The sequence below is a fragment of the Trifolium pratense genome, linkage group LG2 (assembly GCF_020283565.1).
Source record: "Trifolium pratense cultivar HEN17-A07 linkage group LG2, ARS_RC_1.1, whole genome shotgun sequence".
Classification (NCBI taxonomy): Eukaryota; Viridiplantae; Streptophyta; class Magnoliopsida; order Fabales; family Fabaceae; genus Trifolium; species Trifolium pratense.
Genome location: NC_060060.1, coordinates 23081010 through 23153098, shown reverse-complemented (window position 1 = coordinate 23153098; position 72089 = coordinate 23081010). Strand labels below are relative to the sequence as shown.

At 33.7% G+C, this 72089-nt stretch overlaps 5 protein-coding genes, 2 long non-coding RNA genes and 1 other non-coding gene across 11 annotated transcripts; 6 read left to right on the top strand and 2 right to left on the bottom strand.

The window, feature by feature from the left end:
- Positions 1 to 14884: 14884 nt before the first annotated feature.
- LOC123904411 lies at positions 14885 to 16669 on the bottom strand. Its single transcript, XM_045954081.1, has 2 exons — positions 15642 to 16669; positions 14885 to 15044 (listed from the first exon to the last, which is right to left on the bottom strand). Exons 1-2 carry the CDS (start codon positions 16001 to 16003, stop codon positions 14885 to 14887), a joined length of 522 nt encoding a protein of 173 aa, XP_045810037.1. The 5' UTR covers positions 16004 to 16669.
- Positions 16670 to 19888: 3219 nt separating this feature from the next.
- On the bottom strand, positions 19889 to 20755 carry LOC123904409. The gene is made up of 2 exons (XM_045954080.1): positions 20563 to 20755; positions 19889 to 20412 (listed from the first exon to the last, which is right to left on the bottom strand). Exons 1-2 carry the CDS (start codon positions 20753 to 20755, stop codon positions 19889 to 19891), a joined length of 717 nt encoding a protein of 238 aa, XP_045810036.1.
- A 1617-nt stretch (positions 20756 to 22372) lies between these two features.
- On the top strand, positions 22373 to 23403 carry LOC123909560. The gene is made up of 2 exons (XR_006809958.1): positions 22373 to 22552; positions 22663 to 23403. It is a non-coding gene; the product is annotated as an uncharacterized LOC123909560 (long non-coding RNA).
- A 9326-nt stretch (positions 23404 to 32729) lies between these two features.
- On the top strand, positions 32730 to 34899 carry LOC123908725. 4 transcript variants are annotated; one of them, XR_006809676.1, is made up of 4 exons: positions 32730 to 32808; positions 33290 to 33390; positions 33587 to 34328; positions 34468 to 34872. It is a non-coding gene; the product is annotated as an uncharacterized LOC123908725 (long non-coding RNA). The 4 variants fall into 4 exon arrangements; XR_006809675.1 differs by having other exon boundaries at positions 33290 to 34328; XR_006809674.1 differs by adding an exon at positions 34879 to 34899 and having other exon boundaries at positions 32734 to 34328; positions 34468 to 34580.
- Positions 34900 to 39941: 5042 nt separating this feature from the next.
- On the top strand, positions 39942 to 41612 carry LOC123908516 (transcription factor PRE6). The gene is made up of 2 exons (XM_045959171.1): positions 39942 to 40486; positions 41155 to 41612. Exons 1-2 carry the CDS (start codon positions 40358 to 40360, stop codon positions 41305 to 41307), a joined length of 282 nt encoding a protein of 93 aa, XP_045815127.1. The 5' UTR covers positions 39942 to 40357; the 3' UTR covers positions 41308 to 41612.
- A 3368-nt stretch (positions 41613 to 44980) lies between these two features.
- LOC123912022 lies at positions 44981 to 45065 on the top strand. The gene has a single exon (XR_006810877.1). It is a non-coding gene; the product is annotated as a small nucleolar RNA Z199 (small nucleolar RNA).
- A 5546-nt stretch (positions 45066 to 50611) lies between these two features.
- LOC123904408 (xyloglucan endotransglucosylase/hydrolase 2-like) lies at positions 50612 to 52499 on the top strand. The gene is made up of 3 exons (XM_045954079.1): positions 50612 to 50890; positions 51391 to 51584; positions 52103 to 52499. The coding sequence occupies exons 1-3, from the start codon at positions 50612 to 50614 to the stop codon at positions 52497 to 52499; spliced, it is 870 nt and encodes a 289-aa protein (XP_045810035.1).
- A 5219-nt stretch (positions 52500 to 57718) lies between these two features.
- LOC123908328 (binding partner of ACD11 1) lies at positions 57719 to 67281 on the top strand. The gene is made up of 5 exons (XM_045958944.1): positions 57719 to 57836; positions 57927 to 58053; positions 61021 to 61096; positions 66355 to 66468; positions 66560 to 67281. Exons 2-5 carry the CDS (start codon positions 57935 to 57937, stop codon positions 66986 to 66988), a joined length of 738 nt encoding a protein of 245 aa, XP_045814900.1. The 5' UTR covers positions 57719 to 57836; positions 57927 to 57934; the 3' UTR covers positions 66989 to 67281.
- The last annotated feature ends 4808 nt before the right edge of the window (positions 67282 to 72089 follow it).

Genomic DNA, 72089 nt, shown 5'->3' with positions numbered 1-72089 from the left:
AAGAGACCAAAGGGCACCAAAAGTGCTGCAAGAAAGGAGCAAGTGTTGAGCTGTCTTAACCTCTCCGCAGCCAGAAACACAATGATGATCCACCGTAGATAAAATCCCTCGAGTAACCAGGTTTGCTTTGGTAGGTAACCTATCCCGCAAGAGACGCCAAGCATAAATGGAAACCTTCAAAGGAACCTGTCGATGCCAAATGAGACCTGACGCAGCATCCAAAGTCACAACATCCTATGTCGTCAAAAGCTGATATGCACCACGAACAGTATAAACATCGTCCAAGTCAGACTGCCACTTCCACCTATTTGAAACATGATACTGCAGAGAGATGGTAAGAAGTAAAGACTGACACTCACCCAACATCTCCTCCTCCCAAGCCCACAACCGACGCCGCTACACCCACGCCTCCCCTCCAGCCTCCTAACCCTGCATAAACATCTCGGCCACAGTCGCCGATTTGTTTTCTGCCAAGTCAAACAGCCACCCAAACCGCTCTCGCAAAGAGATCCCATCCACCTAGGGATCAGTCCAGAAAAAAGTGTCGGACTCATCCCCCACCTTTCTCGAAACAAGCTCTCTGAACCACCCTCCCCTACCTCACCTCCCCCACTCCGAATACGCGCCACCTCCCTCCACCACGTAGACCCACTCGCTCCACCCTCACACAGTCTACCTCTCTCAACCCCATAACGACCTGCCAACACTCGAAACCACAAACCCTCCGTATCCACTAGCATTCTCCAACACCACTTACCTAACATGGCTAAATTAAACTTCCTCATCTGCCTAACCCCCAAACCCCCATACTCCTTACGTAAGCATATAGTTTTCCAGTTAATCCAAGATACTTTCCTAAAATCCTCACTTCCCCCCCAAAAAAATTTAATCAAAATAGATTCAATAGAAGAGATAGTACCTGAGGGAGCTTTAAAGAAGGAAAGAGCATAGACAGACAGAGAGGTCAATACAGATTTAAGTAGAACTAGAAGACCACCAAAAGAAAGGAAGCGACTCCTCCATCCCGATAAACGTTTCTTTAAACGATCCATAACCGGTTCCCAAAAGCCTAAACGTCTCGGATCACCCCCTATAGGAAGACCCAAATAAAGGAAAGGGATCTTTCCCACTTTACAACACATAGCATACGCCGCTTCACCTAACCAAGAATCAGGGATGTTAACCCCAACCAGCATGCTTTTGTGAAAGTTAACCCGTAAGCCCGACATAGACTCGAACAACACAAGGACAGCCCGCAAAGCACGAACATTCGCCCAACTTTTAGTCCCCATCAACAACGTATCATCGGCGAACTGAAGGTGCGACACCGTCATCGGTGATAGCTCACCAACACTATACCCCGTGAACAGGTTGCGCTCCACCATGGCCTCCATCAACACATGTAGACCCTCCGCAGCCAACAAGAAAAGAAAAGGGGATAACGGATCCCCCTGCCGTAAACCCCTCTCGACAGGGAACTCATCAGTCGGACTACCATTGACTAAGACCGAAGCTGTTGCCGTACACACACATTCTTTAATCCACTTCCTCCAACGGGTCGGAAAACCCATTCTCCCCATGACAGCATCCAAATAACCCCAGTCAACCGAATCATAAGCCTTCTCAAAATCGACCTTAAAGAGAAATTGAAGGTGTGAAAACACAAGAAGGGGGGGGGTTGAATTGTGTTTTAGCTAAGTTAAAACTTTTTCAAGTTCTTAACTCAACTACGTTAGCAGCGGAAAAGTAACACAATAAATAACAAGTTAAAGAGAGAGAGAGAGAGATCACACAAGCAATTTATACTGGTTCCTCTCACAAAACGAGAGTAGTCCAGTCCCCTTGCACTTCCAAGGGAGTTCACTATAATCACACAAGATTACACCTGCTCAAGCACACAAGCAAGAGACTTCTCAAACAATGCTCAAGCACACAAGCTTAAGACTTCACACTTAAGCACACAAGCTTAAGTCTCACACTTAAGCACACAAGCTTAAGTCTCACACTTAAGAATAAAGTATATAAAAATATACAAGTGCTCTTAGATGAACCTAAAATGAGCAAATACAAATAGTACAGAGTATTTGGCTAAAGTGCAAAAACACTAGATAGAGGTTCAGAGCTTGTATATCACAGAGTTCAGAGTTTGTTCAGCGCACGTTCAATTCTTTGTAATTATATGTTGTTAGCTGAATCTTCTAGTATATATACCACTAGAAAAGAGTCGTTGCAAAAGGAACCGTTGGAGTTGATAACCTTTTGTCTTCAAGCAGTCTGTCTTGATGCAGTTGGTTGTATCCAAAACTGAGAAAGAGTTTCAGTTACTTTGACTACTGCAGAGTGGACTTTCCTTATTCAGCTAACAAAACTGAAGACCCACGTTCTCAAGTTAGGACAGACAAAACAGAGGTAGCTGAACTGATCAGACTTGAAAGGTCCTTTTCTTCATTGGTAGAAGAGTTGACTAGAAAAGGGAATCTTCACAGCTATCAACGAGATCTTCAGAGTTTGATGAAGCTTGTAGACAGACATGAAGTTCTGAAGTCTTCATCCTCTGAAGGTTGTAACTTCTGAAGTCCAACATCTTCTGAGCACTTGTGAACTTCTGAATTCACATCCTCTGAACTCCACTCAGGACTTAAATGGTGCTTATATCTGCGCACTTAAAATAAATTTTTAGTCCTTCCAATTTGTTAATTAATACTTTGTTATCATCAAAACCTTTATAGATTTAGGGGCAAACATTTTTAAATCAATTTTGTTCCAACAATCTCCCCCTTTTTGATGATGACAAACATAAGTATTAATTGACAATTGTTGTTAAATTAACTTATCATGTTTCTCTTAGGTTTATGAGGTTTGCAAGCTCCCCCTAAGATTGATACTCCATAAAGTCTAAACTTTATGTTTTATCCATGATATATTAATTTAGTATAAGATTAAGATAATTTTGAAATAAAATAAGTTTCATATCTTTCTTCAGAGTGAGAGGTTTGCAAGCTCTCCCCCTAAGTCTCATAAGGCTAAGTTAAAATTGCACTCTTAACTTATCCTTACTTATGAAATTTATTTTAGTTTCAACTAACTTAGTCTCCACCTTGAAATACGTAAAACAACTTAAAAATAACAACTTTTAACTTAACAGATAAAAGCGAGATAAAAGGCGTGGTTTCAGTTTTGGAACATATCAATTAATGCGTAACTACTCCCCCTTTTGTCATTATCAAAAAGTAAAACAAAGTTATAAAACCAAGACAGTCAAAGAAAGAAGAGTGGTAGTTACAAAGGTGAATTAAATTTACAAACGAAAACCAACGCGCTCAAAGGTTTATAAAAAGTGAACGAGTTAACATGCCTGCTTCACGTAAAAACAAGAATAAACAAGTGAAGCAAGAGAAGGTAGGAATAATGAAAAGATTCAGCTTACGCATCGCTGAGTTTAAGAGAAAGAAGAACGAAGAGAAGCGCGAAGACGAAGAGAAGGATAAAAAGGACAACAAGAAATCACAAGATGCTGAGATAATAATCATCTCATCAGACTCTGAAGCTGAAGAGAATGAAGATGATGCTGACTATGTTGAGTTCTTGGCTAGCTATGTTCCAGAAGAGGAACAAGAAGAAGAAGAACAAGAGCAAAACCCAGATCCCATTGAAATTTCATCAGAGGATGCTGAGGAGAAATCAGAGATTTCTTCTGAGTTTTATCCATCTGATTAGGATTAGGTTGTCTTTTTCTTTTTCTTTTTACCAATGTACTCAACATTATCATATCATTAATAAAAAATTTTGTTTTAGAAAGCATCTTGTGTTCTTATGTTCTAATTTAACCAAGAAAAATAATCACACGCAAAACAAACAGAATATAAAACAAACCACATAATTAATAAAACAAACATAGCTTAAAAAGAAAATTGTTCAGAGGATAAACAGATAATAAAGAAAGAAAACTTAAAAACATGTGCACAGAATCCTAGGGTTTCTTAAGAAAGGCTAAGAGTTGGTCGAATTTATCATTCAAAGATCCCACATTGGAAACTAAACCATCCACCTTGGTTTCCAATGTCTCTTGAGCAACTCTTTGACGTTCTAGACCTTCTTGCTGTTCCCTCAGGGCTTCTTGAAAAATCTGCAACTGATCCGCCATAGCAGGAGCTTGATCTTCAATCACAGGTTCTGGTTCTTCAATCATAGGTGCCTTGCCTTTATCAGAGGGTTCTCCTTCCTCTGGATAATCTATCATCAGCACATCCTCTTGATTCTGAGAAGCAAGCACAACCAGTACATCCTCTTCTGTGGCATCTTCATTCTGTAGCTCATTAGCCAACTCAGCAACTCTAGCAGCAGCTTCTTCCAGACGTTCATTCTCAATCCGTTGATCCTCAAGACGTTGCAGAAGTGTAGAATCAACCCAGCAATCTTTGAATTTAGACATACGCCTTACAGCAGCAGCTATAGCAACAAGCTTAGCACGCTCATGCTCTTCATGATTGAATGGCGTTAACCTTTTCAACTCAGCCCTAGCCAGACTGTTCCTCATGAAGCTTATACCTTCCAGATCCCGCTTACCAATAACAGCCTTAACCTTTGCAGCAGCATCATCCAAAGCATTGCAAATCCTTGCCTTAATGCTTGATACTTCGAGGTCCACATCAGAAGGACAAACTAAGAACCTGTCCTTTATTGTAGATAATCTAAGCAAGTCTTCATGAAATTGAGTGGATAGATTACTAAAAGTGTTGAATGATGAGGGTGAAGGATTGGGAATGGTAGAGAGAGTAGGTGATTCAGTAGCTGGCTTGGGAGCACAAGTGTGAATACGCTCAGGAGAAGCATGTTCAGCACTTGGGTTAGGATGTGGTTCAGGGGTTGGTTCAGATGATGAAATGTCAGAAGTTGATTCAGGGTAAATATGTTCAGGAGATGGTTCAGGTGATTTATGTTCAGGGGATGGTTCAGGAGATTGATGTTCGGGGGTTGGTTTAGGATGTGGAGAGGATTGCTTTGAGGGAGAGGTTGGTTTAGTGACAGGAATATCTGGTTGAGGTTCAGAAGATGGAATGTCAGGTTGAGGTTGAGGTGGAGGTGATGTAGGTTTAGGAGGTGAGCTAGATTTGTGTTGAGTTTCATGAGAAGGAGGGTGATTATTGAGAGGGTCAGGGCTCAGATGTTTTTCCAGTTCAGATAGGGGATTATCAGAGGTTGGATTATCAGAGGTTGGTAAAATGGTTCTGAGAGGTTTAGTGTAACATATTCCAATCTCATTTTCATTAAAAGCATACTTAGAAGACTTACCTTTATCTTTGGAAATAGGAGCAGGTCTTCTACGAAGTCTCTCAGCAATTGTCTCTTCATCAGACTCAGTTTCATCTTCAGAGTCAGATTCCTCAGATGAACTGTCAACTTCAACAACCATAGGCTTTTTGGAAGCTCCTTCAGCAGCCTTGGTTGCAGTTTCTTCATGCTTCTTCTTTGTTCTCTGCTCAGCCAAGGATTGCTCAACCTTAACCTTCTTCTGAGCCAAAAGATCTGGTTTTTCTTGTTCAGCTTTCCTCTTTGGCTTCCTCTTAGGGTTATACAAGTTTACAGGGGCTGGAGGAACCATACTTCTATCAACAACAAATCCTTCTTCTCTGAGCACTTCCAAGTAGTCCTGAATAACATGCTCAGCATCAGCTTCAGAAATAACTGGGTAGCCTTGAACATACAGACGATCTTCAAGTGTAGTAGTTATCTCTTGTGGAGGTGCAACAGGCTTGGAAGCAATAAGGCGCATCTTAGTAAGGAAACTAGCATGAAGAATTTCAGGAGTGAACTTCTTCTCCACAAGCTCTGGGTGAAATTTCTTTAGGTTCTGAACAACATGACCTTGATGCAGAAGGTCTGACAACAACCTAGGATAAACTATAGTAGTTTTCCTCTGAGATTTACTTGCAAAGATGGCTTCACAAATCCTTTCAAAGAAGTAATCTCCAAGATTAACCTTCTTTCCTGTCAGAAGGAAATACAGCAGATGACGATGCGTCCAGGAGATTGTATCAGTCCCACCAACCCTTGGACTGATAGCTGCTATGATGATCTTGAAAAGAACTCGACATTCTTCAGTCAAACCCTTCACTTTCCCTTTTAAGGAGAAGTCTGTGCATATGAGATGCAGAAGATCATCTCTGAATCTTGTATCCTTTTCAAACACATCTAACTCTATCCCAGAGTTAGGAAGACCAAGAAGAGCATTGAAATGAATGGGCGAGAGTGCCAGGTTCATTCCACAGATATTTGACCTAATCTGTACACCTGTATAATCCAGCAAACCCATTTCCTTCCTAGTTTTACCTTTCAGACTAGGGTCTCTTTCTATTGCAGCAAGCTCTTCCTTCTTAGCTTCATGCTTGTCAAACACCTTTGCTTTCATCCAGAATTTCTTCAACAAATCTGGGTAGATAGGACCGTTAAGCATGTCGAAGTACTTATCCCAACCTTGAGTGATAAAGTACGGCTTAACGTCGAAACCATTAGCTTTCAAACCGTCGAAATCAACTATCTTTTCTGACAGAAATGTGAGTTCAGATTCTGGGAATTCCATCTCGTTCCCAACAATCTGAAGGTTCTTGAAAATAAACGGTGGAATCCTTTTTGACGAAGAAGATGAAGTACCAGCCATTGTTGGAGATAAGGGTAAGGTTTGGAAAAACTAGCGAGAGAGAAAGAAAGTGTGTTGGAGGTTTAGAGAGAATATGAAAGTGTAGGTTGTGAAAGTGAATAGTGTGCAAGTGTATTGTGTAAGTTTTATTTAAATGCACACAGTTAACACGAAAATAGCAAATTTGGGAAGTTACGCTAATTGACAGAAAGTTGAATACCAAAAATCATCATTAACCACCCACTACCTGACACACGTAGACCACGTGCAGAAAGTTACTCGGTAACTGCTATTTTAATGGACAACTGTTCAGCAGTGAATACTAAACGTTTCCCACTTAAATAGTTCAGAGCCTCTGAGTTATTTAAAAATTCTCTATCAGAGTTAGGTACTTCAGAGCTTGTGTTCAGATGATCTGAATCATAAGTTCTGATATACATAACCTCTTACACTTTAATTGCCAAAAAAAATTTTCATTCAGAGATTGAAAACATGTTCAGATGTTTCTTTATAAAATCAAATCTTTCAACAGATAAGGCTTTAGTAAATATGTCAGCCCATTGATTTTCAGTATCAACAAACTTAATATCTATAATGCCTCTCTGAACATAATCTCTGATAAAATGGTGTTTAATTTCAATATGTTTGGCTCTAGAGTGTAGGATAGGATTTTTAGATAAATGAATGGCTGCAGTATTATCACAATATAAAGGAATATTGTTACTGCTTACCTGATAATCTTCTAACTGATATTTTAGCCAGAGTAGTTGTGTGCAACACTTAGCTGCTGAAATGTATTCTGCTTCTGCTGTAGACAAAGCTATAGTAGTTTGCCTCTTACTAGCCCAGGAGATAAGGTTTTCACCAACAAATTGACAATTGCCACTTGTGGATTTTCTTTCAATTTTATCTCCAGCATAGTCAGCATCACAGAATCCATTTAGCACATAATCATTTGATTTCTTATAAAGAAGTCCAAGATTAGTTGTTCCTTTCAGATACCTAAAGATTCTCTTTACAGCAGTAAGATGAGATTCTCTGGGATCTGACTGGAATCTTGCACATAAGCAAACACTGAATAAAATATCTGGTCTAGAGGCTGTCAGATAGAGTAAGGAACCAATCATACCTCTGTAGACCTTTTGATCTACCTTTCCTTCATCATCTGACTTGCCCATGTTGGTAGTTGGATGCATAGGAGTATTCATTATCTTGCAGTCATCTAAATTGAATTTCTTCAGAAGTTCTTTGGTGTATTTTGATTGATGAACATAAGTTCCTTCCTTCTTCTGATTGATTTGAATTCCAAGAAAGAACTTCAACTCTCCCATCATGCTCATTTCAAATTCATCCTGCATTATCTTAGAAAAATTCTTGCACAAAGCAGCATTAGTAGAACCAAAGATAATATCATCAACATAAATTTGAATAATTAAAATGTCTTCTTTGGTTGTTTTTCTAAAGAGTGTGCAGTCAACCTTTCCTTTCTCAAAACCCTTTTCAAGAAGGAAATTACTGAGTCTATCATACCAAGCTCTTGGAGCTTGTTTCAGACCATACAGTGATTTCTTAAGTTTAAAAACATGTTCTGGGTTTGAGACATCTTCAAAACCAGGAGGTTGCTTAACATATACTTCTTCAGAAATGAAACCATTTAAGAAGGCACTTTTAACATCCATCTGATACAAAGTTATTCCATGATTAACAGCATAAGATAGAAGTAACCTGATTGCTTCAAGTCTAGCAACTGGTGCAAAGGTTTCAGTATAGTCAATCCCCTCTTGTTGACTATAACCTTGTGCAACCAATCTAGCCTTGTTCCTTACCACTTCACCTTGTTCATTCAACTTGTTTCTGAATACCCATTTTGTTCCAATAATGTTCTTGTGTGAAGGTTTAGGCACTAGAGTCCACACATCATTCCTTTGAAATTGATTCAGCTCTTCTTGCATTGCTACAATCCAAGCATCATCTTTCAGAGCTTCATCAATCTTTGATGGTTCCATCATTGAGATAAGACCAACTAATGATTCCTCATTTCTCAGTTGAGATCTTGTCTTCCTTGGACTATCCTTGTTGCCTAATATCAGTTCCTCTGGATGTGATGACTTGTATTTGAAAGTATTTCTTGGGGGCTCATCATCTTCAGACTCATCAACATCAGGTTCAGCAGATGCTTCAGTTCTTGGTTGTTCAGAGTCTGTAGGAACTATTGTGTTCAGAGGTACTTCAGAGAATGGATGTTCTGAGTAGTTTGGAATATCCGAATATTGATCCTCTGATACCTGAAATCTAGACAGACCTTCCACAAGCTCTGACACTTGGTCAGGCTCTTTGTCATCAAATTTGACATGCATACTTTCTTCCACAGTATGTGTTTCAGAAATATATAGTCTGTATGCTTTTGAGCGTTCAGAGTATCCTATAAAGATACCCTTATAACCTCTAGCATCAAATTTCTTTAGATGGACTTTGTTGTTTAAGATATAACATGTACATCCAAACTGATGAAAATAAGAAATATCAGGTTTTCTTCCTTTGAACAATTCATAAGCAGTTTTGTTCAACTTAGATCTGATATAGATTCTATTTTGAACATAACATGCTGTGTTTACAGCTTCTGCCCATAAAAACTTTGCTACATTTGTTTCATGCATCATGGTTCTGGCCATTTCTTGCAGAGTTCTATTCTTCCTTTCTACAACCCCATTTTGTTGAGGAGTTCTAGGAGAAGAGAATTCATGCAGAATGCCATATTTTTCACAAAAGTTTTCAAAAGGTTCATTTTCAAATTCTCCACCATGATCACTTCTAACTTTTAAAATAGTGTAGCCTTTTTCATTTTGAATTTGTTTGCAGAAGATGCTAAACTCATCATAAGCTTCATCTTTTGTTCTTAGGAATTTTACCCAAGTCCATCTACTGTAATCATCAACAATCACTAATCCATACTTCTTTCCATTGATTGAAGCAGTGTTAACTGGCCCAAAAAGATCAATGTGAAGAAGTTCCAATGGTCTTGAGGTAGAGACAATGTTCTTAGGTTTAAAAGATGATTTTGTAATCTTTCCTTTTTGACATGAACCACAAAGTGTGTTTGAGTGATATTTAATTTTAGGTAAACCTCTGACAAGGTCAAGCTTACTAAGCTTAGAGATTAACCTCCAGTTAGCATGGCCTAACCTCTTATGCCAGATCCATTTTTCTTCACCCAAGGTTAAAAGACACATCACTTTTTGTTCATTCAAATCAGAAAGATTAATTTTATAAACATTGTTCTTTCTCAGACCTTTGAATATAATGGAATTATCAGATTGTTTGGTTACAGTACATGATTCCTTATTAAAAATGACTACATAACCATTGTCGCAAAATTGACTTATGCTCAATAGATTATGCTTAAGTCCATCAACTAACCAAACATCATTAATAGATAGGGAAGAATTACCTACTGTACCTGTACCTATTATCTTTCCCTTTTGATTACCTCCAAAGCCAACAGATCCTCCTTCTTTCATAGTCAGCTTAGAAAACAGTTGTTTGTCACCAGTCATATGCCTTGAACATCCACTATCCAGATACCATGAGTGTTTCATGATATTTCTTTGAGTGGCAGGCTGTATGAGAAACAACTTTAATCATTGCGATAGAACTCTTCATCACAGTTAATGATAAAGTCATCCCAATATTCTTCCTCTTCATTTGACAAGTTCTGATTGTTAACTTGAGAACTTGTCAGCCATTGGTCTAGGACATAAGCCCTTCTTCCTTTGCATAGGACTTGTTTCCATACTCTAGGTAGGATATATCCTTTCCTAGTTGGTAAATCTGAATGATACATAATTTCAGCTTTTGGTACCCATCTTCTGGGTCCACGCTTGTTAGTCCACAAATGTTTACTGTGTTGTTGAGTGTGAGAGAAAGATTTTGGTTTGGAATAATAACCCTTTTGAAAATATTTCTTAGTTTGAGTTCTGTTATTATTCCAGGACTTGGATTGTTTATGCTTCCAGAGTTTGTATTTATCACCAGTCCATTGATTTGACTGGTTATATTTATTGACTCTAGAATCATAAATAACCTTAGTCCTATGTTGCCTCTGAGGTTTGAGGTTAGACTTTCTTTTAAAAACTTCTGAGCCTTTAGGTTGACTTTTCTCATGAACTAGAATTCCTCTGGTTCCAGAAGTTGAAGCCTCAGATTTTGAAACTTTCAGAACCTCTGAACTAATGCTGTCAAGTTCTGAATAGCTTTTATCTTCTGAGCTTTTCTTCCCAGATCCTGAGGAACTTGGTTCTTCTGAGTTGTCAATTCCCAAATCTCTCAGATTATTGTCCTCATCTTCCAGAGTACCAAATTTCTTTCCTTCTTCACTCTGAGGTACAACATAGTAAACCCAAGATTTTCCAACCTTTTTGGGATAGGTCTTTAGCTTTGAATATGTTCTACCATATTCATAGCCAAGTCCCTCTCCTCTATGTCTCATGACATTATAAACAAGATTAGCAGCTTTGCTCTTACCAAGGTTGAGATGCACAAACTGTTGAAGAGCCATTTCTTGCTCATCAGTAGGTTTGTGACACACAGCACAACCCTTTTCAAGGTCATTTACTCTATTCAGAGTTTCTTGATATAGACCTTGAAAATGTTCTGCTTGTTCAGTCAGAGTGTTAAGGTTTTCTTGTAAAACTTTTTGTTTACTTAACACTCTGAGATGTTTCTCAATGACCTTGTTAAGTGCAGTTATGAGTTGAGATTTAGAGCAGTCAGAAAATACCTCATCAGTTACTTCAGAATCTGATTCTGATTCTGATTCATCGTCTGAGTCTGCATCTGAGTCAGCTGAAGCCATCAGGGCTAGATTTGCCTCTTCTTCTTCCTCAACTTCTTCCTCAGATGATAGCTCTTCAAAAGTAGCCATCAGACTCTTTTTCAATCTGCTCTTGAATTGTTGCTTCTTTGAGCTGTATCTTTTGCTTTTGTCTTTAGCAGACATTTCTGGACAATCAGCAATAAAGTGTCCTGGCTTCTTACAGTTGAAGCAGTTCTTCTGATCATCCTTTTTGCTGACAAAATTTCTGGAGCTATTACCTCCTCTGAAATTTCTTTTGTTAAATCTGTTCCATTGCTGAAACTTGGTGAATAAAGCAAACTCATCCTCATTCATCTCATCCTCTTGACCATCAGCAGAAGATTCTTCTTCAATATCAAGAAGCTGAGTCTTAAGAGCCTTAGAAGTAGTCTTAGTTGACTGTAAAGCCACTGACTTAGACTTCTTCTTAGTTTCTGAGTCAGCATCTAGAACCATCTCATGGCTTCTGAGATTGCTTATCAGAGCTTCAAGACTCAGAGTCTTGAGATTTTGAGCTTCCTCTATTGCAGTGACCTTAGGTCTCCAAGCAATAGGAAGACTTCTCAGAATCTTCTGAACATGGTCATAGGTAGAATAACTTCTCTTAAGAGCTTTAAGCCCAGATACAAGGATTTGAAACCTTGTAAACATAGTCTCAATGTTTTCATCTTGTTGCATAGTGAAAAGTTCATATTGCCTTATCAAAAGACTAGCTTTAGCCTCTTGAACCTTTTCATTACCATCATAGGTAGCACACATAGAATCAAAGATAGATTTAGCAGTAGACTTGTTCTCTATTCTGACATAATCCTCATGTCTAATAGCACCAACAACAATGTCCTTTACTCTATGATGTTTTGTGTAGATTTTTAGGTTAGCTGGTGTGAGTAACTTTCTATTCTCCATGGACAACCTACCATGTTCATTCAAGTTTTCAAAAGTTACTCCCAACTCAACCAAATCCCACAACTCATGATCAATAGCAGTAATATTGCTATACAGTCTCTCTTTCCACCACTCAAATAATGAAGCATCACCATTGAATATAGGGGCTTTTCTGTTGCCACTATGTTCATGTGATTCATTACTTAAGTAGTCATAACCAAAAGCATTTCTGGGACCACCACCAGCACCACTGGCCTCACCAGTTCTAGTGCTACTATCGTCTCCTCCAGACATAGTGTTCTCACAAGATCTTTACTGTCTCACTGTTAAGTGAAAGTAACAGACCAGGTGCTCTGATGCCAATTGAAGGTGTGAAAACACAAGAAGGGGGGGGGTTGAATTGTGTTTTAGCTAAGTTAAAACTTTTTCAAGTTCTTAACTCAACTACGTTAGCAGCGGAAAAGTAACACAATAAATAACAAGTTAAAGAGAGAGAGAGAGAGATCACACAAGCAATTTATACTGGTTCCTCTCACAAAACGAGAGTAGTCCAGTCCCCTTGCACTTCCAAGGGAGTTCACTATAATCACACAAGATTACACCTGCTCAAGCACACAAGCAAGAGACTTCTCAAACAATGCTCAAGCACACAAGCTTAAGACTTCACACTTAAGCACACAAGCTTAAGTCTCACACTTAAGCACACAAGCTTAAGTCTCACACTTAAGAATAAAGTATATAAAAATATACAAGTGCTCTTAGATGAACCTAAAATGAGCAAATACAAATAGTACAGAGTATTTGGCTAAAGTGCAAAAACACTAGATAGAGGTTCAGAGCTTGTATATCACAGAGTTCAGAGTTTGTTCAGCGCACGTTCAATTCTTTGTAATTATATGTTGTTAGCTGAATCTTCTAGTATATATACCACTAGAAAAGAGTCGTTGCAAAAGGAACCGTTGGAGTTGATAACCTTTTGTCTTCAAGCAGTCTGTCTTGATGCAGTTGGTTGTATCCAAAACTGAGAAAGAGTTTCAGTTACTTTGACTACTGCAGAGTGGACTTTCCTTATTCAGCTAACAAAACTGAAGACCCACGTTCTCAAGTTAGGACAGACAAAACAGAGGTAGCTGAACTGATCAGACTTGAAAGGTCCTTTTCTTCATTGGTAGAAGAGTTGACTAGAAAAGGGAATCTTCACAGCTATCAACGAGATCTTCAGAGTTTGATGAAGCTTGTAGACAGACATGAAGTTCTGAAGTCTTCATCCTCTGAAGGTTGTAACTTCTGAAGTCCAACATCTTCTGAGCACTTGTGAACTTCTGAATTCACATCCTCTGAACTCCACTCAGGACTTAAATGGTGCTTATATCTGCGCACTTAAAATAAATTTTTAGTCCTTCCAATTTGTTAATTAATACTTTGTTATCATCAAAACCTTTATAGATTTAGGGGCAAACATTTTTAAATCAATTTTGTTCCAACAGAAATAACTCCTTCTTAGACTTACGGGCCTCATCCACCACCTCGTTCGCAACAAGAATGCCGTCAAGGATCTGTCGACCCTGCACAAAAGCTGTCTGGGATGCAGAAATCACACTCCCCATCACAAGACGCAATCGATTCGCTAACACCTTTGCCAAAATCTTATAAAGCCTGCCCACAAGCGATATAGGCCGAAAGTCATTCAAACTTTGGGGACTATCAACTTTAGGTATCAACGCAATAAAAGAGGCATTTAAACCCTTAGTCAATCTACCATGACGATGAAACTCCGAGATAAATCGCATAACGTCCCCTTGCATCTCAGCCCAAAAGTCCTTTATAAAGCCAAAATTAATCCTATCAGGGCCCGGACTTTTGTAACTGTCACAGTCCCACACCGCATCCTTTACCTCTTCCAAAGAGAAGGGCTTGGTCAAATTGCGCACCTCCGCCACCTGCAGCCGTTTAAAAATAAGATTTTCTACCCCAGGTCGTTCCACATTAACAGCCTTGAATGAGCCGCAAAGTGAGACACGACCGCGTGCCTAATAGGGACCACACCCTCTACAACAGTACTATCCACCCGCAGTGACGAAATAGCATTACCCCTCCGTCTACTCGCTAGAATTGAGTGAAAATACTTTGAGTTAGTGTAACATCCCAAACTGCTTTCAGGATGACCGACTAACCCCACAAACCAACACAAGTCTTTTTAGCGTGCTTTGTTCTCACTCGCATGCTTTCCGGGAAAACTTCCCAGAAGGTCACCCATCCAAAGACTACTCCAAGTCAAGCACGCTTAACTGTGGAGTTCTTATCGAATGAGCTACCGAAAAGAAGATGCATCTTGTTGGTATAGGTAGTACCCATCAATCCTTATAAGCCTTCCTTCCACCATGCAGTCTCAAACCCACACAACCTTAGGATCCCTCTCATTCCGATGTGAATTCGGTTCTTTCCTAGAAGCTGCCAGGAGCCGCACATTGTCATGCCTCATGCACTGGAGACCACTCCCTACGCCCTCGTCAGACTCGGGTGTTACAGTTAGCATCCCCTTCCTTAAGCCACCGTGAGCGAGACTGCTGCCAACATATACTAGCATTCAACCGGGAAAGCGAATGAATATCCGATGTCACACCATGAAACTCCGCTAACTCAGATTCAGATAAGACCACTTCCCCTCCCTTCTCAAGGCATGGCAATGGGGCGGGGCGGGGACGGGTTTTGCCCTCCCCAAACCCAAACCCATAAAGTTCGGGTTTCCCCAAACCCATCCCAAATTCGAGCGGGGATAAAAATGATAACCCCAAACCCATACCCAACGGGGATCGGGTATCCCCACCGGGTTTCGGGTATCCCCATTACGTCTCTTTCCACATGAATTTAAATTATATTTTAGTATTTTTTTATTAAAAAAAAAGTTAAATGTTCAAAATTATTTTCTCCCAACAATATTTTTTAAATAAAGAAAAAAAAATAGAGAAAATGGTTTGTTTAATACTCAAATTAAAATAAAAAATAAATATATGAACGTAATTTAAGAGATTGTTTAAGCGTTTCTAATTTAAAAGAGGTGAAATCTAATTTTTAGTATATGCGGGGCGAGTTCGGGGACGGGTTCGGGGTGGGTATCAATGTACCCATTACCCGCCCCAAATCCATCTTTTGAAATCGGGGAAAACCCAAACCAGAACCAAAACCCAGTCAACTCGGGTTTTCCCCGTCAAAGCGGGTATGGTTTGGGTGGGTACCCGCGGGTATGGGTTTTATTGCCATGCATACTTCTCATCAAGCGCTGCAAGTTGGTCCTTAAGAGCCGCAATCCTACTAGGCAGATTTTGGGTGTGAGCCGTATGCCACTCTTTCAAGACTGTCTTAATCCCTTTAAGTTTTTCTTTAAGAACATAACCTCCCCAACCATCAAACTGAAAGGAATTCCACTTTTCGCGCACAAACAGTTTATATCCAGGGACATCTCTCCAACACTTCAACATCCTCGAGGGACGGGGACCCCATTCCTCCTCATCCGCTGCCAAAACCAAGGGACAATGATCAGATAGTCCTCTCATCCGAGCTGCTTGTGTACAGTTAGGCCAAGTCAAACACCAATCCCCAGAAAGTAAGAATCTATCCAAACGACTCATAGACCGCCCACCCCCTTTAAACCAAGTGAACTTACGACCACACAGTGGTAAATCAATCAAAGTATTATCATCAATAAAGCGGTTGAAAGGAACATGGTCCAAAGAACTATACCCGCCTCTGACCGAACGACGTACATCAACACTCCTGACAACATTAAAATCCCCACAAACACACACCCTTGATCTCCCCAAGGCTTGAATTTTCAAAGAAAGCGAGTCCCACAAGGCCTGCTTGGCCCGTGAATCGCACGGTGCATAAACATTTGCCACATAAAACTCCTCCCCGGACCTAACGAACCGACCATAGCACCACAAAACGTACTCAAAACTCCCTGACGACCACACCTCCACCTCAGCGGAATCTCACAAAGTTAACAGACCCCCCGACGCGCCCACCGAGGGACGATAGGAAAACTCGTGAGGAGAATTACCCCATAAAGCCGAACAAATAAAATCGTCACAAGATTGCAGCTTAGTTTCTTGAAGACACAATAAAAAGGGTTGCTGATGCCCCACCAACTTATGAACCTCCTGTCTCTTAGCTAGACCCCCCAAACCCCGATTATTCCAAGAAACAATCTTCATCGAGCACATCTCACTCCCTGCGTCTGCCCCGACGCCGTCTTCTTTATTTTTCCCTTTCGAGCGAACACACTAAACATGTTCTCAGCATCACTTTTGAGTTGCACTCCTATGGGCTCCCCTACCTCTTTAACGTCATCCACAACCACCTGCTCACTCCCCTGCATAAAGGTTATAATGTTGTGAGTGGGAATGAAAAAAAGAAGTGGTAAATCAAAAATTTGGGAAAAATATTTAGCGCTTAATAATTGTTTTTTTTTTTATTTAATTTATTGATCCATAAGCTCCCCCTAGAAAACTCTAATAAATTCTTAACAAATATAAAATATTTGAGTCTAGTAAAACAGAGTTTCTTTATTTTTTATAGCATCTCAAATTGTCCCTAAAAATGGCCGCTATATTTTCTTTTATAAGCAATTTTGAATTATAAAGGAGTACAAGGGATACTCAAACCCTTATAATTCAGTACGAAACAATTATATACTTTGTAAATATGCAATAGGATTAGAACACCAATCCGAAAAAGAATAGATAGACTTGCGTCCTGCTCTTCCGTTAAACCATATCCATGAAATCGCCGTAATATTATCAACCAACGTAGGAACAATCGCCACCTCCCCTCAAAATATAATATTGTTTCGCAATTTCCATATGCACCAATTAGTGGTCACCAAATCAAATATCTAATTCGCCCACCTTTTTTTGACTTGACAAGATCACCACACTTAAGAAGATGGTTCAACCCTTCCTCACCAAAAGGAAAACCACAACCCATCTATTTGAAAATTGCATTCCACACCATTTGAGTGAATTCACATCTATAGAAAAGACGAGAACAAGTCTCTATATATTGAAAACAGAACACACATGTAAATTCATGAGGGTTTGTAATAATACCTTTAGATGCTAAAACATCCCGTGTTGGTAATTTCTCCAATAATAATCTCCACCCGAATACACCCACTTTCGAGGGCACAGCAATTTTCCACATCTTTTGAATGGCCTCCAACAACCATGGATTAGTTGTTTCAGCCGTACCAATTTGTGTGAGTAAATTATAACAAGAATTGACTGAAAACATACCTTCAGGTCCAACAATCTACCGCCATATGTCAGCACAAATTTGATTCAGATTAACATCCATAAGTAGCTCCTTCAGCATAACCAGATCATGTTCTTCTGATTGCGTTAAAGCATCACGAAATTCCCATTGCCATATCATTCCCTCCCTGCCACTTAACAATCTGTCTACAACCATAGCATACTGCCTCAATTCTTTTACAAAAAGATTATAAAATAAGTCTCCAAACGAAGTATTACCGCACCACTTTGCATTCCAGAAACTGATCTCAGTGCCATTACCCACCACACAGCTAGTATTTGAGCGAAAACAACCGGGCATGATTGACTCTCCCACACTTATCACATCCCTCCACCATAACGAGTCCTTTGAACCATTAGAAATTGGTACTCTACTCAACAAAACATAAGACAAAGAACCGTAACGGTGATGTAGCAAAGCAGACAAATTGCCTCTTTTTCGTTGATACCCCTCAATTTCCACTTACTAAGGAGCGCTATATTGAAAAGTTCCAAATTTTTTACCCCTAATCCACCATGATCTTTAGCGCGATATACTTGCTCCCATTTTACCCAACAAAGCTTTTTATCTTCTAGTCCGCCACCCCATAAAAATTCCTTTGAATCCGCACCAATTGTTGGAGGACACATTTTGGAGCTTTGAAAAAAGAGAAAATACAATGGTATACTTGCCAACACCGAATTAATTAACGTAATTCTACCACCATATGATATTTGTCGACCACTCCAACTACTTAATCTTTTCGACATAGCATCCACCACCGGTCTCTAAGTCTCTCTACGCCGAGGATTAGCGCCCACTGGGATGCCCAGGAATTTGAAAGGAATACTTTTTGAGCTGCAAGATAAGAAAGAGGAACCAGCCGATAGAAACCGATCATCGACGTTTATACCGTATAACTTACTCTTAACGAAATTGATCTTCAAAACTGACACCATTTCAAAACCTCTCAAAACAGATTTAATAGTCCATAAATTGTTCCAAGAGCCTCCCCCCACCAAGATCGTGTCATCCGCGAATTGAAGTATCTGGAATTGAATCGAATCACTTACTTTGCAAACTTGAAATTTACCAATTTCTACCGCTCTTTTAACCATGTCTGTTAAACCTTCAGCGACAATAAGAAACAAGAAAGGAGATAATGGATCACCTTGGCGTAAGCCTTTGCATACTTTGAAATCTTCGGTCGGGCTACCATTAACTAAAACCAACATCGAACTATTGAAAATGCATGCCCGAATCCACTTCATCCTCCCTTCTGCGAACCCCATTTTGATCATCATACACTCCAAAAAAGACCAATTAATAATGTCATATGCCTTTTCGAAATCTACCTTGAAAAACATGCAACTGTCCTTTCTACGCTTAGATAAATCAATAATCTCATTTAGCACAACAACACCATCTAAAATCTATCTACCGAGTAAAAAGGCTGACCGACAAGGGGAAATTAATTTTCCCAACACCCTTTTCAATCTTGATGCCATCAACTTTGACAGAATTTTGTAGAGGCAGCCCATAAGGCATATAGGTCTATACTCAGATAAAGATTGGGGATGGCCACTCTTTGGGATAAGAGTTAGAAAGGATGATGTTATTGCTTTTGGCAAAGTAGCATTGACATAGAATTCTCCCAAAAATTTCATAATATCTGATTTCACCGTTGACCAGCACGACTTTAAAAAATTAAAATTGAAACCATCGGGTCCCGGACTTTTATTCCCATCCCAACTCCAAATGATATCCTTAAATTCTTCTTCCGAGAAAGGTTCCAACAAAGAAACATTGTCTGCTTCACATAAAGAGTTGAAATTAAGACCATTTAGGAAATGCCTATTACTCCATTCCTCTGAGAAAAAAGTTGAGAAATGATCCTTCACTGCTGATTTGATCTCATCCACCCCTTGTAACCAATCGTCTCCCTTTTTCAGAACTGCTAACCGATTTCTTCTCCTTCTACCTTTGATGCTAGCATGAAAAAACCGAGAATTTGAATCTCCTTCTTGAATCCACTTCACCCTTGATTTTTGTTTAATCAAACTTTCCTTGTAATTGAGCTGATCCCAAAACTTTTGATTGATCAACTTAGTACTAATTGAATTTGGATCCAGCCCCCCACTAGCAAGCATTCCTTCCATATCATTCAATTCCTTCAATGTTTTCTCAATGTTTAAATCTAGTAAACCAAAAACCTTCCTATTCTACACTTTCAAACCCTCTTTCAATAATTTCAACTTCTCTTTGATGACAAAAGCTTTTTTACCATTGATGTTCAAGTTGCGCCACAAATTTGTCACGAAAGAATTGAATTCCAGGTGTCTAGTCCAACAATTGTTGAATTTGAAAGGTTTCGGTCCCCAATCAAGATTAGAACAAAGAAGCCAAATTGGGCAATGATCAGATATGTCGTGATTTCCAATCCATTGTCCAGATATACCACCTTTATCAATGAAGCCTTCTGATAATAAGAAATGATCAATTCGACTCATTGACTTGCTATCTGCACTAAACCAAGAGAAATTCTTTCCTACAACTGGGATATCAGACAGTTCCACAAGATCAACAAATAAACCAAACTCTTCCCTCTCATTCCGTAAACCTCCTCCGTTACATCCTTTTCTTTCATCCACTTTCAAAATTGCGTTGAAATCGCCTCCTAACACCCATTCACCTTTCTCATTGTTCAGTTTAAAATCTAACAACTCACTCCAAAGATTTCTTTTGCCTGACATACTACATGGGGAATAAATATTAACTATATACAGCAGGATTTCCTTCCATTCCACTTAAACTCCTAAAAACCATGTTCCTGTGAAGCTATAACGAAATTTAAATACATTCCGCTGCCAAATAGAGAATAAACCTCCCGACAAACCTGTAGATTCTTTAGTTAACCAGTCAACATTATAATTACCCCAAAGGTTTTGAATCATAAAATCATCAAAATCACTTCTTTTCGTTTCTTGCAATAAACACATTTCAAACACACCTGATTGAATAAGAGAACTCAATCTCCTACGTTTTGCTGTGTTCCCCCACCCGCTCATATTAAGAGATAAAATCTTCATGGATTAACTTGTTTTTGTTGCTCCCTCAACCTCCTGGCATCTTCTTCACTTTTTTCATTGATTAATATCCTCTCTACATATCTCTCCTCATCCTCAACTCCTTCCACTCTTATTCGGTCACCCCTTTCCACACTTTTGATGCAACCTCCTTGTCGTGTTCACCCCGAATTCTCCGATTACAATTTCGAATTTCGGCTTATTTGAGAGAACTACAACACAAAATAAAACCAGCTGATGAAATTGAATTTTCTATTTGCTTTGAACGTCTGAAGCGACCCACTGGATTGCGAACGCAAGTTTCGATTGCATCTGACTGCTGCATCATTTTGTTGTTGCTGGAGGAAGATACTGCATTTCCTTCTTTCCCAGACAAAGTCAAGCTCGCACGCCCAAGGGATTTGGAAGGCCGCTATATTTAATAATCGAATTAAAATAAAGATTTACCACGAAAAATATTAGAGTCCATCAAGTGGATTCAAAAGAGACGCTAGTAGCGTCCGTGTCGTGGCTGACGCTAATTTGTAGGAAGCTACAAAGTATTTATGTTGTAGTGGAAAACAATTTTCAATAAGAAAGATCAAATGACCAAATTAAAATTTCATTTTCCATTCTTTTTAGTATTCATCTTGAATCTTGGCTTTTTGCACATAATGAATTTTTAGTATTTGAGTAGAGTGATTTTGTGCTGTATTTTTTTTCTTCGCAATTTGCAATTCTTTAACTTAACAATTTCTTTTGTGAGATTTAGTCAAAAAAATTTCTTTTGTGAGATATACTTATAATACTCTTTGTAAAATTTCTCAAAACGAAAACTATTTTTTAAGTCTTTCTATGAAACATTTGTCATAACCTCCTTTGTGTTTATGATGTTTTACCAAAAAAAATTGAAGTATTTTTGTCAAAAGATTTTGGCACTAGTTTTTTTTTTATATTTAAAATACAAATAGAAAACGTTTCCCGATTGTTCAATGATAGAATTTCTATAATTTCATAAACAAAATTCTATCTTAAAACAGCGGAAACAAAATTGAATTTAATAGCCGAAATACTTTCAGTCATTGCTTTTGCTTCAAAGTTGTTATTGCTTAAAAATTGCTCCTTTTGGGGATGTTGAGGCTCTTCTTAACCCTCCACAGTCTCACTTTGATGGTGTAAGTTTCTGAAGGAGATTGTTAGGCTTAATAAGCCAAAACAAGAGTTGCACTCTATTTATAATTTTTGTCCATCACAAAAAATATTTTAGGTGCAATCATAACTGTCACACTATCTTTACGGGCGGTTACTATATTTGAGGGAAAGAATAAAGACCACAATTTAGGCTTAATGGATAATTATCACAATGTACACTTAGTAGTAATTATCCCCTTATTTAAATTAATAAATAAATAAAAGGAGATAAATTCAACCTTAATTCAAAAGCTAAGGAATATTAAAAAATTTCACTTCCAAAGCTTCAAGCATCAAGCCCATTACCAATACACGAGTAATAATTTTATTTTATTTTTAAAATCTTACCCATAACAAAAGGTTAAAAATATAAATTATTTCTTATAACTGAATTTTTTTATCTCCTACATGTGTTAAAGGGAGAAAAACAACCTTACAATGTAGTTAAGAAGTGTGCTAAAAACTATTTAATCTATGTAAAGAAAACTTAAGTGTGATATACAATTTCAGTGATCAATTCCTTTTCAATATTTGTTACAAGAAGAGGACGGTAATATATGGCTAAACTTACGAAGCTTTTTTATGTAATGTTCTACTTTGTTTTCCTATTTCTGGTTGCAATAAACGGTGGTAAGCAATTTTTCTTTTTCTTTTTTAAATTTAATTTCTTCTTTACTTTTTACATAATTTGATACCTCTTTTAATTAGTAACATTCTTATCTTCTATTTTTCCATTATAGATCTTCTATGTGAAAATGACTCTGATTGTAAAACAAAAATAGTTTGCACGCTTCGTCGGGTTCCTGTGTGTAAGTTTGAGATATGTAAGTGTAAGTTTCCTTCTGGTCGCGGCTTTCTTTCGAAAGTTGGTGGGTGAACAAGACCAAAGTGGTTGCAGACAAGAATGACTTCTTGTTGAAGAAAAAGATCTAAGAAATATTGTTTATGATAGCATATTCTACATTATGTCATTTAAATATTGTGTTCGCATTCAATAACTAAGTTTAAAATAGTAATTTTGTATTGAAATTTATAATGAATTTTATATTAAATATATAACTTTTTCATAAATAATTGTTGTTTTTTAATAAAAAAATTACTACTCTGTTGCTCTGACATGTGCAATATATACTGTATAATATTAAGCATATAGAATCACTCATATGCTCCCTCTCTTAAAAAGGAGTTGCGGACTGTTCTTTGTAAAGGTATACATTGCTATGTGGCATAGACATTGTCACAATATATAGACTTGGGCAAGTAATAATTTCAGTGATTTTCCCTCTATAGATCATAACATATGCAATCATGTAGGAAGATTTGCGTAAGACTTTCATCAAGAAGCAACCACCTAACCCTATTTTAACATTTATAAGATAGAAATGTTTTTATCAATTTGCAATGTATCATCCTCATAATTTGTAGATTGTGGTGAATACTTAATTCATGGATCCATAAGTAAAATAAGGTTTTTGATCCTATTAGTTCTGTAGTTAGATTTCATGCATTCACATATTCTTAAAACATGGGTGATTATTTGATTAAAATCGGAAGTTCCAGTTACTAAAATCTTGAAGGCGCCCGTGAATGCGGATTTCCCATAACTTTGGGAATCCAATTTCCAATGGTGTCATATATTATGAACATGCAAATATTTAATTCTGAAATATGGTGAACAATTGAGTTTTTTTTTCAATGACAAATATATTATATTAATTATATGAATATAAAAAACAAAAATAGTACAAGAGAAAGTTCAGAAAAATAAAAAGGTATCAGAAGTACATTCTACTATAAAACCTAACAATCTCTAAAGTAAAACAAGAAAATAAACAAACAAATAAATTTGCAAGGAAGATAAGAAGACACACCACCAACAAACTAGAACCGTTCAAAGTCACCCTCACAAATAGAAAAAAATCCCCCAAATTAATAAGGATCAACCACAAGTAAAACAAAGCAACAAACCTTCAATTCTCGTGACCCATTAAGACCCAAGACAATGATTTCAGTGGTTACACTGATCATCATTAATTAATCACTTCATTGTATATATATAGCTTTGTTTTCATTTGGAGTAGTATCTCGGTCGTAGATCTGTTAACTTTTACTACTCCGTTATCTTTGGATAAGTACTCCCTCCGTAACACCATATAAGCAAAAATCAATTTTCTAGATTCATTGCATAATTAATAGACTTGATCTATAATATATAGATGAAATACATTAATTATACAATGAATAGATGATTTTTACTTATATAATGTTACGGAGGGTGGTCACCTTGCTTTCTTAGTAAATTCCGTGCACTGAAAGGGAAATCAAGTATCATTAAATCTTAGTAAATTTTTAGATATTCAACATACATATATATCTTAAAAAAAAACGTTGGATACATATCAGTCTTTATTTAAAATATAATTTTTTAACTATAAATTAATATAAAAATATAATATTGCATTTTATTTTAAAGATACAAAAATTTAATAATATAAGATAGATACCAGAGTGTCACCTCACAATTTAGCTTTGAATGATGTTTATCTACATCTCAATTATGTTTATTGTTTCCCGTTAAAAAAAACTATGTATAGTGTTGTTCTGTCTTGATGCACTGTTCATTTGTTTCTATTGAAGAACTATGTTTGATCTAGTGCTGATTTAATCACTGACTTTAATGCATTCAATACTAAAAATTCCGAGGCATTGATATTTCGGCCACTTCAATATAGTCAAATGTGTACACTTAAACAATTTTCCGTTTTATGCTATTAAGACGGATGATATGACTGTTGCAAAAAAAAAATGACGGGTGATATGAGTTTGTTTGCAGTTCCATGCATTTAGTTTTTAGCAATTTTAAATTGTATTATATCGATATACTCTATTAATTTGAATGAATGAATGAATAAATATCTATTATCTAATCTATATAAGAAAGTTAATTGTTCTGGATAAGTCTAAACTACCCTTAAAGTGTTGTCATGTGTCCCAAATGAGGATAATTGATGTCCAAAAATTTGATGATTGAACTAAAAGTACACTCATTTTCAAATGAAACCAAGTCATATGAGCCATTTGGGGTATTTGTGAGTGGAAAAATGTTTTATCAAACAAAATTTTACATTGAATGAAACTAAGTCATCTAAGCCACAAACACGTGTGACATCTTTTTGCTTCTCCCAATGTCTCACCAAATTTCAAATTAAAAATTTTCCCCCTCATCACTTATTCAAAATTCTATATATTTTCACTCATTTTCATATCATTCACTTCTCTCTTCTTTCTAATATAAAAATTATAAAATTGTAAAAAATGTGAGACAACTTCTAAATTATAAAAATTTCAAAAAAAAAAAAAACTTTTATACGGGATAAGTTCTAACTTATATAAATTTCAAATTAATTATCATATACTGGACAAATTCTAACTCATAAAGATTTCAAAATAATTATCATATGTGAGACAAGTTCTAAATTATAAAAATTTCAAAAAACTTATTTTATACGGGATAAATTTTAACTTATATAAATTCCAAATTATCTATCTATACAAGATAAATTCTAATTGAAAAAATTGAGAAATATTTATTAAACGTGAGATGAGTTATAAATTATAAAAAATTTTAAAAAAAAAACTACTTTATACGGAATATATAATTTCTAACTTATATAAATTTAAAATTAATTATCATATACGAGATAAATTCTAACTTAAGAAAATATCGTCGTAACGTCGCACGGGTCTCTTACTAGTTTAGTAAGAAAAACTATGTCTGATTTAATTAAGAGGAAATTTCAAATAGAATATTCACTGATTCCCTGAGCAATTTGATTACATTTCTTACAAATTTGATACACTAGTACTAATAATAATGTAGCAGTGTGGTTTATTTTTATTTTTTTTGAATAGCACATGCAAACTATGTATAGAAGATCTTGAAAGTTTAGCTTACTTAATTTCATAATAAATATATTACAAGTTTAATAGTAAATAGCTATAGAGTGTGTCCTTTTTGTTTGGTAATATTTTATTGAATCACGTGGGTGTTAGTATACTTGTAATTTGCAAACTACAAGTAGCTACTCTCCGACCATTCGTATATATAGATCAATGCATGGCCTAAATTAAAATTTTGAAAGGATGCAATTCTATATATGCAAATTGGCCTAACTATTAGGTATTATGATGACCCACTAGATGCTTACTTAGAAAAATTCCATGTGTGCAATCGAATAAATAGTAGTATCTTCTTTATGAAAAATACTATCAATTATTAATGATTAATTAACCAATCAATTATTAAATAATTAATTAATCAACAATGAATTGGTTCAAGTGGTAAGAGTTTTGGTTCCCATGTTGTCATAGGCTCGATTCTTAGCTCATGCGTATGGAGAAAATTTGGTAGGGAGGGGAGAACTCACCTTGTGCCCCACAGGCTTCCCGACGAAGATTAGTTATCGCTAACAACAGTGAAAATTTCGTACCAATATCATGGTAACCAAAAAAAAGTTTAATTAATTTGTATATTATATGGAATGATGCTGTTTTTTCTTAAGAAGATCGTTTCGGTTGAGCGTTAGGTTGATAATATAAAACTCTCCTCGTAAAAATGATTTTTTTTCGTTATACGGGTTTCTTTGTTTCTACTAGAAGTGGTGAGTTAAACATGCCAATAGAGTTTTATTAAACATACTTAAAAAGAAAATCAAGGATAAAATTAATGCTAGAAAATTAAGATCCAGTGGAGATTTTATGGAACTCAAAGAATCGTTATAAAAGTATATGAGTAATCTTATAGTTTTATGGAATTAATAGTCCTTATTATAAGAGTAGTTTTACTCTTTATGTTCATCGTAAAACTAATGTATTTGGACTATATCATATAGTCTAGATACATTAGTTTTACAATGAACCTAAAAAGTAGGCTTAATTAATAAAATAGTCCCTTAAAGACATTTTTGGTTTCACATAAGTCCCTTAAAGAAAAAAAGGTCCGAATAGGTCCTTTAAAGGAAAAAAAGTCCGAATAGGTCCCTTAAAGACATCTTCGTTAATCAGTTTGGTCCTTTCCGTTCATTTTTTTGAGGACCAAACTGATTAACGGAGATGTCTTTAAGGGACCAAACTGATTAACAGAGATATATTTAAGGGACCAATTCAGACCTTTTTTTCTTTAAGGGACCTATTTGGTCCTTTTTTCTTTAAGGGACCAATGTGAAACCAAAAATGTCTTTAAGGGACCATTTTACTAATTAAACCTAAAAAGTAAAACTAATAAGATTTTAGAGTACATATATTTTTTAGTGTGTATACATTTTTTTTTGTTGAGATTTTTTAGTGTGTATACTTTATTTACATAAAATGTGTTTTTTATATATTATATCCTTAAATATCATTTTAATTCCCATAATACTAGTAAGGGATTTTGTCCCTTTTGTTTTGAACAGTCTATAAACTGAACTTCTATTAGGTCCCATGCGTATTCAATATAAATGTGTACAATAGTTGTGACAATGTGACATGCATGTGATGAAGCATGAGCAAAATTCGGTATCTTTCGTTGTTTGTTTATTTAATAATCTAGATTTGGTCAAACCTAATGGAAGTGAGTTCGATTTGAAGTGAAGAATAGTATATAGAGATATCACACTCCATGCAGCCCCCCAATTGAAAAACAATAAATTAGTTCCTCTATTGAGTGGATTTTAATTTTATGACAATTTTATAGTGCATGCATCTAGCTATAGTACTAGCCAAGTTTAGTAATTATAGACTCAACCATATTGTACTTGTAGATGTTTAAAGAATTAATATCGATTGAGTCATTTTTGTAATATTCTTCTTATTATTGAATGCTGCCAATTAAGAGATGTCGAGCAACCTAACTATATGTTCTCATGCATACTTGTTTCATTTAGTATACTATAAGAGGAGTACTGAAGAGATTTTGGTAAGTACCAAATTAAAATTATGTGCAATATTTTTGGACAGGAAAAAAAAAAGTATTCATATATATAAGGGGTTCAATTGAATCCACTGATTTTTTTTATAAAAAAAAACATGAACATATATATAATTTATATTTTGAATCTCTTTTTTTCCTTCTACACCACTAAATCAAAAAGAGGCCCGAATTAATTTCATTTCAAAAAATTTAGTTGTCTCGTGGTTCTTATCGACAACATTCATAATGATTTAATTATTCAACTATATATTTTAAAACAAGAAACCGCGTTGAGGACAGTTGTAGAATGTTATGTAATTTTTTTAACATAAATTGAATACAGTTTAATTTTTTTAATATAGATTATATTTTTTAATCAAAGTTTAGAATTTGTAAAAACATTTTTGATCGTAAGGTTATATATATTATTGACTTGCAGAAAATGAAACTTGAGTCTTAATAACTCTTATGTATCTTTTTGTCCAAACCACAGCCTTGCTTTGTTCTGGTAATGCGAGGAGTGGCATTGGCCCTCCGCACCACACCTTTGTTCTAAAACTTCGGTGGCCTCTGAGCTAGTGGTTTTCGATACTTTTGGTTCGTTTTTAATTGGCATTGGCAAGTCTGTTCTGCAACTTCTAGTTGGGTTATCTTGAGTGGCCCTGATGTTGGCTGGCATTGCGGCTATCTGCTTCGGCGTCATTTTTGAAGCTATGGGGGTGCGATAGGTTGATGTTGCTATTTCACGGTGGATGCCACTACCTTTGTGTATATTAGGTTAATAATGGATTTTTGTTTTCTGACTCAAGTCCAGAGCTTTAGTTTTGTAGCATTAGTACTTTCTTTTCACTTTTTATTTTATTCTTAATTTTGTTGTTTGATCATTCATATAAAATAACTCTAATGATATAGTTTTCTATGCAACACTTTTATCCTCTGTTCACACTGATTAAAATGTATGACTATGAGGTGTAACATATATATATATATATATATATATATATATATATATATATATATATATATATATATATATATATATATATATATATATATATATATATATATATATATATATATATTATAAAGGGTGTGTTTGATATGTGCTTTAATGATATAGTAGAAGATAAAAAATCGGTTACAAATATAGTGTAACTATATATTTGATGTAATTGAAACCTAATATTTTAGATGAAAGCAGAAATAAAGGTGGTTTTATCTATATTATGACTAGTGTATAAACTCTCTTATTTGTAAATTAACTATTATTTTATCAATATATAACCTTATCTATTTATTGGAATCAGAGAAATAGATAATAAAACAACAAAATCTAATGATTTTCTTAGTATATATGTAGAAAAATATCTTAATCACGAAAAATTGTTGAATCATTTTAAAATAAGAGCCGTATCCTCTCTAAGAGGGAAACACCCTGTCAAAATAAAAATAAAATGAAGTGGATAACATATCTCTGAAGAATTGGATTTGCACTCTAATTCCAAGATACAGATGCATATGGCTAAAAATGTAGGCATTTATACATATAGTATATATTAATATATATAATCTGTATTCCATGAAACACGATATCAAAAAATCAAAATGCAAGGTGTGTAAAAAATCAGATACTTGTCCTTCACCAGTTTCAAGAGATTCATGTTAGGTCATCGCTTACACACAAAATAAATATTAAAACCATTTAAAAGATGTATTAATACTTGTCCACAATTTAATATATTCGCTTGTTTCTATACGAAAGAAGAGTTGGGCCTCTCTTAGTGAGATTTGGATTTGACGCAGTACTTGTGTCATGCAGTTGTTAGTTCTGACCAATCAATTTAAAAGTGATGTTCGAAATTATTTATCGTTGATTTTGTCTGTGTGTTAAACAATGTGAAACAACATGCAAGATTCGCTTATAATAGAATGCATGATTTTCTTCTAGTCTTCAAATTGGTGAGAACTTTCGCTTTTAAGGTGATTTACTTTGCTATTTGTTGATGATACTTTAATCATTGTTTAGAAAAGTTGAGATAATATTAGAGTTAATTAAAGCAAATTTGATGTTGGATCTTAAAGTTAATTTTTACTAAAACCTAGATGAAATGCATTAAAGAGTCCTTTAAATTTTAAGTTTGTAACAGTTAAGTCTTTTACGTTTTTTGGGTAATGAATAAATATGTTAAGTTTTTAATTTGTTGCACCATTATACTTCAAATTATCCGTCGTTACAAAAACGTGTTGCACTGTTACTCTTATGTGGAACTCCTCCGACATATGTGATTTTTTCATCAAAACACCCACCATGGTGGATATCAACATTAACAACCACAATGCAACCAGGTAATGATGATTAAAGGGATAACGATGCAATAAAATAGAAACGTAAATGACCTATTTGTTACCTAAAAAATTTAAATGACTTATCTGTTATCTAAAAAATTTAAAGGGTCTAGTTACAAATGCTAAGCTTAATGGACCTGTCGAATGCATTTGGCCTAAAATCTATTGTTGAGTACAAATGTGCAAGTGTTGGTTAAAAGTGCTAATGTGCTCCATTGTGAAGTTTTAGTCTTCCGATAGGTGGTAATCCTCGTAAAATTACTTTCTAGAGGCCGATTATTGGTAAAATTAAATGTCGTCTGTCTGGAAGGAAGTGACGTGACTTATCCATGTCCTTCTCAATTGATTTATTTTGTTTCTTCAAGGCTTTTCTAATGTATCATTTCTCCTATTGAATCTCATTTTAAATGTTTTTTGTAGGGAGATGATGTTGAGTCTCGTAAGGTCTATTGTAATAAAGTGTGTACGTCTATTGTAATAAAGTGTGTACGTCTAGATTTTTAGAATTGAGAATTGAGTGCTCTAATTCAATCCTACAAAATCAAATTATAAGGAGAGGGTTGTCTCCACTTTATATTCAGAAAATTTTGCAATTGATGTGAGATTTCTTAACACACCTCGATCTAATGCCCAAGACTATTGGCCTTGGGACGCGGAAATAAATTGTGAATGGTCCGATAAAAAATTTGATAGTAGGCGATCCAATAAATCGTGGTGGATGTTCTAATATCATCTTAAAATTAAAAATTGAGTTTAACTCAATACTACAAAATTGACTTTTAAAGTGATAAAATGGGATGGTGTGGGCTAATCTAGAAGCAATTCCTAAGCTTGAAGAGATTTTTTTTTTATGCAAATACCTAGGTGGATTTTCACCATCTATATTATAATATATTCTAATTACTTAGCTAGAATAGAACAGCATAATTTTGGTCTACAAGTCTAGCTCAATTAACTAAATTATTAGGTCCAATGTCATGATTAAAATTCTCTCATTTCATTTGTATGTGAGTTTACAATAATAACTTTGCTATTTCAGCTTTAAAAAAACAGCATAATTTTGATTTCAATTCATTGATAGTCTATTTTGTCGTTTACCCCAAACATAGTTTATATACATCAACAACAAAAGACGTGCTAATGTTGGATGGAAAGAATCGATTTTGAAGCCCGCAAAGATATACATAACGAGATGACACGTGACATGTGAATGCAATAACTAAGTGTTACATTTTCATAGGGGAATATAGTTAGAAACTATACATAATCCGGCATAGATCGAAGTTCCATACACTACTACAATTTTGACATATAATAGCGCCAATTTAATAGCGCTTTTTAACAAAACGCTATTAAAAATGTCACACTGAGACTTATAATAGCGGTTTACTTGTCGGGCGCTATTATAAGTTGCTAACGAAAATAAACGGACATGTTTAATAGCGCTTTTTGTATAAACGCTATTATATGGGTACCTCTTTGATAGCTCTTTTTGTAGAAACGCTATTATAGGACTTTCTACCAAATTAAATTAAAAATTGCGTAAAATATTTTATTTCGCGTTTTGGCTTCAGAGACCTTCTTCAAACTCAACTCAATATCTCGCCTATCTCACCTTCTTCGAACTTTACCTTTTCCCTCATCGAACTCACTATTTCGTCAATCTCCTTCTTTACCTTCTTCGATCCCCAAACGTGTTCACCTAAACCACCCTCCATTTTTCTCTCCGTCGAACTCATCAACCACCTTTTCTCTATCGAACTCAGAAACCTTCTTTCTCTCCGTCAAAATCGTCGCTTGAACCCTTAAAACCTTCTTATCTCAATCGTTCCCCTCTTTGAGCCCTAAAATGAAAACTGATTGAACCTAGAACTCAGAAATCCTAAAATTTAATTGAAACCCTAGAAATCAATTGAAACCCTAGAAATCAATCGAACCCAGAGCTCAATTCATTGTCTTCGTTAACACTAGGTGAGTTTTCAATTCTTTTTATTTTTTATTTTTTTGGGAACAAGGATGCTTTCACCTGTATTTTCTCTATGATTCATACTGATGATAAGTTTCACTTTTGTATTATACACTACTCACTTCTTTTTGTTATTTAACCACTTATTTGGTAGTTACTTTACATAAAAGTGTCTGATACACTGAGATTTGGAGTACTTACTCTATCAATATTTCCTGCATGATTATTTTTGGGGTGAATTAGTGTTGATGACTAGTTTCCAAATGTAGTAAATATTACAACTGATCATAATTCTCCCTCAATTTTATCTCAGTTGTTTGGTAATTTTTCATTTAGACTGTATATTCAACTCAATTGTAAAATGATTGTTTAGTCTGTATTTTCTTTTGGCCAATATTCACTTCTAACTATAGCATCACTGTATCAGAGGCCATTTGTCACCTTATCTACCCATTCTGATGGCAGGTATTCAATCCTTTACATTTGTACTCTAGTGTTGAGTTCTATTTCCCTCCTGTTTTTATGGTTCCATGTATCTACAGTAAATTTTAAGTTTTTGATTATCCTATCTTCTTAGACTTGGCTGACAAGGACATGAAGCAAATTAATGCTCTGTTTTGTGAGGTAATTCAACTTATTTGATGTGGATCTTGAGATGATTATTGGGTCATTCAATTTTGTTTTAATAACTTAAGCTAGTTATAGAGTGCAAGCAATGTGTTTTGCAATATTATATAGCTTATTTTATGGCACCTGACATTAGTCATAGGATTGTTGATTTTCAAAGTTCAAATGAGAAATTTGATTTACTTTGTAGTTGTATGGAGTGCTTGATTTTGTTAATAAATGAATTGTAGTCGAGCCTCAAAGCAAATGAAGAAATAATAGATTATTCATTTTAACTTGTGTTTGTTTGCCGAGTTGTGGTGATTATTGGAATTGTTAGGCAGTTATAATCAACAATTTGTGTGTTTCTTTTAGACATATAGAAATGCTTATAGTAATTACAAGTTGTGGATAATGCTTATAGCTTAAGGCCAAGGTTCTATGGATGTGAACTCCAACATGACATATCTTAATGTAATTATATCGGTTGTTGTAACAGTGTTAACAAAATTGGCAAAAAGAGGCTGACTTTTCCTTTCTCATGTGACTTTTACTTTAGAAAGTGTTCAAGGATAATCTCGGACCAGATTTCTCTAAGATGTAAGTTGCACTCACTAACTGAATTTTGATTTTATGAGCTTGTTTGTGTTAGTATTTTGGTATAGTTTCTATTCATATTTATGGTTCCTTGCTTAAAATATAGTTTCCTTGAATCAAGCTAGTAATTTCAATTATGCTATAGGTTGTTTCAAATGATTTTGAGCTTCTGTTTGACTTCGATGGCTTTTGGTGTCAGGTTTGGAGAGTTTGGAGAGATAATAGGTGGTCTAGTTAGGACCTCACAGGTGCAACAGAGTTTGTTATTTTTTCTCTGCTCTGCGGCAGATTTTCTGCTGTGTTAGACAGTAATTTCAGCAGGTGTTTTGGTGGAGTTTGTGGCTGTCAATAATAACTCATGGTCTAATGGACATAGATATTTGAGTTGTTTATTTCTTTCTTTTACAATATCATGTGTTGCAGATCATTAAATCACATATGTGACTTTGCTTGGTATCTTTTCACCAAGTTTAATTTTTTGTGTTTATGCAGTCATCTATAAATATAGACTTCTTTACAAAATATGATCAAGGGAGTACATTCACCCACTTCTATTTTCTAGATAGTAAGAATCTTTTTTCCCTTGAATACTCTCACCTTCTCAGGTCATTCACCAAGTGAGTAGCTCTCATTCTCAGGTCATCTTGCTTATGCCCATTTGTTACTAAATTTATGATTAACATGCTTTTTTATTTATTTATTTTTGTACAAGCATGCTTTTTATTTAATATTACACACTTTTTACTTTATCACCATGAATTTACAATTGTGTTTGATTTGTTTATTTTGTTTTTGGTCTCTAGCAGCCTTCAGATTCTAAGGATCTCGACTATGACTTCACGTTGGACCATCTTTCGACTATCAAAGTAATCAGAAAAGGGAGCAGTGATGTAGTGCAACATGTTCGCCATAAGTGGGTTGTAAAATTATTTGCTTTAAAGGTTGTCATTCATAGCTTAGTTGTTTTTTTTGTTGTATCTCTAGCCTCTCCTTTATAGCGGTGTTTGTTCTTGTACCGTCCAATTTGGGTTTGTCTTGTTCCCGGTTCGGTTTGTTTATAAAATGAATATATTATTTCAGAGCTTGTGTTTCACTAGATGACGTGAAGGAGGAGTACGACTACCTATATGGCTGAAGATGTTATCAATTAATGATGCAAAAAGGCGGCAAAAATAATAGTTGATCATTAATTGGTAAGTTGTATCTTATAAATATTTTATAATCCAAATATATTCTGATCTGGCTGTTGTGCTTGGTAGAAAATGTAGTTTGGTATTGTGACACTAAAATTTTAGAGTAATGGGGATAATGATAATGTCCCCAAGGTCATACTATTTTTCCTGTTAAAAAGATTATTTTTAAATGGGCTATTGAAACACTAGAATGAATTATGAGCATGCTGATGCACCAAACGATGTATTATCAAGCAAATGCCTATATACTTGATTTTTTGTACATCTATATATATAATGACTATGTTTTATTATACAGGTAGTTTAAGGCCTTTCTTTTCAAAATGAACTAGGTGGTTCTCATCAAATGACAGGTCGCAGAAGAAAGTAGGGCTAGAGTTTGACAATCTCTTTTGTAGTGGTCTTTGTTTTGTACTAAAATTTCATTGATTTTTCTCATAAGTATGGCCAAAATTTGACATATCTCTTTTGTAGTGGTCTTTGTGTTTGTACTATTCAATTCGGATTTGTCTTGTAGTCGGATTGATTTTGTTTATGAAATGAATGTATTACAAGAGTTTTTGTTTCGAAAGTCTATATATATATATTGATACTATTTTAAAAGTTCAAGAGCAAGTTGTCAAACAAAAAATGCAATTTATTGTAAAAAACAGCAATTTTTAAAAAAGGACAGGATTAGTAAAAAAAAAAAAAAAGGACAGGACATACAATAGCGTTTTTTACACAGGCGCTATTAAAAGTTGGTCCAGAGAAAGAATTATAATAGCGTTTTATTAATGCGGTCGCTATTATAGATAACATATAACAACGCTTTTATATAAAAGCGCTACCGAAACCCGTTTCCATAAGGCTCTTTGGTCCGCGCAGTTACATACTACAGCGCTTTTTAGAAAAACGGCCATTAAAAGTTTACATATGATAGCGTTTTAAAAACGCTATTATAGACATCCAGACTTATAATAGCGGTATCAGTAATAGCGTTTTAAAGTGCTATTAAAAGCCAAAATAAGCGTTATTAAAGGCCCTTTTTTGTTGCAGTGATAATTTCCAATCCAATTTACGTAAATTATGGATACATATGTAGATGGAGACTGGTCAACAATTCCACCTCAAAAAATTTTGGAATGTGTTTTTTTGAAGCTTTTGAGAATTCTAAATAAAGACAAAAACCAAACCAAACAATATCACTTTTTAATGCTTGCTAGAGAGACAACCAAAACCGGTTATATAGCCACTTGTTTGGTGCTCCCAACTCCCAAGTGAAGGTGTTGCAGCAGGCTCAAGGGGGTATATACAGTAATTTTGTTGTTCTAGGATTGTCTTGTTTTTGCAAATTTCTTCTTTGTTAAGTTACCATTGATCGGTGGCTGAGGCCGATATCTATTCTATATTTTTTTCTTAATGACAAATAATATTAGATATATAAAAACGCAAAAGAAAAATAAGAGAAAATTCGAAATACAAAGAAATGTATCAACAAATATCCTGACGATCAAATAAGTAATAAATGTGACTATGAGGAGGGTTATGTCCTTGAATTTGAATAAGAAGTTAACTTTTATTTATAGGAAGTGGGTTTGAGTTTTTATACGACGAAAGTCCTAATTGAATAATAGTTTTAGGTAACTATTGTGAACAGATCATGATGTGATTTCATTCTATTCTATTGATCAGTTTCTAGACCAATTGTAGTTAGATGAAAATTATCAACGATTCTTTAAGAGTAACATATGTCTTATCCTTAAACATAAATATATATATTGATCCAAGTAGTAATTAGTAAGGGTCTTGATCTTTTTAAGTATGAGTTGGAAGTTCGATTTTTAATTCATGCATATGGAAAAAATTCGGTTAAAAAGAGAGAACACTCAAATACACAGATTACTTAAATATATATGTTAGTTGAAAATCAACATTTTATAATTTTTAATTACATTAATTAGAGATATTAATTGTCAAAATCATACAATACTTATGTGCGGCAGATACAACCTAGTTTACAATATGCCCTCCACTCGGACTGATAAATGTTTGGTGATGAATTATTTAAGGACCAAAAATGGTCTGACACCTTTTATTAAAAAACTATTCTGATGAAGATATTTGGAATCATGCAACCCTCTAGAGTATTTTCACAATCTTAGATTTTATAGATCTGTTATGAGTTAATTAATCTTTTGTGAGATACTTAGTATGTAAAAAATATTTAAAATTATTTAATTTTTTTTGTCTATTCCACCTTAAAGGTGAATAAGTAGAATGTCCGGCGTTTTAACCTTGATTTTTGCATAATATATATGATATCTCTATCAACTGAGTTAAACTCACGATAATAATTATTTAAAATTTTAACAACTTTATATGATGTTGTTTGTGAAATAACGACGTCATAAATTGTGATTTATCGTGAACAAGTATTTAAAAAATATTTTTTGTTTTGTTTTTTCTCTCTCTAATAATAGATAAAATTTTGACACTTTTTAACATAATATAAATTTATATATATTTAATATGATATATAAACATAATAATATAGACATATGTTTTTATCAAAAAAATAATATAGACATATATATTTAGAATATAAAATGGTCATAACATGTAATTTGTTTTTATAGACAAGAAATAAAATTCACTAAATTTATAAGGACGAAAAATATTTAAGTCATATTGAAGTAGAAATTAAATCACAATGTGTATTTTAGTCGTTGAGATGAAGAAAAGAAAGAGAGAATAATAAATATATCGTGATTTAATTCCTACTCCAACATTAAAACTAACGATATTAACATTTTTCATTTTAAAGAATTAATAAGATAATTTGTTAGGAATAAAGTGTTGTAATTTTTCACAATAACGTTGTCATAAGAAAATATTTATCGAAGAAATGGGTATAAAATGTACTCCAACTCTTTAAAAAGTCAAAATGATAAAAATACAAAAAAATTGCATTGAAATGTATAAAATGGTAAAAATGTGTGACTCATATGACATGTGGGTTAACTTCTAGTATTGTGGATGGAATGATTTTTTATTTTTCTGGTGAATAAACATTAACTACCTATCTTTGAGACTTGGTCTTACACTGGACAGTAGGATTTTTGCTCTTTAGGCCCCCTATGTTACTCTAAGGTCCTCCAACATGACTAAAATGCCCTTAAAAAGGGATCTGGATTTTAGAATCCAAAATACCTTACTTTCATAAGTTAGGAGCCGAAGTGTTGTTAAATACTACTTTCCCATAAAACATTGGCTTGCTTAGCAGCTAAAAGCATAAAAAAACATGGGTTTGGTACATAAATACCGAAATGTGTTTACGTTAAAAAGAAAAACTATTTTTGAAACCAGAAACCGAAACCGAAACCGTGTTATGAAAACATGCATGGTTTATAGCAATAATTTCTGTTTTGAATGATTTCGGTAACTAGAAACCAAAACCGTGTTATGAACCTGTAAATTCCAATGAATTATAGCAGAAATCAAATCGCAAATTCCAAATCAAAGACACCACAAGTGCTAGCTAGGATTTCAGCGGATAATCACAACTGAACTGCGGTTGTGGGGGGATCGAACTGCGGTTATCCCTACCAAATTCAGCGTCAATCATAATTGAACCAACTGACGATTGGTAAAATAAAATTTTATTTAAAATGAATCATTCTCACTGTTCAATGTAATATTTTCAAATTACACCCCTTAATTATTATTATTATTATTATTATTATTATTATTATTATTATTATTATTATATGGTCAACAAACAAATAACTTTAGGGTAACTAATAGAAAGTATTATTTCTTCTAACACCATAATTATCTTTTTACTCTTTCCAGTTCTAAATATAAGAAAAAATTACATTTTAGATTGATTTGAAAATTAATGTATCTAGCTATAGTCTATAGTATTATGAACTATATATATATAGATAAATTAGTTTATGAATCTAACAAACATTTATTTATTATATTTATGATTGGAGGAAGTAATATATATTTGGAAAAATCTTAAACGAGAGTTTTTTTAAGACAGATGGAGTCTTATATAAAATTTCTATATTTGAATTTTTTAACACGTGTTCCTAGAACACAAGTTAGCAATATTGAAAATACTAATTAATTATAAGGTGTGTTAATTAACAGCGTCTTTGAAACATTTATTAATAGCATATAAAAAAATTCAAAGATAAAATTAATGTTAAAAGAATACATTTTTACGATATTAAATGCATAAATTTTAAAATGAATTTTTTTTATTAAAATCCTTAGCAAGTGTCTCGGATGTATTCCCTTCATCCCAAAATATAAGTAAAAGTTCGTCAACAAAAGTGGATGTATTTGGTTTTAATCCTTAACCAAATACATTAAGTTTTTTGACTCACTTTTGCTTATATTTTGGGACGGATTAAGTAGTATTTAGCTTTTTTTTTTTTTTTGGGTAAATAGATGAAATAACAAAACCATTATAAATTCACATACAAGTGAGGGAGTTGAAGTTCGTGTTAAAAGTCTCACATTGGCTAGAAATATAACATGAATAACCTTTATAAGGGTAGTGCAAATCTCACATCTCAAGTTAGCTTTTGTGGTTAAGTATAAAACTCCCAAATTCCAATATTGTATCAAATATTATCCTAGATCCATGTGTTGTTTACTGTGAAGACCTCTCATATTTGGGTCACCCGTTATTTTTATTTTTTTTGATAAGCAAATATTGAATTATAAGGAGTACAAGAGGTACTCAACCCTTACAATTCAAGAACAAACACCTTAGATACATTGGAAACAGGTTAACGGATTACTACATCAATCTGAAAAAGTTAGATTAGCCTTGTTACCTAGTCGACCTACAAACCAAAACCACGCTATGTAAATAATTTTTTCCACGCTAAAGATTGTCACCCGATATTGTTGATTTCACATTAATTACAACTTGTTTTACAACTTGTTTTGTCCTGGACATTAATTAGAAGGTGTGTTAGAAATCTAACATTGACTAGAAATATAACATAGATAATCTTTATAAAGATAATATAAACCTTAACTCCCAAATTACTTTTTGTAATTGATTATAATCCTTCCAAATTCTAATGGTGTTTGAACCTTGACCTAATAATTTTAACATTTTTAGCCGGTGAGTTAGAATTTGTGTACGATATTTAGCATTTCACTTAATTATATACTAGTAAGATAACATGGGGTTGCGTGGTGTGACTGACACAAAGAGGCCCCACAACGTAGGCCGATAAACAAGCACAGTTTTTTTAAGCCACTTGAACACTAACCCCAGTTAGGGGACACATTCAGAAAGGACAGTATGGCCTAATCTCTCTCCCTCTCCCTCTCCCTCTCTCTCTCTCTCTCTCTCCCCTCTCCCTCTATTAATAACACCCATAGCCCACTTCTTTCTACCATGCACTTGTCCTCTTCAATTCAACTTCAACCCACTCCTTTCTCACACTCACCTCTCAATTCTCATTTCATCCCCAAATTTAATTTTATTATCATATCAACATTACACAAAATAAAATTTAAAAAACATATAACCACTTTTATTTATTTCTGTCTTAATAAATACTTCAATATCCTCCCTCCATACTCATTTCACATAACTTCTCTTCATTTTGTTCTCTCTTTTCTTCTCTTCCTTCTCTGACAAACAAACCAATTATCTTTCACTTTATTTATTTTTCTTCAATTACAAACTATAAGCTTAGTACTATATATTTCTGACACATATTTACTATACATTACAACTATCTAGCTCCTTAATTACAACAATGTCTAGCAGAAGATCTCGTTCTAGACAATCTGGTGGTTCATCTGAAATCACTGATGCTCAAATAACTGATCTCATCTCCAAGTTACAACAACTCATCCCCGAACTTCGCGCTAGCCGCTCCAATAAGGTATTCATTTTTATAAATTTGAATTTGTGTATCGAAACTAATTTCGATTTTTATATATGAGTTGAAGTATTTTTTGTATTTTATAATTGTGGGCGAATGATACTCAATTTATTAAAAAATAATATTATATTATAGTTTAATTTTTTTTTCCTTCACACACACTCACAAATTCACAAGTCATCACATGCACAACAAGAATGACACATTACACATTTTGTGTGGACAATGTTTGTTTTGGTAGATAAGCAATGTTTATTATGACTCTTCCTCAATTCTTTAGCTACAACTTGTGTATTGTATTGTACTCATTTACTAATCATGCATTAATTACTAGTAGCTCGTAGCAAGTTGCAAGTGGGAGGCATATATATAATCAGAGATTTTGGGTGGTCTATACATATAAGAGTTTAAGTTTATTTTAAAATTTAGTTATAATAATTAATAAATTTATTTATTTTAAGACGCACAAATGCACGTATGCACATACACACACTAAATAAAATAAATCGATGCCCTAAAATTTTGATGTTTTTGTGCGGTCGCTCCTCTCAATCACCCTCCAAAATCCTCTTGTATATAGCTACTAAAATAATTAATAAAATTTTGAAGTCTAATCAATAAAATTTATTAGTTTGTAATATTATTTAATTTTTTATGATGACTTGTAGGTTTCAGCTACTAAGGTATTGCAAGAGACTTGCAACTACATAAAAAACTTGCATAGAGAGGTTGATGATTTAAGTGACCGATTGTCACAACTTTTGGCTACTACAGATTCCAACAGTGCTCAAGCAGCTATTATTAGGAGCTTACTTATGTAATGTAATAGTGTCTAGTTATATATATTATATAACTATACTACTACTACTATTGCATTTGTTTGTCGTGTGCATGTTTTTTGTCTCATCACTTTATTGTTATTTATCTTGTGTAGGGTTTAATTTGGTTTGTAGACCAAGGCAAAAGGGCTTACTATATACCTATGTTAGTCCTTGATAATTAATTAGTTTAATTTTATGTAACACTTAATTTGTAGTGAGATTATGTTATGATATGATGATCATCAGCTTCGATCTATATCTATAAATAAAATGGACCACATTATAATGAGAGTTCTAATAATGAATTGAAGAGTATATATATAGTCCATCACACTTGTCATCTCTTAGAAGTAGAAGTTAATAGTCTCATAAGTCTTAGTTCAACTAGTAAAAAATGCCAAAATTGTTAAGCCGGACATCGTGATCCGGTTTCAAACCCGAGATCTCACAATTGAGATAATATAACTTAATTTATACTATTGCTACAATTAAAATAACAAAAAATAAATATTTAACTCGTATTGAAAACATCAATAATATTATATTATCGTCTTAAACCGTTAAAATAGATAGTGTGATTTTATTTTAGGTTACAGACTTATTAATCATCAGAATTTCTTTTAATTTTTAAGGATTGGTCTACATGTACCTCAACTCAGCAGCATATTTTCAAATTTTCAAATTTGGAACAACAATATTTGGGTTTGATCTTAGTTATTTACTATCTTATAAGAGAAACTTTTTTGTGTGGACCCATTCAAAGGGTCAAGCTTTGAAGTTGACAGTGCCAATTACATGTGACATTACCCCACATGCCATTTTCGGTTATTTGCTCTTGCCAACCCGTGATATTGATGTTGTCAATAGGACCACAATATAAAATAACTAACTAACTCATGATCCAACCATATGATAATTGGCAACATACATTTATGTATTTATCTAATATCTGTATATCTAGTTGCATATATGTGTACATAGTAAGATGGTTTTGGAGGGTATTCGAAAGGAGCGACGGTTCATGACACTAAAATTGTAAAGGTGTCAATTTTTTAACTTGTGTATGCATGCATTCGTGTGTGCGTGTGAGTTAAAATGAATAAATTAAATAATTATTATAATTAAATTTGAAAATGAATTTAGTTTTTTATGATCTTAATAGTGAAATCTATTTAAAAAATTAAAAGTTATCATGGAGATTCTAATAATTGATAGTAAAATCTATTTAAAATTGTATATTTATAATTAATTATATGATTTGAAAAAAATGGACACCAAAGTTATAATTTACATAGGGCATCCAATCTCAAAAACGGTTTTATACACAGTGGCGTGTAGCTGGGTATCTGTCGAGGGTGTAAAATATTTCTCCATAAGAAATATTTTGTTTTAAAAACTCTCGAATATTCAAGTTACTAATTTTTTTATAAACTAAGAGTATCTTGACATAAAAAATAATAATAATAATAAAAAACATCTTATAATTATGTTGGACTCTTAAATATCTCCTCCATCATGTGCCTATATCTTATACGGGACATATTAATAAAATAATCAATTATTTGTTGGTTTAATGATGATTGGCTCTGAAATTAGTAGGGAGGATCATGGTTCGCGATCTCCTGCAATTTTAATCGAAAGGGGGTGAAACCACCTGATGTCAAACTGACCCCGGACCATATTAGACGGTCTAGTAGGCTGGATACTATATATATATATATATATATATATATATATATATATATATATATATATATAAGTGGGAAGTAGGCCTTACCTTAGAAAAAAAAAATATGAAAAGAAGTGAACTAAGCAAATCTATAGCGCAGAGGATGCTTAATTTGTCACTCGATCGAGAACTCTGTCATATTGAAAGAGGACAATGATGAATCCCACAAATTAAATTGCGAAATGACAAGAGAGTGTTTGTGATTAGCAAGATGATTAGCACCAGAGTTGTCTTCACGATAAATATGAGAAGTAATTATGCCATCCATCGGGGCTTCTATGCTCCCATGGCCCTAATTGTGATTTAAATAGATGTAACAGCAACCTGAGAATTGCTTTTAATCCAAATATTATTCCACCCATGTAAACTTTCCTGTTTCATTACTAAAATTATCACAAAATGCTCCGCATGAAAAACAGAATTATAAATTACCTTCATCGCAATGCTGCATATATAAACTTTACACTAAAAATTATTAGCCCCAAATCATACGACGAGGTAAAAAAAAGAGTTGTACATAATAAATCATAGTCTCTTCACTAAAAATTGAAAACCATAGTATTGTTCAAGGTATTCCTTGACTGAGCTATGTTTAATAATTTTTACCGATTAAAAAGAATAAATCACACATCCAAAGTCACCCTTGTAGTGCATATAATTAAGTTAATGTCATTCATCCACAGATGCATTATCTTGTTATTACCTTTCATCACATCCAAGCCCATTAGCCCACCCTACTAAAATAAAATGTTTATTAAAATGTTTATTGTTGTTGTACCACAGTTGGTAGGGACATCACATTTTATATACAGATGTTGAAGTTCGAACTCCGGACACCCTACTAGTCACTACCAACTGAGGTGGAATTATTAGTCACTAGACTAAGTCAAACAAAAAAGTTTGTTAAGTATAAAATCAATTGATCAATAATCGATCAGCGCAAATTAAATGTGAGTTTATAATAAAGAATAAATATTTATACAATGAGAGGTTAAATGAGGCCTAAAGCAAATTTCAAAGTAAAGCAATAAATAGTTGTCTGCATTATTGAAGAGTTGCAAAATTGTTGTCTCATTTATATAATTTATTTTTTCAGATGGCTATATATTTTTCTGTCAGGTAGTTTACTACCATAAACTAATAAACTTATGATTTACAAGAGATTTTTTTTCCTTAGTACCTTTTCTTCTTTTTTGGGAGCCTAATGCTCTTGCTTGGGTTACCTTATCTTTATTCCTTCAAATTCCATTTTTCCCCATGCATAAAAAGGTAAGAAGGTATATTCTAAACTTTTTTTGGTGTAAAATTTTATTTTTAATGGAAAAAAAAGTCTCGAAAATACGTTCAAAACTTATAAAAAGTTCATAACATATTTTCGAAACTTTTTCTAGTGTAAAATATTATTTTCAATGGCAAAAAAAGTTTGGAAAATACGTTTCAAATTTTTTTCGCATATGCAAAATTGAAATTTCAAGAGATAAAATAAACAAGAGGGAAGAGAATTTTTCATGAGATTTTCTTTTCCCACGTTATTTATTTTCTTGTGCGCTCTACGAATTTACTAAAATAGCTTCAGCCACTATTTAACTAGCGGACGACATTTACAAAAATTTCTCATTTTTATAACGTCTGCTACTTAAATTGCGGAAGAATAAAATAAGAAAGACATAAGACAAACAAGAAGATTGGTAAAAGAAATTCAAATTGAATAGATGGCTCCAATGAGATAGCCCAATAGATATAGTTCCGGCCCATTACACAGCCACTTTTGACTTTAGGTTTTTCATTTCGTCATACTTCACTAACAACATGTTAATAAATAGGCGCCGCAAGCAACCCATTCATGCACTGCATCATTCACATCTTCATATTCATCTTTTTGTTAGTTTTTATTTTTTGTTTTCATCATTTTTTTTTCTTCTTCTTTTGATTATGTGTTGTTACAAATCAAGTGATGAGAATAATATAACTGCAACAATATGATTGGATTTATTTCCATGATTCTTATTAATTTAATTCTATGATGATTCAATTTTTTTCTCTCATTTGTTCTTTTATTCATTCATCTTAAAAATTGTTTTAAATTTTTAACAACAAAATTTGTTTTTGAATTCAAATAGAAATAAATGATGAGGTTAGCATTGGTCTGAATCACTATGACTGATAAATCTTACCAATTTTTAAAACCTTCAACCAAGGTCTATATATGAAACACAAAATCACAAATCTGAAAAATCTGCTAACTCCTATGTTTGTTGGATTGAACTTTGAGGAAGTCTTTGATTCGCTAAAAAATAGGGGACTTGACAACTTTTGTTTCTTGGGGTCAAGGGAGATCAAGAGTCACATTGTAGGTATTTTAAAACTTTATGAAACACAAAATCACAAATCTGAAAATATGCCAACTCCTATGTTTGTACGCTGTTTTATTTGAAACTTGTTATGAGACTGAACATTTTTTGTACCTCACTGAACCACATGACAACTTTTTGTCCATATAGTACAATTATAAAAAATACGAAAATACCCATTTTATTTTCGAATATGAAAATACTATCGTCCTATATTTCTCCGATACAGTTTTATTATGTCTTGTATTATCTTGTTTTACGAATCAAACGCACCATTAATAAGTGAAATTTGAGCAACTTAATTGCGAAAGGATTGTTAACTCCCTATACAATCATTAAAAGCATCACTTAAACTCGAATGTTTTTCACCTAACGATCCAAAAACTTAATTTTTTTTAATCAATTTAAAAGTTCAATTTTTACAATAATAAATACAATATCATATCTAGAGACATGCAACTTAATTGTGAATCAGGATTGTTAACTCCCTATAAAATCATTAAAAAATTTATAATATCATATCTATAGAAATACTTGATTTTTAATAATAGTAGTAACAATTATTTAAATTTGTGATTTTGTTTTTAATAGTACACCCTTTATTTTATTTTGTTATATGAAAAAAGTATGGTTGAATAATTGATTATTTGGTCTATATTATAGATCAAATACGAATGGGGTACATTAAGAGTTACATAATTGTTTTGTGTGTTCTCTTAGCACTATATCCTATTTTTATGCGTCCACAAAAAAAAAATACAAAGAAAAAAAAAAGATGAAAACAAGTGAGAAACAAAAAAACTAAGTAATTATGTTTTGATAAAATAATATAATATAGTAAAATTTTAACCGACTATTTAAATATAATAAGTTTTTTTTTTTTTTGTAGTTAAACGACTAACAATTTCGACATTTCTTCTAGTTGAGCTAAAATTTGTGAACATTTAAATATAATAAGTTATTTGATAAATAATAGATACATAAATATTGGAAAAATAAAAAAAAAGGTATATAATATAATAGGGGTTTCATAAAAATAAAATAAAATAATAGTGGCTAAATTATATAATCACCTATTATTTCAATTATATATAATATTCAATCTCACATACATGCATGATTCAAAGAGTCATATTTAATATGTAAAAATAAATAAGAGATATTATTTTTTACATGATATATTATGGGCATATAGTTGTTGAGTTATTTGTTATTGAAATGCATGACTATTTACCAATGAGAATGAAAGAAAATCAATTAAGTGTGAATGATCCAATATTTAAAATTTAATTTAAAATTAATAATATATTAATTTTGTCATATTTTCTTATTAATATTCATAACACTTAAAATTTTAAAATAAAAAATTATTAATTTCCAATTATGTTCAAAACTAAATAAGCTAAAATATATATTATATATGTTTATTTTAATATGAAATAAACTCTATGAATTTATGAATTAAATCTACGTTTTGATTCCACTTAGCCAAAAAGTTGACGTAAAAATTAAATTCTAACGACTTTTGTTTGAATGGTCAAGTGGAGATTAACGTTGTACCACCGTTCAACTAATCATAGCCGCTTGGACCAAGTTGAAGGTTTCTTGAACACATACAACAAAGATAGGTTTTCAGTCCTTTAACTATCTCAATTTGACCATCGGATTAAGGGTAGGTTGTGGATTTATTAAGAACTACCCCTTTGGAGAGTGAAAAATCCATGCTAAAATCAACCTAAATTAAAGAAGAAATGGGTAAAGGTTGCAATGTCCCTGGGTAGGCAGCCAAGTCAGGTTTGCAAGTTTGACAAATTATGCAATTTCTGATGAATAATTGTATATCTTTAAGCATGCCTTTCCAAAAAAAAGTAACGCTTTAATCCTGGCAGCAGTAGTGTCTCGGCCAGAATGGCCACCAGCAGCAGAGTAGTGTAACCATTGTAAATATTTTTTAGGACAGACTCGTTTCCAACCATTAATTTGTTGCGCGTCCTAAGTTTGTCTCTAGCCCAAGTATATTTTGGGTGTGAATTGGGATTTTTCTTTAGATCATAAATGGTATTAGCTAAGGTAGAATCATTAGACCAAGATGCTTTAATGTTGTCATTATATTAGGGGAAGCATTAGTGAGAGCTAAGATAAGCAATTCTGCCCCATCTCTTCTAGATAATCCGTCGGCTGCAGTGTTTGTAATCCCCTCTTTGAAATGCCCCAAATATTCAACATGTTGCGTTGCAAATTGGCACTTTATGGATGAAATATACAGGGGCGAGTATGTATACATATGATGGGGGTGGTATAGCATTATATAATTGAATGGTGGCGGCAGCCCCTTTTGTTCTATACTTGGTTCCGTCCCAGTGGTCTTCCAAAGATTTGCAATAGACAAAGATGTCATCGAAGAAAACAATGACGAATATCTTAAAAAAGGTTTGAATATATGATTCATAAGCACTGGCGGAACTAGGGGGTGGCTGGGTGGGCCGCGGCCACCCCCGAAAAAATGAGAAATTACTTTAATACCCTTAGTAATTTTATAATATTAAATCTATATATATTTATTTGCACACATAGAATATTAAAAGTCACGTGTAGCCCAGTGGTAGTTCAAGAGGTCATGGCGCCCTTGCATCCTGGGGTCACGAGTTCAACTCTTGCTGACCCCAGTTTTGATTTTTAGTTCTTTTAAAAAAAGTATGTTCAATACCCAAGATTTGAATCTAAGACATTTCTCACGCCACTAAACGTCTAAACCAATATTATTTTATAGAAAGTTGATTTTTATAGATATAATAATAATAATAATATAAATGTTGAAAATAATAATAATATAAATGATATATCAATACAAACAATAGATAATTTCTATTTTTTTTTCTCCAAAAAACAAACTAACTATTTTCAAATAAAAACAATCATTCTCTTTTAAGTATACATGTATTATGATGAAATATATAATTTTTTTATGATTAATTTTGTGCAAGTATTAGTTTAAAGTAACACGTGGTACACGTAGAATATTATTTATGATATGCAATTTAATATTTTTATGATCAAATTTGTATTTTCTATTACTTAAATTTTTGTTCGAAATATAATTTTTTTAGCGGCCCCTCCTAATTTAATTTCCTGGTTCTGCCACTGTTCATAAGTGCTTGAAATGAAGCAGGAGCATTTGATAAACCGAAAGGCATTACCAAATATTCAAAGTGCCGGCCACTATGGGTTTTAAAAGCAGTTTTATGTTCTTCACCAGCAGCCACACGAACTTGATCGTGCTATGTTGAATGATTCCTTGTTGCATCATGTCACTCACCAAAGTATCAATAATATTTTTCTTGATGATGGAGTAACAATTAGGCCTCAAAGCATGTGGAAGCTTTTAGGAAAACAGAAAAGCAGAGACATGTGTTTCTTACTTAACACCAAAGCATAGCAATATTATATGAACTATGAAGCACCGCCTTGTCTTCCAAAGCCTATAAAAGCATGCATCTCCCATTGCATTGAGAATTCCATTCCACTCGAAAAACACTTAAAAACACGTAAAGAGCTAAAAGCCAGATTTAAGGAGACTTGAAGGTGGATACACAACAATAGTTGAATCATTGATATGTTTGTTCATCTATTTTCTTCTTTATTTTTTGTAAAGCTATCATGGAAATGAGTAGCTAATCTCTCTTTTGTTGGGATTAGATGTAACTAACTCTAGTAATATGTATATTTTATGGAGTATGCTCCTCTCAAGGTCTCGGGTTCGATTCTCCCTGGTGCCAATTTCGGTGGGCTAAGTCCATACAGAGCAAAAAAACATTTGGCTTTAAATGGGGCCCCCCGTAAGTGGGCGGTGGGATTGGTCCCCTTGGATTAGTCGGTCTTAGAGCCGGATACCAAGTTTTCAAAAAAAAATATATATATGTATATTTTATGATCATGGTGTTATATATGATTTTAGATCATCCATTAATATTGATATTATCTTTGATTTTCATGTTTTAATCTTAGGGTTTGAAATGTTATAGACATATACTTTTTGAATCTAAAAACTAGGATAATATCTATTAAATTCTAAATTCTAGACATAGATTTAGGTTTAATATTCACTTAGAGTATCGAATCTTAATGCTATTATATTGATTGACGATCTGAGACAGCGGAGGTTAATAGATACAATAGATATCTCGGCGTTATCTAGACACGGAAACATTCGATATGTGATAATATTGATACATGGCTAAAATCTATATAACTGATTAAGAGAATACATATGAATGAGTTAGCGATGTCTAAATTCCAACAAACTTATCTCTCTGTGATTTCAACCATTTCTTTACTGTCGCTATAGTTTCGTACTTTTTCACAAACAAACACTTTCAACCACTTTACTTAAAATTATATTAATTGTTGAAAGACATCAATATCGCATTAGTCCTTGTGGAGACGATAAAAATATACTTACTTTTGTACTTCAACAAAATGGTGTCGTTGTCGGGGACTGACGTTTAGATATTGGAGCATCGCAACAATTTATATTCTTTTAAGTATTTGTATATATTTGTTTATATTGTATTGTTTTTGCTTGCACTAATCCTTCTTTGTTAGTCAAAAAAAAATTCTCGTTAAGTTTAATCCTTTTTCAGATTCTTCATCACATATAGGACCATGGCTGATCGTGGTTATAACAACTCCTATACTCCAAATGAGTATGATTCATATCAATAGTATCCTTCTAAAAATTATGAGGAGACTCCATATTATTATCATCCTGAACCATATAGGATGCTAAAAGATGCAGGGAACTAGTTCTATATATGATACTTTTATTTTAAGTATAATATTGACCTAGTTTAGCTATTCTGATTTGAGTCAAACTTTTCAACATTAAACATCCAAACAAAGAAAAATAAATAAATATTTTTGCCATAAAAACTCATTGCCAATTAAAACCTATTTTCTGATTCTACAATAAGCTCTTAGTTGTAACTTTTAAAAATAACGGTGACTTGTTTGGTTGTGATTGTAACATTGAGATTTAGACAACTATAATCCGAATCCAATGTATTTCGCACTAATTATGACAATCTATGTTAATACAATCTTCAATTTAAATATCCCTTTTCAAAATTTTAATTTATCAACTTACACAAAGTGAAACATTTGTTTTTTGTTTTCTTTTTTTCTTTTCTTTTTTTTTTTTGACAAGCAAGTGAAACATTAGTTAATTATGGCTTCTTCATATGCTAATAACTCTATGTTTCTCTTGCTTTGTCTATGCTTAACCTTTAGCACAAGTGCATACGGTGGAAATTTCAACACAGATTTTAATATTCTATTTGGAGATAAAAGGGCTAACATACAAGATGGTGGCAATAGCATGACACTTACAATGGATGAATATTCTGGCTCTGGCATTGGTACCAAGAATGAATATTTGTTTGGAAAATTTGATATGCAAATAAAACTTGTGCCAGGGAACTCTGCAGGCACTGTCACTACAATTTATGTATGTTTTGTTTTTTTACAAAATTGCTCCCATATATACAATTTCTTAATTCACATTTATAATAGTTTTGAGTTACAATTGCAATTGCGGTGCAAACCTGTATAATACGCGTACGGTAATGTGATCGATGTGGTTGAATTATAGTTGTGATGTTGTTGCAGGGACTTATAAAACAATTATACTGTGGATTTTGACTTTCTATAATTACAATTTCATACAATTTGAACATCAGTTTGATCTAGACCTGACAATGCCCGAATCAATTTGAACATCAGTTTAAAAATATCAAGTTTGAAATATAGATCGTTTGATTTTGATCCAATTGTCATCGAGAACTGAACCACAAGAAAGCCAATTGAAATCTTTATATTGTGGCATAAATTATAGATAGGGAAAACTAATTAAAACCATTAGGGTTACACACACTAAAACATTGCATAATGTAAGAAGTTTTTACTTATTGTATGTCTATTTAATTTGATATACGTATATATATGCAGCTAAGTTCTCAAGGACCACACCATGACGAGATTGATATAGAATTTTTGGGCAACTTGTCTGGTGATCCATATATTCTCTCAACCAATTTATATGCCAATGGTATTGGAGGTCATGAGGTGCAATTCTATCTTTGGTTTGATCCCACACAAGATTTTCACACTTACTCTATTGATTGGAATCCTCAACGCATAATGTAAGTCGTATATTTTCTAATTAAATTTTCTTTAATATTATTAGGATTCTTTTTATTTGGTTTTTCACGGGTTCCCTCTCGATTGAAGGTACATAATTTTATTCAAGACATTTCATCCACTAAATGTGGTACCTCTCGTCACTGAATTCAAGTTTTGAAACCACTATTTAAAATTTCTTCAAGACCTAATACCCGAGTTAATTTATATCCCAAATTATATATATTAGATTACACAAAATTTTAATACATTAACTATTGATAACACCGATTAGAAATTAATTGTTAATTAAAACCTACACAAATTTACCCAAATGGATGATTGGGTGCCACAACATTGCAAACCAAATTATGTGATTCTATCGTTATCATAAATCTATGTTCCTTGATCTGATTGACAAGAGTTTAATTTCCTTAACAAAAGTTAACTCTAAAAGAGTGTAAAAAAGAAGTAAAATTATATATATAGAGCAAACAATGTACATATATATAAGTATATCACTTGTTTGGATTCTATGCAGAATATTGGTGGATAACATACCCATAAGAGTGATACATAATAGACAAGACATTGGTGTTGCATTCCCAATAATGCAGCCAATGAAATTATACACAACACTGTGGAATGGAGATACATGGGCAACAAGAGGTGGAAAAGTAAAAATTGATTGGTCAAAGGCTCCATTCACAGCTGGATTTAGAAACTTCAATGCCAACGCATGCATTACTGGTCCATCAAGTAAATGCTTAAGTTTCAATGGTGGAAAAAATAAAGGTCTTAGTTCTAAAATAAGGAAGCAACTTAAAGTAATTCATTCAAAATGGGTTGTTTATGATTATTGTCGTGATTTTACACGTTATGCTCGTGGTCTTCCTCATGAATGCCGCAAGACAAAAAATCTTGTAGCTGATTTCTAAGATGAATATTAGATGTTTAATGCAATCATGGAGCATCTTGTGGCCCAATATATACCGTCAAGTCATATTTTTATTGTTTTATATTGTTAAAAATATGTACAATTTATTTATTGTAGAATTGTTAATTTGTTACCCATTAAAAAGACGAGTGCCAATTTTTTTTTACTCAAAAACAACGATATATATTCATTCATTCGTTCAAATTCATAGGGAATACATCAATCGAAATCATTACATATTCAATTTCGCAAAAAACTAATAAGGAAGAATCTGCAAACAGACTCACGACATCCGAGTTAATAGCATAAAACGGTCTAATGTCTATAACAAAGTCTACAAATAATATGAAAAACTTCAAATGTCCGGAATAATCATGTATATCCTGATCTGCAACGTTGATGATGTTAAAGTCATTGAATCTGTACAGAATTAGGATCGAAACAAACCTGCAAATCTGAACAAAAACAAACATCGTACCAAGATGGGACAAACACCGTACTAAGACGGGATTAAAACAACACCAAATGAAAAAACAAAGACTCCACACTAAGACGAGATTAAAATAACACCAAATGAAAAAATTACTAAAAAAATAAACTTAAATAAAACCTAAATAAAAATGTGAATAACACTTATTTAAATAAAATAAAAAAATCATGAGGGGTGATTCCAAATCAAAAATGATCCTAAACCACCCCTCGCTAATTGATAAACTAGGAAAAAAGCAACAAAGAAGTGGAAAAAATATTTCTGCATGCGGCAGAGAAGAGAGGGGAGAGAAAGAATAACACGGTTGAGCAACTGAAACAATATTTCCAAATATTAATGTCTTGTGCAAAATTGATTCAAAATTTAAATTTATTTAAAGTTAATCATATTATATAATTGTGTATTGAATACTATAACAAATAAAACTTTACGGTATCTATGTTGTCCTACCCATCCCCCCAAAGAAAATAAAAATCATTTGATTAGTGAAGATTATCAAGATAGGCGACGATATGGGAAAGATTATCTAGATTATCTAGATAATTGTGTAAAAAAAGAGGGAGTTGCAATGGTTTAAAACTTCGGTAAATCAAAAAATAAAAATATTAAACATACTGGCGACGGTTCTAAATCGCCGCAAAAGGGTGAAATAAATTGCCTCACAACTTTCTTTTTGCGACGGTTTAAACTATTGTTACGTCGGTTCTTAATGAACGCTCAACCAATTGCGACAGTTTGTGTGACAGTTCATAAAGCTATCGCTATATAGTACTGGCAACGCCAAGATACACGACCTTTCACCAACCTATATTGGCAACCAAGATATAATTTTATTAATATCACTTTATTTATTGAAGCTAACTATGATGTTACTTGACAATGATATATTTTAATTTGTCCATTATTCTTGGACAATGATGTTATAAAAGATTAATAATATTTAAAATAATTTTGTAAATATTGAATTCCAAAATAGAAGGTATTATGTGAAAATGGGTATTACATGATGTGTTCATTTGTGAATAAAGTTGAGAGTATGTTAATGTAATTAGAAATGAATTTTCTTTTGCCAAAGACATGTCTAATGTAGTTATAGTTTGTACATAAAAGTAAGCCATGACATCATTGTATAATATTCAGGCAAGATGCACATGTAATATATTTATAATATAGTGAAGTTGTTAGGGACCCAAATATACTATATTACTAAAGAAATAGTAATAAAAGTTTGTATGATCAGAAAATTTAATATAGTAAAAGTTGTCCTATGTAATCAAATAATCAATAAAAGAAGAATATCTTGGACAGGAAAAAATATCTTTAAGAAAGAATATTGTATGTTTCATATAGGACATCGTTTCATAAATTTTATGTTGCATATAGTACAATTTGGCCATAGTTATGATATTATATAGTTATGATCACATGAACTTCAATAAATAATAACTGTATGAGTAAGAAATAAGTGGTATAAGCAATTAGAATAATTAGAATAACATTCACTAATTGACAGATGCTTAACATTAATAGCCTACAAACAGTTTCACAAAAATTACATCATAAATACATAACATGGTTACTACAAAGAGTTTTATGTTTTGAGAAATGCTAGCAACACACTCCCTTAAACACACCCACTCATAGGATGCCACGTCACACTTATTTTTTATTATTTTACCTATTAACCGGTACTACCGGTGGAAAGACAACAAATTACAATTTTCATTTTTCATTTTTTTTTATTGTAATTGTTGTTTCGTCTTCTCCCACTCCAAGCTCTCATGGTCGCCAAACTGTCATGAGCTCCAATCCAATATTTTAACCGTCTTTGTTGTCCAATTCACTACCGACGTGATGATTCTATTTCTCTTTGGAATCAATTTTTACATATGAGATTCATTCATCTCATAACATGGATTTGGGTATTGATCTACATATGAGTTACATTCCCCTTATAAGATCAAGTTTTAGATTTAGGTTCAATTTCTTTTTCAAGTATTTTAATTTAGGTATTGATTTTCATGTTCAAGTCATTAGTTGCAAATGTATTAACGTATTTTCTAATTTGGGTTTTTTGAATTTTTTTTCTTTTTTATGAAAGGTTTTTTTTTGTCTTCTATTTAAATGGTTTAAGGGACAAAAATTAAATTGGGTTAAGTATTCTAAACAACTATGTGGAAATGGTGTTTTGATTTTTTCTTGTTGTTTATCATCTTATGCTGAAACACTCTGCTTTGTTTGTGCCAGGGACGAAGGGTTTCGTATGTGAGGGTGTGAGTGGAGATGAGTGTTTAAACTTTAAAGTTCAAGTAATTAAAAGATAATATTCTCAGTTTGATATCCGGTAACCAAGTCAAAGAAATAAAAAGATGGGTGACATGACATCCTATGAACGAGTGTGTTTAAGAGTGTGTCTTTGCAATGTGTCGGTGAGTGTGGTTTCGAGGAATCAGTTTCACATCTATTTTTTGAGTGTCCAGTTTTTGCAGGGATTTGGTATCGGATAGGTAAGTGGCTTGGAGTCAGTGGCGGAACTAGGGGGTGGCTGGGGTGGGCCGCGGCCAACCCCGAAAAAATGAGAAATTACTTTAATACCCTTTGTATTTTCCTACTTTGAAACCTATATATATTTGTTGTTGCACACATATGTTGATAAGTAACGCGTAGCCTGGTGGTTCTGGAGAGAGATGCCCTTCTTTTGCTCTTGATGGTCGCAAGTTCAACCCTCACCTATGCCAGTCTTCATTTTTGTTCTTTTTTCTTTTGAAAATACATAATGTTCACTACCCAAGATTCTAACCCACACACTTGAACACCAAAACATTTTCTCAAGCCACTTAATCAATAAAACTATTTCTTAAAAAGTTGAATTTTTTTCTATTTTTTTCTTCAAAAAACAAGCCAACTATTTTCAAATAAAAACAATAATTCTCTTTTAAGTACACATGTAATATGATAAAATATATAGTTCTATAAAATTAAACTTGTGCAAGTATTAATTTAAAATAAATCATTGATAATTTCAAGTCATTTGGCATACGTAGAATATTACTTACGGTATGCAATTTAATTTTTTTATTACTTAAATTTTTATATGAAATCTAATTTTTTGTTTAATTTATATATTATAAATTTTCTAGCGGCCCCCCTAATTTTATTTCCTGGTTCCGCCACTGCTTGGAGTATCGACGATATTTCATAACAAAGGATTATCGCACCTGGAACAATTTAAAGGTTTGATTGGTAATGGTAGAGTATTTGCAGATCGAGTCAGTGTGATTTGGTTTGCCAGCATCTGGTGCATATGGAAAACCAGGAATGATAAGCTGTTCAAGAACAAGGAGGTGCAGATTGACAAAATTGTAGAATCTATTAAGATTTTATCATGAAATTGGCTGAAGTTTAAAACTAGTAATCTAGAGTATAATATGGCTCATTGGTGTTTGAATCCTAGAGTATGTTTAGGATGTCCAGTTCAGTAATGGTTGCGCTCTCAGCTCTGCCTAGGATCAAGGGACTTTTCGGCTTCATTATTTGGCGCATTTTTTGAAGACTTTCTTTGGTGCAGTGTAACAGGCTGCAGTTAACATTGCTCATTTTTGGATTCATTTACTATAGAAGGCGATCTCTATGCTCAGACTTTATTGATTATGGAGTAGGCTTTTGCTGAGACTTGTGTTCGATTATGGTGCATATGGTGTTGGGCTGTAAATCTAGTGTTGTGTGTATCTCCAGCTACAGACTGTGTCTTTTTTGTGCTGGTGCCTTGGTTGTACCTCAAAAATGTCTTGCCCGGATCGGCTTGGGATGGAAACACTTTTTGTTTCTGGGGCCTGAGTATAGCTAGTGGCATTGGCGAGAGGTCCTAAAGTACCACATTTAAAAAAGCAGTCGATGAAAATTTTTGTTTGCGGAAACTATTGGTGTACCGCGATACCGTTGCCTTGTAAAGGCAGATTGTTTGTTTTGCGGAAAGCTGTTGGTGCGCTGCGGTATAGCTGTTATTGTCGCGGACAGATTGCTCATCTCATTTGTAGACTGTTTGCTTGCTTATGATCCTGATTAGCTGACTTGGATTGTCTTTTTTGCATTTGATTGTTATCCAGCTGACTAGAAAGTGTTGATTTTATAAGAAAGGGAGGCAATTCTCCTGTGATGGAGCCTGCTGCTGCTTTTCATTCTCAGCAATGGCTAAGTGGTGTATAATTGTCGCTGGTATTTTAACTGCTTAGTAATATTGATGTTGTATTCTTAGCTATTGCTTAGTGAGTTCCATTGTATTGGTGCATTTTATTCTGAACTGGTGTCCTGTATGACTGTATCAATTAGAGCTTGTTTTATATCTTGTACACAAGACTTTTTGCTTTTAATGCTAATTTGCCTTTTTCAAAAAAAAAAAAAGGTCATGTTAACATGTGCACCAATGACACATGTTAAGATTCTAAATATAGAAAATTGTATTTAATTTTAGAAAAAAATTTAATGTTTAAAAAGTTAAATACACAAATTTTAATATATTATTTCTACTTTTGCTTCCTTAACATGTGCCTTTGGTGCACATGTTAACATTTTCCCAAAAAAAAAGTGTGTTGGTAGTAGCACTCCTTTTTATGTTTTTGGACAATAAATACCATTAATTTGAACATGTGTCAAATTATTAGGAAAGGGCAATTTTGATTTTTCCATAGGTATCGATTTTTCTTATTGATTTTCTTATTGATTGATTGATTGATTGATTGATTGATGATTGATTTCTTACTCGCGTTAGAAACATTGTCAACAGAACACTGAGTCTCGAGACTCTTCTCTGACTCAGTTGCATCGTTTTCTTCTTTGATCTCAAACCTGGTACGTTCATTCAACTCGCAAATTCACTCATCGCTCTTTTCTTTTCTTTATTTTAATTTTAATTATTTATTTCTTCTATGCATATATCAGCGAAAACAATGAGTTCTGATTATGGATACACTGTTGAAGTTACTGGTCTTTCACCCAACGCCACTGATAAAGATGTCTATGAATTTTTTGCTTTCTCTGGTGCTATTCATCATGTTGAAATTATCAGGTAAAAATGATTATTTTAAATCATAAATGTTAAATTAGGTAACTTTTTATTCTTGATTTTTTTTTAATGCTTCTTGGCTTAGATAAGATTTATTTATGTAGTGTTTGATTTTAGTTATTGTTTACATTATGAATGCATGATTTGTTAATTGTGAAATTAGGGGTATAATTGGGTTAAACTAATTAACTGATTATTAAACTAATTATAACTGATTCGGTTAGTGATTTTGCATATGCTAACTAATAAACTAAATAGGTTTGGTTAACTTATATTGAAGTTAATTAGAGATCATTGAATGGAATTGTTCGTGAATTATATTCGTTGTTCTTATGTTCATCAACAATTCTGGAACCTAGCATAATCCATTTCTAAATGTGTGTGTAGACGTATTCTTTATATCATCACCGAGGTTTTAAATTGTGGTCGGATACGGATGAATCAGCCTTCAATTGATTCATAGGTTAAAATAGTAAATTAGTATCTCCAGGCTCCAGTAGTACCTGGTTTGGATTTGGTCCTTATAGTTTGATTTATTTGAATTTTGGCCCCTTAGGGACCAATTCTCATAGAAATCAAAGAGTTATAGATTGGTACCACGGGTCAGTTGGGTAACCACTAGCCGCAAGGAGGGTTGGTTTGGGTTGACGAGGAATCGAGTCCATATTATTAGTGACCAAATTTGAGTGGCATGTTGATAGATTGAACCCCTTAGTTATAACGGTTTACCTGAGGAAACATTATAGAGAAGTTAAGGAAAATAATCTATTATGTAATTAAGTTAAGTGAAAGCTGTAGATAGACGAAATTGTAGCTGACTTTTGTTAAGAGTTTGTTCGGCTGAAAGAATAAACAGAAAAATTTAAGAGCGAAAGGCACTGAAATTGTAACTCAGAAAAGAGAAGGGAGGGCCCTAGATCTCTCTAATATATTTAGGAATAAGATGACACATGAAAGTGGTTACCCAATAAAATGCATACTGACCAATAAAATGCTAAGGACCGGTTACCTGGCCATGCCAATAAGCCCCGAAGAGAATTGGAGTTTTACGTATGGGATGGATTACTTTTTTTATTTTATAAAGATACAATCATACAAATTGTACATGTAGGCCAGGAAACCTAATAAAAAACTCAGTGCTTGTTTCTTTGGCCCTTATAAGGTGCTAGAGATTAGAGAGGACTGCAAATGTTGCATTCAGGTTGGAATCACCTGAAGCCAGCAGAGTTCACACTTTCATTAATTTATCTAAGCACACAACTACTACGGTTTGAATTGTCAGATGCACATGAACTGCAGGTCCAACCTGAACAAGTCCTTGCTACCACACAGATTCCTACTGGAAATCTATCGCTGCATTAATGTAGTGTGAGATAAAATAATAAGAACAGTCTCATTGTGCCATTGATTTCACCTGGTGAAACCACTTGTTTCATTTCTTTCTCGCAAACTATATTGTTGCACTAATATTGATGAGAACCCGTAATTCAGAATAGTATAAAATGAGAGTATTATGTACTAAACAAGATTGAGATAAATCTCTCTCTGCCCAACCTAAAAGGTTCCTAACAGAAAAGATACCGAATCCTTCTCTCTGGGTATCCTTCTCCTTTAAATAATTGTCATTCCACTTTTGAGCACATTAGTTGGGCTGAGGTCCAAACCTGGTGCCTAACAAATATGGTGGCACACAGAATGTTAATCGGCAGAATCGTATAGTTAAGGAACACAACACAAGGAAATGAACAGTTGAACACAGATCGTGGCTTCCAGTGTGCAGCTGCTGATGGAAAGTTGCAAGAATAAGGGAAAGAGCAAGGGAAATCTTAGGAGGGAGAAATTGCAAGATGAAGAGGCAAAGCAAACCTGACTGAGAGAATGAAACATAAGGCGCTTGCCTACCATCAATTGGCTTATTCAGGTTTATTGGGGCTCACTATTTTAACGTGGTACTTAACCAAACACATCGGGTTAGAGATTAAGATAACTGAACCTGACCAGTAAGTGAAACCAGATTTTTCATATCGGTTTCGTTCGAGTTGATCAGTTCATAGAGCGGATTCCGGTTCTTGGTCATCGCTAACCAATACCTTACTGAGTAAGAGTATAAAATATAGGAACTATGATAGAACCAACTGATATATTGTTACTGAAAATGGGGAAGAAACCCCTTTGATTACCAACTATTGCAGCATTTCGAGGGCCTGCGTACTTCTCAATGCCAAAAGGTCCTAGTCCTCTTAAAAGTCAAAATGACAAGATGATCCCCTCTCTATTTATAGGCAGCATGCATTTTCTGTCCTAACTACCTCCCCCCATAGGTTCCCTCCCAGACTAGCTAACAAAAACAGACCAAACTAATATTCTAGTTACAATATGGGGCTAAAACCAAATTGAGTGCAAAACATACCACCCCCACCCCACACATAGGTTCTCTCAGTAGTTACCTAAATCCATAAGAGTTAGGTTCTCTCAGTAGTTACCTAAATCCATAAGAGTGAAAATATATCAATGGACATGACATCTAAGAATAATTAACTATTATATGACCGACATCCAAATTGGGAGACACTGTAATGACTAATTGCTTCTTTTTGACTTGAACCTAATTTTATTTTATTTTATTTTTTTCCTCTCTTTTTGCATCTTAGCTTACCAAAATTTGCTGAATAATATTTAACCTGGAAACTAAGTCCATAAGACATTTTGAAATTGATTGTAACTTGTAAGTACGTACTGTGTATTAGAATTTTGTATGAAGTCTATTAGTAGCTTTGCTGAAGGGATTATTTTACATTCCCACGTGTAAAAGAAGCATTGATCATTGATGTTGAATTGTTGATAATATCTGTTGAGTAGTTGATCTGGAATTACTTGTATTGTATATTGTTATTCATTTGTAGATATGAATTGTATTTGGCGTCGTATTTAGAATTTGATATATGTTACTTGGTTATTTTCCCCGGACAGGTCTGGTGATTATGCTTGTACTGCTTATGTGACCTTCAAAGATGCATATTCTCAAGAAACTGCATGCTTACTCAGTGTGAGTATATTTATTTAACTCATGTAGAATACTTATAATATTAAAGCTGGAATGATCTTATGGCAACTGAACATTCAGTTGAATCAATGAAAAGCTCATGATATGTTAATGTTGGAATATATTTAGTTTCCTAATTTGTTATTTTAAACATATCATTATTTCCTTTTATTTCTCCTAAAATCAAGGAGATAGCCAGTTGTACTTTTATTATAAATACCAGCCTTGAGCTGAGGAATAAATTAATAAAGCATTCTCTCATATTTTTAACATGGTATCACGAGACCTAGGTTAGGGTTAGGGTTAGAGTGCTACTGTAAAGCTTTCCGTTATTTTACCCGACCCATTCCCATACCCGTTTAGCCTCTCATGGCCGACCACAACAAGTGGCCTTCCCTAGGCCAGGCCTATACCGGATCCTCGGTCAATAACGATGGCCAACCTGCAAGTGCTGGCCGCGGAAACGGAGGAGGTGGCCGCGTAGAAGGAGCTGGCCGCGGAGACGGTGGTGGCCGTGGTGGTGGGATACCAGACTTCGGAAAGATACCAGACTTTATCGCTACCAGTAGCGGTAATGGCGGAAACAACGAAAACAAGAATAAACCTGTTTATGGTGACAGGGATTTCAACACAGGCTTCAAAGACAAGGAGGGTTCCTCCCTCAAGGTCGATATTCCTAAGATGAACGGGAATAACTATAATCAATGGGCCCAAACTGTTCGATTGGTATTGGATGGCAAAGGAAGACTTGGTTTTTTGACGGGTGATTTCGCTGAACCGGCACAAGGAGACCCACTTCACCAACAATGGAAGTCTGAAAACTCCATGATTATTGCCTGGTTAGTAAGCACTATGGAACCTGGCATAGGCAAGCCTTACATGTTTTTGCCTTCAGCAAAGGATGTGTGGGAAGCTGTTAAGGAAACATACTCTGATATCCAAAACGCCTCTCAAATCTTTGGTTTAAAGTCACGATTATGGCATGCTAAGCAAGGTGACCGGAATGTAACTACTTATTACAATGAGTTGCTGACCTTGTGGCAAGAGTTGGATCTTTGTTATGATGACAATTGGAAATGCGCAGAAGATAGTGTTTTATTTCTAAAGAGGCAAGAGAATGATCGTGTGTTCATGTTTCTCGCTGGGCTGAATAAAGACCTTGATGAGGTAAGAGGTCGAGTTTTGGGAAAGGTTCCATTGCCAACTCTTCGTGAAACTTTTGCAGAAATAAAAAGGGAGGAGGCACGACAAGGAATTATGATGGGCAAGACACCTCGCATCTCTGAATCTGAAGGCTCAGCTTTGGCAACTAGAAACCCCTACGAAGGAAAAAAACCAGACGAAGTTCCTCGATGTGATTACTGCAACCGCGAATGGCATACGCGTGAAGAGTGTTGGAAGCTCAAAGGCAAACCTCCTAACTGGACTCCTAATTGGAAGAAGAAGAAAGGTGGTCGTGCATTCCAAGCAAGTAATTCTGATCAAGGACAACAATCTACTTCAACTCAGGGTCCATTCACTACGGAACAACTAGAGAAACTGTTCAAACTCCTCGAGTCTCAAACTCCCTCTTGCTCTGTAGCAACAAAAGGTAACTCTGTTTTTCTTAGTGTCAGTCCCAATCATACTTGGATAGTAGATTCCGGTGCCTCTGATCACATGACAGGTGAATCCGCTTTGTTCTCTTCATATAGTCCATGTGCAGGTAATCAAAAAATAAAAGTCGCAGATGGCTCTTTTTCAGCCATTGCCGGTAAAGGGTCAGTTGTGTTGTCTCCAATGTTAACTCTTAAAAATGTCCTTCATGTTCCCAACTTGTCCTGTAGTCTAATGTCCGTTAGTAAGTTAGCCCAAGATATAAATTGTCAAACTAATTTTTTCCGATCTCATTGTGTCTTTCAGGATTTGAACTCGGGAAAGATGATTGGCAGCGCTGAGGAGAGTGGAGGACTCTACTACTTTGACATTGGATCTGCATCACAACTACCTTCTGAAACAATAAGTTCCTGCTTTGAGTCTTTTTCTGTTTTGAATAATCATGATGACAATATTATGTTATGGCATTTACGATTAGGTCATCCTAGTTTTCCCTATTTAAAACACTTGTTTCCAAAGTTATTTCGTAATAAGGATATTTCTTTGTTTAAATGTGAAGCATGTGAATTTGCGAAACATCATCGTTCCCATTTTGCAATACAGCCTTACAAACCATCAAAACCTTTTTCTATTATTCACAGTGATGTTTGGGGCCCTAACCGTACAAGTACACTATCTCTTAAGAAATGGTTTATCACCTTTATCGATGACCATTCAAGGGTATGTTGGGTGTACTTGTTAAAGGGGAAATCTGATGTTTGTCAGGCTGTAAAAGATTTTTGTACAATGGTGCAAAACCAATATCAAACTAATATTCAAGTCTTTAGAAGTGATAATGGCAAAGAATATTTTAACGCTAATTTGAGTGATTTTTTTCTTAAAAATGGAATTATACATCAAAGTTCTTGTCCTAATACTCCCCAACAAAATGGAGTTGCAGAAAGAAAAAATAGACATTTATTGGAGGTAGCTAGAGCCTTACTTTTCTCAAGTAAAGTACCAAACTATTTGTGGGGTGAAGCGGTTTTGACTGCTGCCTATTTAATTAACAGAATGCCTTCAAAAGTTCTCAATTTTCAAACTCCAATTGATACTTTCAAAGAATGTTTTCCTAGTTCTCGTGTTTCAAATGATTTAATATTAAAAATTTTTGGTTGCACAGCCTTTGTACATGAACATAAGAATGTTGGAAAACTCGAACCACGTGCTATAAAATGTGTTTTTGTTGGATACTCCCCAACCCAGAAGGGATATAAATGTTTTGATCCAAAAAACAAGAAAATGTATGTCACTATGGACGTTACATTTTTTGAAAACAAGTATTTTTTTGATGATACTCATCTTCAGGGGGGGAATTCAAAGGAAGACTCGTTTCAAACCGAGGACATGAGTTTTTTTAATAATTTATCTTTGCCGGAATCAGAAAGTTCTAAGACTTACAGTTTTGCACCAACAGAAAATGGCCATGATTCTTTATCTGAGCCTACTCCTGCTATGAGTAAGGAACTTGGTGAATCTGAGCCTACATTTTCTCATGAAGAAAATCATGAGAATTTTCAAAGTAATAATGATGATCTAATTGAAATGCCACAAAGTAGTGAGTCATCTAAAGAGAATAGGTTTGAAGCAGAAAACAACATTTGGAAAGGAAAGGTCTTTGTGAGAAAGAATCACAAAGGAAGTGATGAGTCCACATCTCAACAGTGTCATGAATCTGAACCGGGGAATGATCAACCTCCTAAAAACCGAAAAGGTAAGTCTATCTCTGTTTCTGAGAGTCGTATCTTGTATCCCGATATAGATGATCCAGTTGCTGTTAGAAAACCTGTTAGATCTTGCACTAAACATCCCTTGTCTAATTTCATATCATATTCAAAATTGTCTTCATCATTTTCTGCTTTCACCTCAAAATTGTCTAGTGTAGAAATTCCAAAAAATGTACAGGTTGCTCTAGAAGTTCCAAAGTGGAGGGAAGCTGTACTTGAGGAGATGAAAGCCCTTGAAAAGAACAAAACTTGGAGTATTATGACACTACCGGATGGGAAGAAGACAGTTGGATGCAAATGGGTGTTTACTGTGAAGTATAATTCAGATGGGTCAATTGAAAGGTATAAGGCTCGATTGGTAGCTAAGGGGTTTACTCAGACCTATGGTATAGACTACTCAGAGACATTTGCTCCTGTTGCTAAATTGAATACTGTTAGAATTCTCTTATCTGTTGCAGCTAACCTGGATTGGCCTCTACATCAGTTAGATGTTAAGAATGCCTTTCTCAATGGTGATTTAGAAGAAGAAGTATATATGGACATTCCTCCTGGTTTTGAAGACAGGTTTGGATCAAACGTATGCAAACTAAATAGGTCTTTGTATGGATTAAAACAATCTCCTAGAGCTTGGTTTGAAAAATTCACTCAGTCCATGAAGAAACAAGGGTACGTTCAAGGGCAGGCTGACCACACCTTGTTCACAAAGTTCTCCCAAGATGGGAAAGTAGCTGTCCTGATTGTTTATGTTGATGATATTGTTCTTACCGGAAATGATACAGTTGAAATGGGAAGAGTAAAAGAGAAATTAGCAGCAGACTTTGAAATCAAGGACTTGGGATCCATGAGATATTTTCTTGGTATGGAGGTTGCTCGATCAAAAGATGGTATTGTTGTTTCCCAGCAGAAATACATCATCGATTTATTGAAAGAAACGGGAATGAGTGGATGTCGACCGGCAGATACCCCTATGGATCCTAATGCAAAACTTTGGGAAAAAGGTAATGTTCCTGTTGATACCGGAAGATACCAGAGATTGGTTGGGAAATTGATTTATCTGTCACATACCAGACCAGACATTGCGTTCTCAGTTAGTGTAGTAAGCCAGTTTATGCATTCTCCTTTTGAGGAACATCTTGAGGCAGTCTATAGGATACTGAGATATTTAAAGGCAACTCCCGGAAAAGGATTATTTTTCAGGAAGACTAATGAAAGAAATGTGTCTATCTTCACCGATGCTGATTGGGCAGGTTCGATTACTGATAGAAGATCAACTTCTGGATATTGTGCCTATGTTTGGGGTAATCTTGTGACATGGAGGAGCAAGAAACAAGGAGTTGTAGCAAGAAGTAGTGCAGAAGCTGAGTTTAGAGCTATGGCTCAAGGTATATGTGAAGGATTATGGATCCATAGAGTCTTAGAAGAACTTAAGATGAAAATTGAGCTTCCGTTGAAATTGTACTCTGACAGTAAAGCTGCCATTAGCATAGCTCATAACCCTGTTCAACATGACAGAACCAAGCATATTGAGATTGATCGACATTTCATAAAAGAGAAGTTAGATGCTGGAATCATATGTTTACCTTTTGTAACTTCAAGTCAACAAACTGCAGATATCTTAACCAAAAGTTTGGCAAGACCCACCTTTGAGCATTTGATAGGCAAGTTGGGCATGACAGATATCTATGCACCAACTTGAGGGGGGGTGTTGGAATATATTTAGTTTCCTAATTTGTTATTTTAAACATATCATTATTTCCTTTTATTTCTCCTAAAATCAAGGAGATAGCCAGTTGTACTTTTATTATAAATACCAGCCTTGAGCTGAGGAATAAATTAATAAAGCATTCTCTCATATTTTTAACAGTTAACAATTGCTTTCTTCACAATTTATTTTGTTAGGGAGCCACAATTTTAGATCAACGTGTATGCATAACACGCTGGGGGCAATATGAAGATGAATTTGATTTTTGGAACAGGCCCTCTCATAGTCATGAGGATGAGTATTCTTCAACTGTATGTATTTCTATATTCTTTCGATGTTCATAATGTATACATATTTCTGGTCATGGGTTGGCATTTAATGTATGTACATGTTCAATTTCAGACACAACATAACAGTCAATTTGTATCATCTGCTGGAGAAGTAGTTACTATGACTCAAGAAGTCGTCAAGACCATGCTAGCAAAGGGATATGTTCTAAGTAAGGATGCATTGGCCAAAGCTAAAGACTTTGATGAGTCGCATGGAGTTTCTGCCACTGCAACAGCCAAGGTTTCTGAATTAAGCCAGAGAATTGGCCTTACTGATAAGCTATCTGCTGGTTATGAAGCTGTTAAATCTGTCGATCAGATGTACAATGTCTCTGAAACAACCAAGGCAGCTGCATCTGCAACTGGAAGATCAGTAGCTGCGGCCGCAAACTCTGTGGTAAATAGTAGCTATTTTTCGAAGGGAGCCTTGTGGATGTCCGGTGCTCTAACCCGAGCGGCTCAAGCTGCATCTGATTTGGGTAACCGTGGTACTAAGCAGTAAGGCAATGAAATTGCTCTAGTCTTACATTGGTTGTGTATATGTCTGCCTCTGCCATATAGCTTCTCTAACTTTTACAGCATCAATAGTGTATAATAATAATACTTTAGTTCCTACCTTGTATACTTTCTTTGGTGCTAGTCCCTACAGAAAATTTGTATCGGTTTTAATCCGAAAAAATACTATGATTTGCTTTTGATTCTCGTAATATTTTTAATTGGTCCTTGGATAGTTGAATTGTATGTAGTCCCTTGCCATCAATTATTTTTACTGCAAGAAAATCACATGAACAAATATTTGAGAAACCTATACAATGATGAATATGAAATGAAATGAAACCTTCCATTATTCTATAATAACTAAATTATCATCTTAAATTTATAGTACGTTGCTATGGCAGGTTGTAAGGGTTTGAAGTAGTTATGATTGGTAAGGTTAAATGGATTGATTTTTTATACATATTTGATATTTCACTCACTTTTTTTATTTCTTCATATACTATTTGAATTATTTTGAAGATATTTTATATATTTATACAATATATTAATTTAATGGTATATATTTTTGAAAGATCAAATTCATTTCTGCGTTCAAATAAATTTGGCTTGATATTCAGACTTGTTTAGTCGTGTGGATTGAGACTTAATAATCTGGGGTCCCAACATGCCATTAGGGAGGAGTGTGTCCCATCTCTAAAGTCATTGCAGAAATATACTTGCCAAAAAAAAATCAGTAGTTGACAAATCACCATCAATGCATGTTTTTTTTTTTTTTAAAATAAACATAAAAGGTCAAATATACAATTATCAATGCATGCTTCCTCTTACAAGCAAAACACCAAAACCCACAAATTTCAAATTTTAAATAAAAAATTATGAATGCGTTGGAGGGAAACATGCTTGTGTCGATTGGACCGATGTTTCTCCACTTGGAGGGTTTATAAAAAGCTCCCGAGGGAGCATGAGAGATTGAGTATTGAAACAATTTTCATGACTTTATAAGATTCCATTATGACTACATTTAGATTATTACCGAGGGTCCTTGATTACATGTTTTTTCTAAAGACAAAATTCATCCCTTTTTTCTTCGTAAAATAAGAAGGCCCTTCCTTGTTTTTTCCTTTTCAAAGAATAAAAGCTCAACACTAAACCATGCATAATTTATCTCTTGATTAAGACCTTAACTTCCTCAACCATTCATGTATTTGCATTAATTAGAGGAAACAAGGAACGTGTAATACAAACACACATTCTCTATATTCCTTGAACTTTCTTTTATTTTAAAAAATTGAGCCTGATTACTTTGTATGATCCTGTTTTGGATAGTTTCAAATTTAATGTCAAAATCAAAATTTAAGAGTGTACCGTGTCATTTTAATACACTATTTGTTGGGTAGCAAATTTTATACGAGAGTGTGACCTCTTTTTCTTTGAAACCGAGTTATGTACACATTGAGTCATCCTAGAATATACCAGTAACTATTTGCAATAATGCAATGAAATTCAGGATCGGTTCAACATATTTAGAAGTCTAAAATAAAATATAATATTGTTAAATTCAAAGATTTGGGCCATTAACTTCCATTAAATAAATACTTAAAATTTAATTGACGTATTATATATTTATAACCAATTAAAAAGAAATTGAGCCATTTTTTAACCTAAAATGTTAGAAGCTTAAAGTCCTCTCCTGAGTTGTTTGACCTTTGGATCGGAAGTTGGAACCAATGAGATTTTTGAAATGGAGCATTGATTAGTTTGATTTTTAACCAAACGTCGGTATTTCAAAGAAGAGATGTCCCAAAGAGTGTCGAAGATAAAGTGACCAAGCATGCATCAAGCTTTCGTATTAGAATTTGGGAGACCTATACTCAACCACAAAAGCTAACTTGAGAGTTGAGGTTTGCATTACCCTTATATAAAGGCTATCTATGTCAAATCTCTAGCCAATGTGAGACTTCTAACACACCACCTCACGTCTAGGACTGGATCGTGGAATCAACAACAACAGGTGGCTAAATATGCGAGGTCTCCACAACAAACAACAAATGGATCTATGATAGACTCTGATACGATATTAAAATTTGAGAGGCCTATACTCAACCACAAAAGCTAGCTTGGGAGTTGAGGTTTGCACTACCCTTATAAAGGTTATCTATGTCATATCTCTAATCAATGTGAGACTTCTAACACTTTGGTATCAAAAGTTCTTATAATCATCTCCAAAGAGTACATTCCATTTTAGTTTGTTTCTTTTATACATCATACAATTGTTTGTTTGGTTATTTTTTCATTAAATTGTTTTTGGACCATGGTTGAATTGAATACACGTTTTCTCATTAATCAATGTAAGGGGCGAAATCAATTTGTTAACGATAAATACCTAAATTGAAACTTTCACATGAGATTTTTGTGAATTATCTAAGTTATTAGGTTTTTGAAATCTTTGATTTTCTAAGTGAAAAGGAAAATGTGTTGGTACGTAATTTGAGATAGAAATGTTTTTGGTTGACCCACCAATCTAGAGAAGCATCTCTCTGCGGGGAGTTTTGGCCATGTTATTAGCTACCATGTCAATTTTAGTAGCCAAAGCTATCAACTTTAGTGTTTAAGATAGTCAAACAGTTGTCATCATATATACCTTTCAATTGGGGCAGCAACCTCATCCCATAGGAATTGTGCCTTTCCTTTTGCTTTTTCTGAATTTCTTTATCTCTCCATTGCTAGAGACCTTGAGAATTGCTAGAAACACAAAAACACAAAATGCAAAACACAAAAAAATAAAATACTTTTAATTTAAACAATATAGAAAGAAAATTATATCTCGCTTCTTCAACAAGTAACCGACAACGGTGCCAAAAATAAGATTGTCCGCGTGTGCACAATTCTATCGTAATAAGATGTATTGATCCCACAAAAACTTTTGAAGAAAAGAAATATAAGTTAGAAAGATTAGAGATTTGTTGGAGATTTTATTTGGTTTTATTTTTATAAAAATATACTACTCCGTCCCAAAATATAAGCAAAAAGTGGTCAACTAAAGTTGATGAATTTGGAATAGATTAAGGTCATATTTATAGCTTAGAGGTCGTATGAAGCCCCGTAGCCACATGAACAATATTACTGCTCCATCTCACTTCTAACTATGAATTCCTATTTTATCTCAAATCTCAATAATATGTACCATTTCTCACTCAAAATTGTATATGTGAACTTAAATAATTGACATTGTCAAAATTATAAAAGAAACATGTCCGCCATATTACCTTTATCAACTTATATATACCACTTACTAACATTCATTCTTTAGAACGATTTAGCATATAAAACTTAATTAAATTTATTTTACATATTTATTTTTGACAAAAATTTATATGTTACACAAATATAAAAAAATCTATATAACATAATTTAAATTGCTTAAAATACTCGTATATGATTCCGTAAGTACACTCAAATGATAAAAATTAAAAAACATTTGATATATAGAGACTTGAGTTTAAACCTACAATACTACTCTTTTATATACCTAGTCAGGTATTGCGTATGAAATCAAGTGCGCCAGAGACAATTGTTAGCATGACCTAATGCAAAATAAAATTTAATAACTCGCTTACCCTTATTGGCTTATTGATGTTAAAATCAAACCATCAATGTTGAATGATAATCAATTGATGGAAATGCAGATAGTGTCAAAATGCCATTAACTCATGGTCGTGTATGTTTGTGACTGATCAAACTAATTTGGGACCATATGTTGGAAATGTAATTCTTCTTATTGGTTCCTATATGTCAGCTATATAAATTCCCTATGCATGGTTCATCAAAACACAAATAATAGAACAAAAATATTTTATAAGTTTAACAATATACGTCAATTTAATAAAGGAGAATGTTAACCTGTGCATATATGGCACATGTTAAGATAGTAAAAATAGAAATTATGCTTTAGAATTTGTGCATTTTAACTTTTCAAGCATTAAATGTCCTGTATCATTAAATGTTAAATTTCTATATTAAAATACTTTATCATGTGCCCTATATGCACATGTTAACAAGACCCTTTAATAAATAATACTCTTTCCAATCTTAATTATACGTAAATATTTATTTTTTAATTCATCGAATAATTGTTGTATCGCATATCGCCTATATCTTAAAGACAAGATGAAGAAGCTACATTTCTCACATTGATACTTACGTGGGGGGGAAAATTTCATCCCCATGTGAATTAGCAAATTCAACAATTCCCTATAGAAAAAAAATGTACATGTCCTTTTCACTGGTTAGTGGTTAATGTGGAAACCTCAATTCCAAAATTAAATTCAAGACTGTACAACTGAACCTCTCTGGCAGTTTATAATAATTATAATAAAAGATGTTGCAGCTTGATAGAAGGCAGTAATTTTCTGTTGTCTATATTTCTGTCTCCTCCTCATTTACATGCATCATGAATTGCCTTCTAATAAGCCAAACAAGATACTATGCTAAAAGGGTATCTAAATCTTAAATACTCTGTGGTATTTTTTTATTTTTTTATTACAATACTTTGTGGTATTTGCTATAGTTACAATACCAAGTATAGTTTAGTCAAAATAAAAAAAAAAATAAAAAATACCGAGTATAGTTACACGGTGTAATAGATATTGACCGTTAATTTAAAATTGAATGTTAAAAATACAATTTACCAAATTTAATTTTAACAATCATGACAAGTTGACAATCAATTAAGATAAGACGGTAGAGAGATAAATAATTGTGTGACTTATTTACCGTAGGAAAATTTGTTTCCATACTTATAATTTATTGGACATGAATTCTTTGAAGTCAATTTTATTCTTTTAAAGTAACCATAGAGTCCATATATTAAGCTCATCTAAACGGTTTGATAAAGATTAAATTCTTCAATTTTGACTTTAATAACTCAAAAACTCAATATTGTGATCTTAATTTAAAAGTCTACAATGTTGATTAAAGGAATTTTCATTATAATTATAAGTAAAAATTGATAAATTTGTTTTGACATATTTGGTCCAAACTTTTGACCCGTTTTTACTAATAATTAGGAAGGAGGGAGTAAGGATATGTCATTATCAAATAGAATC

Bases quoted from the DNA above. Each gene is read 5' to 3' on its own strand.
- LOC123908328 (XM_045958944.1), top strand. From the start codon at position 57,935: ATGAGTTCTGATTATGGATACACTGTTGAAGTTACTGGTCTTTCACCC. The intron at 61,097-66,354 runs GTGAGTATATTT...TTATTTTGTTAG, and splicing joins AAACTGCATGCTTACTCAGT to GGAGCCACAATTTTAGATCA. The intron at 66,469-66,559 runs GTATGTATTTCT...GTTCAATTTCAG, and splicing joins AGGATGAGTATTCTTCAACT to ACACAACATAACAGTCAATT.
- LOC123904408 (XM_045954079.1), top strand. From the start codon at position 50,612: ATGGCTTCTTCATATGCTAATAACTCTATGTTTCTCTTGCTTTGTCTA. The intron at 50,891-51,390 runs GTATGTTTTGTT...ATATATATGCAG, and splicing joins GCACTGTCACTACAATTTAT to CTAAGTTCTCAAGGACCACA. The intron at 51,585-52,102 runs GTAAGTCGTATA...GATTCTATGCAG, and splicing joins TGGAATCCTCAACGCATAAT to AATATTGGTGGATAACATAC.
- LOC123908516 (XM_045959171.1), top strand. From the start codon at position 40,358: ATGTCTAGCAGAAGATCTCGTTCTAGACAATCTGGTGGTTCATCTGAA. The intron at 40,487-41,154 runs GTATTCATTTTT...GATGACTTGTAG, and splicing joins GCGCTAGCCGCTCCAATAAG to GTTTCAGCTACTAAGGTATT.
- LOC123904409 (XM_045954080.1), bottom strand. From the start codon at position 20,755: ATGAAGATTTTATCTCTTAATATGAGCGGGTGGGGGAACACAGCAAAA. The intron at 20,413-20,562 runs GTTTGTCGGGAG...GTAGTATGTCAG, and splicing joins GTTAACTAAAGAATCTACAG to GCAAAAGAAATCTTTGGAGT.
- LOC123904411 (XM_045954081.1), bottom strand. From the start codon at position 16,003: ATGAGTCGTTTGGATAGATTCTTACTTTCTGGGGATTGGTGTTTGACT. The intron at 15,045-15,641 runs GTATGCATGGCA...ATGCCTTGAGAA, and splicing joins CTTGCAGCGCTTGATGAGAA to GGGAGGGGAAGTGGTCTTAT.